This window comes from Zingiber officinale, chromosome 3A, assembly GCF_018446385.1.
Source record: "Zingiber officinale cultivar Zhangliang chromosome 3A, Zo_v1.1, whole genome shotgun sequence".
Taxonomy (NCBI): Eukaryota; Viridiplantae; Streptophyta; class Magnoliopsida; order Zingiberales; family Zingiberaceae; genus Zingiber; species Zingiber officinale.
Genome location: NC_055990.1, coordinates 38,345,054 through 38,417,142, shown reverse-complemented (window position 1 = coordinate 38,417,142; position 72,089 = coordinate 38,345,054). Strand labels below are relative to the sequence as shown.

General features: G+C 42.8%; 2 protein-coding genes and 1 pseudogene across 2 annotated transcripts; 2 read left to right on the top strand and 1 right to left on the bottom strand.

The window, feature by feature from the left end:
* The first annotated feature begins 34,070 nt into the window (after positions 1 to 34,070).
* On the top strand, positions 34,071 to 34,552 carry LOC122050358. Its single transcript, XM_042611265.1, has 2 exons — positions 34,071 to 34,121; positions 34,172 to 34,552. The coding sequence occupies exons 1-2, from the start codon at positions 34,071 to 34,073 to the stop codon at positions 34,550 to 34,552; spliced, it is 432 nt and encodes a 143-aa protein (XP_042467199.1).
* Positions 34,553 to 40,496: 5,944 nt separating this feature from the next.
* Positions 40,497 to 44,676, bottom strand: LOC122053686 (annotated as a pseudogene).
* Positions 44,677 to 55,429: 10,753 nt separating this feature from the next.
* On the top strand, positions 55,430 to 56,572 carry LOC122050356. The gene has a single exon (XM_042611264.1). It carries the CDS (start codon positions 55,430 to 55,432, stop codon positions 56,570 to 56,572), a length of 1,143 nt encoding a protein of 380 aa, XP_042467198.1.
* Positions 56,573 to 72,089: the final 15,517 nt, after the last annotated feature.

Genomic DNA, 72,089 nt, shown 5'->3' with positions numbered 1-72,089 from the left:
AAATTCCGGGCAACTCATGTGTCGACCAGACGAAGACATCATGATTTCGTTGGAGGCATTGGATCAGCTCCTCCTTCTGCTCCTCCTCCAGATCAGAGGCGATAAAAGTCGTGGCCTCCGATCGGGTCGGATGGATCTGAACCTCCTCCTTTTCATCATAAATTAAAGCAGGAGGTTTCTCGGTTATGGCGTGTACCTCGATCCGGGCGCCTACGAATCAGCTCGGACCATCTCTATATAGCACCGCCGAGCTGATCTCCACGCACTTCTCCTACTTTGTCCTCAACGGGAACTTGATCTTCGATGGAAGGTTGGGGAGACGATCGTGGTCCCAAAATGACGCGTTAGGACGAAGGAGAGTCGACCACCACGAACTTGAGGGGCTCCTCCCCTAGAGATAGCCAACCGGATCTACCCAACCGAGTAGCTTCATTACCCGTGAACCCGTAGAGCGGCGTTGTCATGGGAAGCAGCTCGGCTCGATCAATTTGCAGCTGATCGAACGCCTTCTTGAATACAATGTTGACCGAGCTCCCTGTGTCAATAAATATGCGGTGAATAGTGTAATTTGCTATTACCGCTTTGATGAGCAGAGCATCGTCGTGGGGCACTTCTACTCCTTCTAAGTCTCCGGGCCCGAAAGTGATTTCCGGTCCACTTGCCTGCTCTTGGCTACAACCGACTGCGTGGATCTGTAGCTGCCGGACGCCCACCTTTCTGGCTCGGTTGGAGTCTCCTCCGGTCGGCCCACCAGCAATAACGTTGATCTCGCCTCTGGCAATATTGCTTCTATTCTCCTCTTCCCGAGCGGACGGTCGGGACCGTTCTCTGGACGCCCGTCGATTCTCCTGTCTTGGAGACCGGTGCCGATCGGGCGTATGTCGATGTTGCCTCTCGGTGCGGGTCCGGTCGGCTTCATGGGTCCTTTGTCTCCTATCGATGGGAGCAGACCGTCGTTCGGCATTCCTGGGAACGGGATTAGCCATGAAGGGAAGACTTCGACAATCCCTCGTGTTGTGCGTATCCGTTCGGTGGAAGGAGCAGAACATAGGGGTCCATCTCTTCTTTGGCTTGGGCCGAGCGGCAGCTACCTCTTGTACTTGGGACCTCATACGAGGGGAGCGGATTGCTTCGGCCCTTGGTCCTCTTGGCGGTTGATGAGCGGCCAAGGGTCTCCGCTCGGCAGGAGGAGCCCGTTCGGTTGGTGTTTCATTCTTCCTAGCTGCCTGCGCTTCCTCCACGTTGATATATTCATTGGTCCGGTGCAGAATATGATCATAATCTTGGGGCGGCTTTTGGATGAGCGACCGGAAGAAGTCCCCATCCACAAGGCCTTGCGTGAAGGCATTCATCATTGTCTCCGATGTGGCCGTTGGAATATCCATCGCCACTTGGTTGAATCGCTGGACGTAAGCTCGAAGCGATTCTCTCGGCTCTTGCTTGATGGCGAACAAGTTGACACTTGTCTTCTGATAACGCCGACTGCTGGCGAAGTGGTGGAGGAAGGCTGTTCGGAAGTCCTTGAAGCTAGTGATGGATCCGTCCGGCAGCCTCCGAAACCACCGTTGAGCCGATCCCGAGAGAGTGGTAAGAAAGACTCAAGACTTTACTCCATCAGATATTGATGGAGCGAGTCAGTTATCGAACTTACCGGATGATCATCCGGTCTCATTGTTCCATTGTACTCGCCGATCGTCGGGGGTAGTGTTTAGGCAGAGGGTCTTATAGAATAGCCTCAGAATTGGCGATTGATCCGCTCGGGAGATGAGTCCGCTGGGAGCTTCCCTTTCAGGCGTCTCACCTAGGCATTTCGTCGGAAGAAGATCCTCTATCTTTCCGAGCTGGGGTGCGGAATAAGGCCCGATGGAGCATAGCGGTGGCTTGAGGTGCTTCCGGCCACCGCAGAGATGTTGCTTGTTGCTCGGCCACCGCCTCTTTCATTTTGCTCCACAAGTTTGCCCTTATCTCGACCGGGCGTCCAACTCTTCTTGTGAGAGTGCCACGGTATGTATTCTTCCAGCCTCGTCCTGCAGGTGTGTTCCCACAGACGGCGCCAAATTGATCCTGTCGACCAGGGTCAGCGAAGCTGGGATGTGGCGCTCGCTAGATCCTCGTGCTCCCACAGCAAAACCGGGCCGGGAGGGGTGTCCCGGCGACGGCCCTCCGACGCTCAAGTCAGGCGAGGAATAACAAAGAAGTGGCTTAGAAGCAGAAGACTCGTGTGCCTCCGGTTGAAGAAGTGGAGGCCTTATATAGACTTCTGAGGAGACTGATGTACATATACCGAGGCACATACACGTGCCCTCAACCCATACCCAGTATGGGCTTGTCAGAGGAGCTTGCCTGACTCCTTACTGCTACAGTACGAGCACGTCTTTTATGGGACAGTGAGCCCATGTCCTAAGATCCTGCATATCATCTGCTGTCAGAAGATGTTTCTATCCTTGCCTTTTCTTACTCCCCGTCGATCGTCCGACCGGTCGGCAGTTTCCTCGCGTCCGGCCGATCGGGTGTTATGATCCGCACGGGAGTTTCCTGGTCATGTGCTCTGGACTGTTCGCAGCGTTGATGCTTTATTCCTTCGGCCGAGCAGGCCCTCTGCTCGACCTTTCCTATTGTTCATCATGAGCGTCGGAACCCCGACTCCGGCGAGGTGTATTGCTTCCGCTCGGAAGCTTCAGCTGGTCGTCGCCCTCCTTATCCGCTTGGCCAAGGCCTTTGGCCCTCCTCGCGGCGTTGACTCTACTAAACGGGGTCCCCCATTCTTACTGCCGGATCATATATAATATACCCTAAAAAAAATAAACAAAAAATAAAAAAACAAGAAATAAAGAATTGAGGCGCCTGGATCAAATCCAGGTGCCTCAACGATATTAAAAAAAAAAATTCCCAAGATGCCTCCAATGCATTGGAGGTACCTTGGGTGTACATAAAATCCGTAAGAATGAGTATATATATATCGAATATCGATAGTCCCTCTATACCCTCCTACATTCAGGTGGGATATCTAATGCTCCATCACATAATGATGAAATTGTCATCCACTACTACTTGCCATAGGGGCAAATGCGAGCGTGTAGCAGCGTGCCAGCGTAATAATTCTTTTTATATTTATACAACAAAGTTATGCTACGTATCACACTGTACATGATTGTGTAGTGCACAACATGTTTTATTTTAAAGTTTGCAGTTAAGTCATTTATAGTTTTGCCTTTATAAGAGGAGGTGAGGGAGGAGGAGGAAAGGATAAATAACGGGAAGGGGAACTTTGAAAAAAAAGTAAGAAAGGGTAAACTTTAAATTTCCTATGAATTGCATGTTGAATATAATTATCCCTATTAGGTGGGCTTATTTATAAGTTGCACATGTGAATACGATCCGAACCCTTTAAAATGATCTAACTTATATTTAGTGGGTTTCCGATTATTAGATATGGGTTGAATGTGTAGAACTCTTTAGTCCAATCTATTATCATCTATGGGCTGATAACAAATTGGTTATCTATATAAGAAGAGGTCCCCAAAAGTTTAGGGTATCATCTTGACTTAGTTTCTTGTTCCCCATTGATAAGAAGTTTTTTAGCGCCGTCATCCCATAAGCCCTTTGGAAGATCCTCCTTTTGCTTCCACTTCTTCTTCCTCAGGATCTTCTAGACGACACTAAAAGATAAAGACATGACTCTTCGATCAGGTTATTTGTCATTATATTTATGTATTTATTTTCTTATATCATATTCTCGAAGAAACAAAAATCCATACTCATATGTTCTTGTATTTCCTATATACGAATTCGTATACAGTCCTTAGAATCTATGAGGCTTAAGTTTTATATAAGTTCTATCAATTAGTATCAGAGCCATATATTATGTTTTATTGTTTATATTGACAATAAAGTTTAAGTTTTTTATCGATTGTTGTTTGTATACTAGATCATGTGTTTTCATAATTAATATAATTTTTTTATCGTCAAAAATCATATAAGAGAAAACTAGGATAGACTTGATCTTCGAGTTTTTTGTGTTACTGCCAAGAATATAAAGAACGGTGAAAATTATCATTGTTTAACCTAATTTCAGGTAACATTGTGCTCGTTCAATCAATTACTTTGATCAAGCGTTCGATTGCCGAATTTAAAATTTTGAATAGAAGTAATTAAAATTTAATTGATTAACCGTCTTAAACTAGCGACTACTTTAATTATCAATTAGAATTTTATTTAAACGATTGAGATTATGTTTTCCTCGATTAAGTTTATATTTTTTTAATCTTAATGTTTTAATCAATTAAGAAATGGTATGTCACCGTTTCATACCATTAATTCTGAAACAGTAATTTTAGTGTTCCACGATTTTGTGTGTTTTTTTTTAATTTACATGAAATAATAATTTATTGTTTATTGTTTCATGATAAATTGTTTCAATTGAAATAGTATGTTATAAATTTAAAAAACAAACTGTTTCAAGTAAGAGTTAAAAAATAAAGAAAAGACAGTGTTTCAACGAAACAGTCTTTCAAGAAAAAATTAAATAAATTTTAATGTAATGATCCACGGATTAAATAGTATGAAATAATATAATCCTATTTAATTATAGAATTTAAAAGAAATTTTAGTTTCTTGAAAGAGGATTTTATATATAATCATATATATATATATATATATATATATATATATATATATATATATATATATATATATATATATATATATATATATATATATATATAAAATAAGTTTTCGGATCAATTGAGATAATCGATTTAATAATACTAATTTATTACCATAAGATATCAATCGGATTAATAAGCTTAATTTTATGTGGTTAAGGATGATTAAATATTTTCTGTTCGAATTAAGTTTCTAGAGTTTTCTTGAGTCTATCTACACAACATGCTACTAAGTTTAATTAAAGTATCAGCCCAAAGGAAGTAGACCCAACCCCGGGCCGGGTCTAGCCTGGACCCGTCACGGGCCCGTAACCAGGTCAACCGGTCCGACAAGTTGTCGGGCCGGTTCCGATTCCATTGGTGCAAAACCGGTAGACAGCCGGTTAATTGTCGGTTTGGCCCGCTGATTCAACCTTTGTTTTTTTTGAATGGCTTGAACCGCCGGTTAACCGGCGGTTCATAGCCGTTGCAACCGCCGGTTAACCGGCAATTCATAGCCGTTGGGAGAAGGTGGAGGGTTTTTTTGGATATTTTTTTTCAACAGTTAGGATCATTTGACCGTTTTTTTAATCAATGACTATGATTTAGTGTTCGTTACTATCAAAACTCTATAAATAGAGAGCTCATTTCATCATTTTCACACATATCTTCTATACTTTTAATCTCAATTTCTTATTCTTTACACGCTTTCGTTTCTAATTTTCAATTACAATGGAAGAAGGCCGCGGAGATGCATCATCTCGAGCTCGGAAGGGAAAGAAAATAATGAATCCGCGGGAGGAGGACCCCAACAATCAATCCACCGATGATAAGATCGAGCATGTTTTGAATCTGACACCTGAAACATAAGGAAGTATCGATGCAATTACTTCTAAGGTTTGAGAACCTCCTCCTCTAAAGTCTTCTATTTTCACTAAACATTTTGAGAATGTCACTCTTCCGTCGGGAGAAATGCGTACAAAATGTAAGCACTATAATGCTTCCTACAAATTCCAAGCCGGCGGCGGCTATGGGTCGTTGAAATGACATGTAGAAATGAAGCACCCGACAGAATTTAGACTCGACCGTTCTCAAACACAATTATCAAGATTTTCTTCAACTAGCGGTAGTATTGATTCTGATTTATTTTTTTATTCGGATAATAAATTAAGAGAATCATTAGCTAAATTTATTTCTGTAGAACATCTTTCTTTTAGTTTTGGATCTAAATGAATATTTGAATATTTTTGTAAAGAATATCTTAATTCATGTGCTAAACGTATTCCTAGAACTACACTTACTCGTATAATTAAAAAATTAGTAAAACAAGGAAAAAATAATTTAATTGATGAATTTAGTAAATTAGATAATAAAATTTCTTTATGTTCCGATATTTGGAGTTGATCCTGTCCGAACGCTGACTCAACGGACGCTGGGCACGTGGCGCTCTCCGATTTGCTGATATAGATCTCTGGCTAGTCGTCCGAAGCTCCGGCGAACCTGCACAGAAGTCGGGCCGGGAAGGGGTTCCCGGCGGCGACCCTCCGACGCTCAAGTCAGGTAAGCAAATGGTGGAAAAAGTAGCTCCAAAGGTGTTTCACGCGTACCTCCGGCGAAGTATGAGGCTCGTTATATAGAACGGTGGAAGGGTTCCTGTGCGTCCACCGGTATGTGTCTGTCAGAAAGCTTACATGACGCCATACTGCTACAGTCCAATGAACACCTCGTTGTCAGACTTGGAGTATGGCCTAGCCATAGGACTTGACAGCTGTCAGAAGATGTTCCTGTCCCCCTTTACCCACCGCCGGCTAGGACGTACGTCCGGCCGGCTGGACGGAGACCGTCGTCCGGACGGCCCTCATCCCCTACGCCGGCCGGGCGGCACGCCCCTCACGTCTCGTCTGTCGCTTGCATTGATATGTTGGGGAGACTTCCGGGCGAGTGCCTTCCGCTCGGCTCTTAGACATTGTTTCAACTGAGCGTCGGAACCCCGACCCCTGTCAGGGCACCTCTTACTGTTGGATGCTTCTCGGTTAGCCGATCGGTCTATCCTTTTCTTCCGAGTCCGGTCGGCTCATCCTCCTCCGGTGGACCCCCCAGCCCTTTAATCTCCACGTGGCGTTGACCTCTTGCAATGGGGCCCCCTGCCTTGACCACCGGATCACTTGTCTTCCCCTCAAGTCTAGTCGAAGGAGGCGAAGTCCGACTGACTGGACTGCTGATCTGATCGAGTAGCGACCGATACCTTAGTCCGCTCGAACAGGATGAGGGTTGCTCGACCGTTCGGCGATATCTTGCCCGTGCCTTGGAAATTATGCCGAGGCGTCTGTCAACCACGTGCGTTTACCCGTAACTTGCTGACACGTGGCTACCTTTCTCTTGTCAGGGTATGGCAGTGGCGTCACTTCCGATGGGACAGCCGCCGTTTGAAATGAACGGCTAGATGATGACCTCGTTATCGACGACCTGGATCGGACGGCTGAAATTAATAGCGGCCACCCTTATAAAGCTCCGACTTCCGCTTTCCGCCGCATTTCGGCCTCATCTCCTCCTGACGTCTCGCTGCTCCTTTCTTCTCCGGCGACCTTGCGTTCCGGCTCTCCGGCGACCCTACAGCTTCTTCCGATCATCTCCCTTGCCCGTAAGACTTCCTTTTCCTTGCTGTCTCTCCTTTCTTCTCTCTATTAGCTATTTCTTTTATCATCCCGCACTCTTTCCTAGTTTTATTTCTCCTTCCTTCCATCACGCGTCTATCCCTGGCCTTATACCATGACCAGTACCTCACAGCCGACCGGCGGTGCTCCTGGTCATTGGTATTCTACCATGGAAAGTCGGTTCGATGAGGAGGACGCCTTGCGCCTCACTCGAACCTATGATCTGCCGACCGACCACCACATCATAGTAGCTGACACCACCGACCGGCCACATGTTCTTTTCTTCCGAGACCAATTTTTGGCCGGGCTGCGTTTTCCACCCCACAAGTTCTTCTTACAAATCTGCAACTATTTTCGCATTCCGCTCGGCCAGGTAGTCCCTAACTCCATTAGGCTGTTGAGCGGAGTGATAGTCCTTTTTAAACTGAACAACATTCCCCTCGACCCTAAGATTTTTCACTACTTTTTTTATCCCAAGCAAGCCGAGTGGAGTACCTTTATTTTCCAGTCTAGGATAGGTTTTATCCTTTTTGATAATATGCCGAGCTCCAACAAACATTGGAAGGAGCACTTTTTCTATGTGTGTTTTCCCGAGCGGCCAACTTTCCGTACCAAGTGGCAGACGGCGATGCCGACGCAACCGGAACTCGACAAATTTAGAGGCGATGCGGCCTACCTTCATGCGGCCGAGCGGTTGGTGGGTCAGCGCTATCACATTGACAAGCTACTCCTTCCGGGAGTAATGTATATATTCGACCTGTCTTCTACCCCAGCTGATCTACCCTGCAGCATGAGTAAGCGATTCTCATCCCTCCTTTTTCTTTTATTCTAATTGATTTAATCTTTGTTTCTGCAGCTGAAGTTATGTGGCGTGCTAAGGCGACCGAGAAGCTCAAATTGAAAGCCGCTCAGATTGAGGCGGTGAAGAACAAGGAGGTCGTCGAGCGGGGCCTTGATCCAGCTGATCCGACCGGCGAAGCAAGTGAGGGGACTCAGGATGCCCCTGAAGCCTTAGAAGCTACTACCTCTCACGACGAGGCAGCGGGCGGCACAGAACCTTCTACCCAAGCCGAAGTGGAGGGCCGTTCGGCCGATGATGTTCCCCTGCTCACTCGGAAGCGCAGACGGCCAGAGCCGGCATCCGCATCAATTGCCTTTGATGAGCCACAGCCCGAGCGGGGCGCGGATGCTCCGATGTTATCGGGGACCATTTCTCTAGAGAGTACCCCGACCCCACATGGCTCTCCGAGGGCAAGCTATGAGGTGCCGTCATCCAGCCCTTCAAGAACTCTATGCCGTATCAGGCGTTTGGGCGAGCTTCCCTCCTCGTCCACCGGTGGGCCATCCGGTAAGGCCGATGCTTCTCAGAGCGAGTCGGGCGGCTCGAATTTAATTAAAATCGTCCTGCGCCTCCCCTCAGAGGAATACATGGCTGCTGCTGATCGGCCAGTGGTCCCCGAGCAGCAGATCACCTTGACGGGCCCTCTTGCAAAAGCTTGGGAGGATGCTCGGCGCCGAATAACCGCGATGACTCCCGGGCAGCTCGGTGACAGCAACCTTCAACAGGCCACTGGGGTATGCTCTTTTTCTTTGTTCGTGTATTTGAATTAAGTTTTTAACCTGTTCACTTTTGCTCACAGACCTGGGTGGAGCAGATTGCCATTAGCAATCAGTTGGCCGAGCTGGAGGATGAATTTAAAAAATTTAAAGCCGCAGGGGACAACCGACAACCGACGGCCGCTCTGGAGAAGGCCAAAAGATTATTGGAAGCCGAACGGAAACGAGCTTCTGATCTGGCGAGCGAGGTCGCTCGGCTTGAAGCGGTGGTCAAACAACGAGATAAGGAGATCAAGACGGCGACCACTCGGAAGCGCCAGGCCATCGATGACATGGACCGAATGAAGGTGGAGATCAGAGGGCTAGAACAACGCATCAAGGATCTGGATGCCCTTCTGACCACCGAGAAGGAGAGCCGCTCGGCCGATTTGCTGAAATTTGATGAAGACTTAAAGGCTCTCCATGCTGCCAACGATGCCTCCCAGGCCGCGCTCAAAGAGTATCAGGAGGGGAAGTCGGCTCGCTCTGAGGAAGTGAGGAAGGCATTCGTCCGCTCGGATGCCTTTGGGGAGAAATTTACTGACAAGATCTCCCTCACCTTTGAAGAGGCGATCAAGGCGGCTGTGGATCACTTGAAGACCAAGGGCCACCTTCCCGCCGAGCTGACCATCCCCCCAGAGGATCTGGCTACCGTGATGGGCGCCATTCCTGATGCACTTTTTGATTTTGACGCGTGAGGAGTGTTTCTCATCAACTTTTTTGTACCCTTGTCGTTCGGCCAAACTTGTTATTTGTTGTAACTTTTTTGGTTTGCCCAGTGCTCGGCATAAATAGATTATCTTTTCTGTTCCTTCAACTTTTGTTTTGGCAAGAAATTTTTCTTTCGTCACATTAAGTGTTTTTTAAAACTCCTCCGCTCGGCTTCACGCTCTAACGTGGACTCAAGCCGCTTGCCTTCAATAACGTCTTTCGCCAGGCAATCGGGTAGCCGCTCGGCGCGCGAACGACACTCGTTCACGTGCTCACATTTTTAATTCTAATTAACCATCTTTTGCTTTGCGCCTTACCTCAAAGGGGTTTTTCGCTAGATTTTTGCAATGCGAGCCGCTCGGACGTTTATAGACGCCGGCTCGTCTCTCGATATTTAACGTCGGAGCTCGACGGACTTCCGCTCGGACGTTTATAGACGCCGGCTCGTCTCTCGATATTTAACGTCGGAGCTCGACGGACTTCCGCTCGGACGTTTATAGACGCCGGTTCGTCTCTTGATATTTAACGTCAGAGCTCGACGGACTCCGCCGACGCTTATAGACGCCGTCTGCCTCTTGATATTTAACGTCGAGCTTCGACGGACTCCGCCGACATTTATAGACGCCTGCTCTCTCGATATTTAACGTCGGCTCACGGACTTCCGCCTGGACGCTTATAGATGTCGGCTCGCTCTCGATATTTAACGCCGAGCTCGACGGACTCCGCCGGACGTTTATAGACGCTGGCTCGCCTCTCGATATTTAACGCCGGCTCGACGGACTTCCGCTCGGACGCTTATAGATGCCGGCTCGTCTCGATATTTAACGTCGGAGCTCGACGAACTTCCGCCGGACGTTTATAGACGCCTGCCTGCCTCAATATTTAACGCCGGAGCTCGACGGACCGCCGGACGTTTATAGACGCCCGCCTGCCTCGATAGTTAACGCCGAGCTCGGCAGACTCCGCCGACGCTTATAGACGCCACTGCCTCGATATTTAACGTCGGAGCTCGACGGACTTCCGCTCGGACGTTTATAGACGCCGGCTCGTCTCTCGATATTTAACGTCGGAGCTCGACGGCCTTTTTTAAGGCTAACTTCAATACAGCTGCTCGGCAAACCCATTGGCCATCCTTTGAATTAATTTTGCTTCCTGCATTACAAGGGTACGGGCGACCAAAATATATGCTAAAATAAGTTACATTAGTGCACCTTTCACCCAACCCGATAAGGCTGGAGATGATTCGCGCTCCACGGCCGGTCCAGTTGACGCCCGACTTCATCCTCCAAATAATAGGCTCCCAAGCGGAGCTTTTCAATAACGTTGAAGGGGCCCGCCCAAGGAGCTTCTAACTTGCCGACGTCGCCGACCGGCTTGACTTTCTTCCAGACAAGATCGCCGACCTGGAATGATCTGGGGATTACGCGACGGTTGTAGTTTTGCTTCATCCGCTGCCGGTACGCCATCAGCCGAATGGACGCCTTGGCTTTTTGTTCTTCGACCAAGTCCAGCTCCATGTTCCTCCGCTCGGCGTTTTCCTCATCATAATTTTGGATCCGAGCGGATTCAACTCCGACTTCAACAGGAATGACCGCTTCGCCGCCATACACCAGGTGGAAAGGCGTGACGCCCGTCCCTTCCTTTGGAGTCGTTCGGATGGCCCATAAGACGCCCGGTACTTCATCTACCCAACTTCCTCCCAAATGGTCGAGCCGAGCGCGTAGAATGCGAAGAATTTCCCGATTGGCTACTTCGGCTTGACCGTTGCTTTGGGGATAAGCCACGGACGTGAAGTGTTGCTCGATGCCGTAGCTTTTGCACCAATCCTCTAGCATCTTCCCTGTGAATTTCCGCCCATTGTCGGAACCAATCGGCGAGGGATGCCGAACCGACAGATGATGTGTTGCCAGATGAATTTTTTGACCATCTGTTCGGTGATCTTTGCTAGCGGCTCGGCCTCCACTCACTTGGAAAAATAATCGACCGCCACTAGCAAAAATTTCCTCTGCCCGGTCACCATCGAAAATGGACCAACAATATCCATTCCCCATTGATCGAACGGACATGAAACGGTTGATGCCTTCATTTCCTCTACCGGTCGGTGGGAGAAATTATGGTACTTCTGGCATGAAAGGCACGTCAACACGGTCCGAGCTGCGTCTGCTTGTAAAGTCGGCCAAAAGTATCCAGCTAGCAGGATCTTCTTAGCTAGTGATCGTTCGCCCGGATGCCCTCCGCATGATCCTTGATGTATTTCTTGGAGGATGTAAGCTGAGTCCTCCGAGCTCACGCATTTCAACAGCAGGCGTGAGAAAGCCTTTTTGTAAAGCTGATCGCCGATGAGTGTGAACCGACCGTCTCTCCTTCTTAGCAGCTGGGCTTCATTCTCATTGGATGGTGTGGCGCTCGAGCGGAGGAACTCTATGATGGGTGTCCGCCAGTCGCTTGGAAACGTGAGTCCATCCATCCGGTCGACGTGCACCACCAACAGTACTTTTTCAATTGGATGCTGAATGGCGACCGGCGTTATTGAGCTTGCGAGCTTGGCTAACTCATCGGCCGCTTGATTTTATGCTCTGGGTATCTTCTGGACAATAACTTCTCTAAAATCGGCTTTGAACTTCTCGAAGGCTTCAGCGTAGAGCTTGAGCCGAGCACTATTGATTTCGAAGGTACCAGAGAGCTGCTGAGCGGCCAACTGCGAATCCGAGTGAAGCGTTACCCGACCGACGCCGACATGCTGAGCTGCCTGCAAGCCGGCTATGAGGGCTTCATATTCTGCTTCATTGTTCGTGGCTTTATAATCCAGCCGGACGGATAAGTGCATCTTCTCTCCTTGAGGGGAGAGCAGCAGCATTCCAATCCCGCTTCCAAGCCGAGTGGACGATTAATCCACAAATAATTTCCACATGGCTTCCGGCTCCGAATTCTGCACCTCAGTCACAAAATCTGCCAAGGACTGCGCTTTGATTGCCGAGCGGGGCTGGTATTGGATATCAAATTCACTTAACTCTGTCGTCCATTTGATGAGCCGTCCGGATGCCTCTGGATTTAGTAGAACACGGCCGAGCGGGCTATTGGTTTTGACGATGATAGTATGCGCCAGGAAGTATGGACGGAGACGCCGAGCGGCGAGGACTAGAGCGAAAGCCAGCTTCTCGAGCCCAGTGTAGCGAGATTCAGCATCTTTTAAAATGTGACTAAGGAAATACACAGGCTCTTCTCCGCTCGTCCTCACTAAAGCCGAGTCGATTGCTTGCTCGGTTGAAGACAAGTAAATACAAAGCGGCTCACTTACAACCGCCTTGGCCAATACCGGGAGAGAATTCAGATATGTCTTCAAATCTTCGAACGCCCGATCGCATTCTTCATCCCAGTGAAACTTTGTGGCCTTGCGCAAGATTTTGAAAAAAGGAAGGCTCCAGTCGGCAGTTTTGGATATGAATCTGGACAAAGCAGTTATTCGACCGGTCAAACGCTGCACTTCCCTCAGATTTCTTGGGGGCGGCATGTCTTGTAGGGCTTTTATTTTGCTGGGATTTGCTTCAATACCCCGCTCGGTCACTATGTACCCCAAGAAACGCCCCCCTTTTGCTCCGAACAGGCACTTCTGGGGATTTAGCTTGACCCCATATTTGCGTAGCGTTCGGAAGGTTTCTTCCATGTCCTTGAAGAGATCGGCCGCTCGGACGGACTTGATGAGGATGTCGTCCACGTACACTTCCAGATTTCGCCCGATCTGCTCTCTGAATACTTTATTTATCAAGCGCTGATAGGTGGCTCCCGCATTCTTCAATCCGAACGGCATCACATTATAGCAATATGTGCCGTCCGCCGTCACGAAGCTGACTTTTTCTTGATCTTCACGGGCGAGCGACACTTGATGATAGCCTTGGTAAGCATCGAGCATACATATTAATTCACAGCCGGCCGTAAAGTCCACCAACTGATCTATCCGGGGCAGAGGATAAAAGTCTTTCGGGCAAGCTTTGTTGAGGTCCCGAAAATATATGCATACTCTCCACTTGTTGCCCGGCTTGGAGACTAATACTACTTTAGCCAGCCAGCTCGGGAACTGCACCTCACGTATATGGCCAGCTTCCAAAAGCTTCTCCACCTCCGCTTGGATGATGGCATTCTGTTTTACTCTGCTTCACAGGCCGAGCGTCCGGTCGGACGTGGAGCTCATGCTGCGCTACACTTGGTGAAATTTCGGGCAGCTCATGCGTTGACCAGACGAAGACATCATGGTTTCTTCGGAGGCATTGGATCACCTCCTCTTTCTGGTTGGCCTCCAGATCGGACGCGATGGAGGTCGTGGCCTCCAATCGGGTCGGGTGTATCTGCACTTCCTCTTTTTCTTCATAAACTAAAGAGGGAGGCTTTTCAGTTATAGCGTTTACCTCGATCCGGGGCGATTTCTGAGCGGAACTTGCTTCTGCTCGGACCATTTCAATGTAGCATCGCCGAGTTGCCAGTTGGTCTCCCCGTACCTCTCCCACTTTGTCTTCGACGAGAAATTTGATCTTCGGGTGGAAGGTGGAGACGGCCGCTCGGAACTCGCTGAGCGCCGGTCGTCCTAAAATGACGTTGTAGGAAGAAGGAGAGTCGACCACCACGAAGTTCGCTGTCCTCGTCCTCCTGAGCGGCTCCTCTCCCAGCGAGATAGCCAGTCGGATTTGCCCGACCGGCAGGACTTCATTGCCCGTAAACCCGTAGAGCGGGGTCGTCATGGGCAGCAGCTCGGCTCGGTCAATTTGTAGTTGATCGAACGCCTTCTTAAATATGATGTTGACCGAGCTTCCTATGTCAATAAATACGCGGTGAATAGTATATTTGGCTATTACCGCTTTGATGAGCGTGGGACACTTCAACTCCTTCCAGTCCCCCCGAACGATTTCGGTCCACTACCGCTCTGCGACGCATGGATTTGAGCCGGACGCCGCTTTTCTTGCTCGGTTAGAGTCTCCTCCGTCGGCCCGCCAATGATAACGCTGATCTCGCCTGAAGTATTACTTCTATTCTCTTCTTCCCGAGCGGATGGTCGAGACCTTTCTCATATCGGCGATTCTCCTGCCTTGGAGAGCGTGCCGATTGAGAGTTCATTGCCGCCTATCGGTTCGCGTCCGACGGCTTCATGTGTTCTCCGCCTCCCGTCCGAGGGAGACCGTCGCCGCCATTCCGGCATAGGATGAGCCACGAAGGAAGACTTGCAATCCTTGTGTTGTGCGATCCGTCCGTGGAAGGAGCAACATCGTGGTCCATTTCTTCTTTGGCTTGGCGGCTACTTCTTGCACGTGGGACCTGGCATGGGGATCGGATTGCTCGCCCTTGGTCCTCCGGGCGGCTGATGAGTGGCGGTGGTTTCCGGTCGGAGGAGCCCTCGGTTGGAGTTTCTTTTTTCCTAGCCGCGCCTTCCACGTTGATGTATTCGCTCGCCTGTAGCATGTGATCATAGTCTCGGGGCCTGATGAGCGATCGGAAGAAATCCCATCCACTAGGCCTTGTGTGAAGGCATTCATCATGGTTTTCGAGGTGGCGTTGGAATGTCCATCGCCACTTTGTTGAACCGCTGGATGTAAGCTCGAGCGATTCACGGGCTTCTTGCTTGATGGCGATTGTCTTTTGGTAGCGTCGATTGCTCGCAAAATGGTGGAGGAAGGCCGTTGAAATCCTTGAAGCTCGTGATGGATCCGTCTGGCAGCCTCCGAAACCAGCGTTGAGGGTGGTGAGGAAAACCCGACACTTCACCCCATCCGTATATTGATGCAGGGTGGCTTCATTATCAAAGATGATCATCCGGGTCGGTTGTCCCATTATACTCGCCGATCGTTGGAGGCACGTAGTGCTTGGCGGGGATCTCGAGAATAGCCTCGAAATTGGCAATTAATCCTCTCGGAGGCGTCCGCCGGGCTTTCCTTTCCGCCATCTCGCCTAGGCATTTCGTCCGAAGAAGATCCCGATCTCTGTGAGCTGCGGTGCGGAATAGGGCTCGATGAAATGCAACGGTGGCCGGTGGTGCTTCCGCTCGACCGCCAGACGTTGCTGTTGCTCCCTGGTTCGAGCTTTTCTCCACAAGCTTAGCGACCCTTATCTCGACCAGAGCGTCGAGTTCCTCCGTCGAAAGCGTCACCGTGTGTTGTCGTCCAGCCTCGTCCATTGTTCCCGTTCGGATGCAGGAGCGATCCCACAGACGGCGCCAATTTGATCCTGTCTGAACGCTGACTCAACGGACGCTGGGAACGTGGCGCTCTCCGATTTGCTGATATAGATCTCCGGCTAGTCGTCCAAAGCTCCGGCGAACCTGCACAGAAGTCGGGCTGGGAAGGGGTTCCCGGCGGCGACCCTCCAACGCTCAAGTCAGGTAAGCAAATGGTGGAAAAAGTAGCTCCAAAGGTGTTTCACGCGTACCTCCGGCGAAGTATGAGGCTCGTTATATAGAACGGTGGAAGGGTTCCTGTGCGTCCACCGAAGCACATACATGTCCGCAGCCCATACTTCGGTATGTGTCTGTCAGGAAGCTTACCTGACGTCATATTGCTACAGTCCAATCACTTCTTCGATGGGACAACAGAACACCTCGTTGTCAGACTTGGAGTATGGCCTAGCCATAGGACTTGACCGCCGGCTGGGACGTACGTCCGGCCGGCTGGACGGAGACCGTCGTCCGGAAGGCCCTCATCCCCTACGCCGGTCGGGCGGCACGCCCCTCACGTCTCGCCTGTCGCTTGCATTGATATGTTGGGGAGACTTCCGGGCGAGTGCCTTCCGCTCGGCTCTTAGACATTGTTTCAACTGAGCGTCGGAATCCCGACCCCTGTCAGGGCACCTCTTACTGTTGGATGCTTCTCGGTTAACCGATCGGTCTATCCTTTTCTTCCGAGTCCGGTCGGATCATCCTCCTCCGATGGACCCCCCGGCCCTTTAATCTCCACGTGGCGTTGACCTCTTGCAATGGGGCCCCCTGCCTTGACCACCGGATCAGGAGTGATCATTGGTAAACCCATTCGTATATGGGTGTGACTTGCCATTGGATCGATAAGTTTTGGAACCTCCAAAAAAGATTGTTAGCTTATAGAGTTTTTGATGAATCACATAATGCTTATAACATCGCACAATTATTATGTTTAATTTTAGAAGAATATGACTTAACTTATAAAATATTTTCAATATCATTAGATAATGCTAGTTCCAATACCGCTTGTATAGATGATCTAAAATTTGTTTATCAACTTATTATTGGCGGTTTATTTTTTCATATTCGTTGTGTATGTGCTATGTTTTAAATTTATGTGTTCAAGATTGTTTAAAAATTTTAGAAAGTTGTATTAAACCAATTAGAATTGTAATTTCTTATTTATGGTCTCATCCATCTATAATGAAACAATGGGGTAGGTTTTGTAAAACTAATGAAATGAAACCTAAAAAATTTCCACGTGATGCACCAACACGTTAAAATTCAACATACTAATTATTACAAGATTTATTTCAATATAAAGAATTATTATGTTCATTTTTTGCATAAAATACTAATACTAATATATATTTATTTTCACAACAATAGAATATTTGTAGTAGTATTTGTGAAATTTTAAAAGTATTTAATGATGCAACCGAATAATTTTCCGGTGTTTATTATCCCACTACTCAATTCTTGTTATTGTCAAGCTTCTGGACCAAGGCTGTATTTAAAGCCTTGGTCGGGGCGCTTGGAAGGGTTCCAGGCTACTAGAAGGGGATAAAACTTTATCTCCTTCGCAACGGTCAACATCCACATCGACCGTGGATAAAAAGAGGTTCCGGGCGCCTAGACCCTTAAAGTCAACAAGGTTGACTTTTTTATCAGGACTCTCTGCTCCGGTGCTGCTCGCCTCGATCTGGGTCTTCCGCTCCGGCTCCGTTCGCTTGGGTGATTTCGGCGAACCGAAATAAGGCTCACTCGAATCCAATTTCGGCCTTCTCCTCGAGTAGGCTTCCACTCCGGTTTCTCGTCCCTCTAACGTCGTGTACGTTCTTTTCGTCCACCGGTGTACTCTTCCACAGCTCTTCTGTCCTTCGGATGCACCGAGTCCGTCGGCTCCCTTCTCATGTCATCCTTCTCGTTAGCTGCGTATTCTGTTTGATTTCCTGTACTCCTAAGCTCCTGCACACTTAGACACGATGATCAAAAACTAACAGAATATAATTTAACTTGTTTGATTATATCAAAATAACCTTAGATTTCAATAGATACATCATACATGTGTGACTTGGAAGAAGGAAAGGAAGAACTGTATGAAGGAAAGAAGAAAAAAATGAAAAGTGAAAGGTGAAGACCAGGAAGAAGAAAGAGGAAAGAGGAAAGAAAGAGAATCAAAATATTTGTCTACTTAGACAGAAAGGGGAGAAAAAAAGGAGAAATAAATGTTTGTCTTCTTTTAAAGAAGATTTGGATTAGATAGGGATGATTTTTTTTTCATAATCTTAAATCTTTACTAGCTTGGTGGGATCGTAAATGCAAAGCGTTACACCGGCTTTAATTTGATCTAAAATAACATGCACATTGAGTGAATCGTGCCATCAATTCGATGGAGGGATGTAAATTTCATACTTGCAAAATCTATAAAAGATCAAGCCTAAGCTTGAGATAATATTGGTGACAATCTCGAACTTTAATACTTGCATTCAAGTTAAAATTGACTTGCACATCAAATTGTCTATAGTAAAATACTTCTATCTCTTTTTCGCAAAACATATAGGACCACTTCTGTACTTAGTCAATAGGGTCGACCGACCAACATTAGCAGGACCGGACCAGATCATCCTTGAACCATGAATATCACCACCTTAAACTATTATACTATTAGAAGAGGGATGGTTCGATACACGAAATTCCTATTAATATAGATCTCGATGATGAAGAAGAGGGCCCGGTCGTACAGTGGTCAATGATACGTGGAAGTCAAAGTCAAGATGGGCAGTCCAATGTTCTTGCCGAGCGATCGGCCATGATAGCGCCTCGATCGGCGCGAAGACAGATCGATCGCAGGTCGGGTTTCCGATGCTCAGGGGTTCTCGTATGAAAGAGTCGATTCGCCGAGCGGCATGTTCGCTTGGCCGAGCTACCGAACAACTAAAGCTGCATGGCCGTCCGAGTATGCGACCGAGCGGCTTACCCGCTCGGCCTAGTAACAGATGAGAGAGAAGAGGACAAAATGGACAGCTGGCGATATCCTTCTCGAGACATGCACCGCCGACAGGTATTATGGTCGGCGACCAGACTGGACAGAAGATCATACGGTGGAAGTTTCCACTGTCATGTCGGAGATATGCTCGGATGGTTGCGGTATGGTGTCAGGTATACTTTTCTGACACGTCCATTTTGAGGTATGCTTTGAGGAGCGTGCACACCTCGGGAAGTGTGCAGCCCCCCTGGATCCTATATAAGGACCCCTAGACTTCGATGGAGGTATGCGCAATTCTTCACTGTAGTTATAGTCTAGTTACTCTGCTTCTACTTCATCTCGTTGTCGCCTGACTTGAGCGTCGGAGGGTCGTCGTCGGGAACCTCTTCCCGGCTCGGCTTTGTTGTAGGTTCGCCGGAGGTCCACGTCATCTTGGAGGTCATCTGAAGACAACAGCGAGCGCCACGTCCCCAGCGCCCGTCAACTCGACTCTCGGACAGGATCAATTTGGCACCGTCTGTGGGAACACACCTGAATCCGAGCCGAGAAGATGGAGGAAGCTAGGTGTTCACACACCGTGACGCTCTCTCCCGAAGAACTCGACGCGCTCAACCAGGTGCGAGCGACAAAGATAGTAGAGCAGCAGCAAAAAAGCATTAGCCGAACAGATGGCGCAGCAGGCGACCTCGGCGTCGGGCGGCCGAGTGACCCAAGAAGATCGACCGGAGCAATACTCCACTTGGGCATAGAATAAAGGTCAGACTGGCACACCAGGAGACGTGTCGCCCGCCCCTATTCTGTTTGTTGGGTTTTTCGGGATGCAAAAACTTCTTTTTGCGTTGCAAAAACCTCGAATCTCATGCCAACGGATCCGTGCGAAGTTACAAAATTTCGTAAAAACTTTGTGTACATGTTTTCTATCCTAGATCTACACTAGATCTATAAGGAAGAGACTTATACCTTTGTAGCGAAGCCCTTCGCGTATCCCGCTCGTCCAAGGTTCGTCGGATCTCAAGGTTGTCAAGTGTACAACCCTCTATGTGTATCCACATGAACAAATTAAATCGATGGAGAGAACCTCTAAAGATGTGCTAGCAACCTTAGAGGATCAGCAATGGTGGATGAGAGAGAGAGAAGAAAGGTAGAGAGAAAGAAGAAGGAGGTTACCAAAACCAAATGAAACTCATTCTTGTGAATTAAGTGGTCGGCCACCTTTTGAGGCTTATAAACCTCCATGGGATTTCAAGAGTCACAACTCTTGATCTCCCTCATGAGGTGACACACACATGTGCTAACTTTGATGATGTGGTACATCATCATTAGTCCACTTAATGCCAACTCACAAATGAGGTGGCAATGGTCAAGTCAAACTTGACCTTTCATCTTCCTCTCAAGTCAAGTCAAACTTGACCACTTCTCTCCCATGGTTGATCAAATCTAACCATTGGTTCAAGTCAATTTTAATTTAATGAATCTCTATTCATTGAATTAAATTGGCTCAATGAGTCTAAGTCCAAATTAGACTCATTTAACACATGAACCAAATTGAGTCCAACTAAATTAGTTTACTTTGGATTACTCTTAATCCATTTTGGTTCATCACATGAACCTAATCCTCTTGGTTCATCATATGAACCTAAGCTCCATCTAATTGCCCTTTGTGTGTGACCCTATAGGTTCTTGTAACGTTGGCAATGCTCCTAAACCCATTTAGAAGCATAAGTAATGAGTGATATCTAGCAACACATCATTACTACCCATGTTACAAGAATATTGAGATCCAACATCACCTTGTGATTACTAGTTGTGACCCTTCACAATATATGACAAGTGTCATTCTATCCTTGACATCTAGATTGATCAATATGAGACATAGACCGTGTTATCCTCTAATCAATCTAAATCTTGAATCCCAAGTATACTCACTCAATCAAATGAGCTCAACATCTTATATTGACTCATTTGGGCATGACCATGCACTTAGTGGTGTCACTCTATCAAGAATAATGATGTCACTCCCGTCATATAGGAGGGATAGATCTCATCTACATCACTCACATCCCTCCGCATAATTCGTTACATACTCAGTAGTCGCCTTTATAGTCCACCCAGTTACAGGTGACGTTTGACGAAACTAAAGTATTTAACTCCTTATGTAGAGAACCATGGTGACTTCAGGTCCAATGACTAATAGTCATACTAATAGTCACATGAGAAAGTATATGACACTCATATAACGATCCATGATACTTTCTCATGGCGGGTCATTCAGTATACATTCTCCAATGCATACTCATGTGTCAACTTGATATCTCCATATCCATGACTTGTGAGATCAAGTCATCGAGTTGACCTACATGCTAGTCTCGTCGTATTAACATTGTCTCTGAATGTTAATACTTGACTAGGAATGATTAAGAGTAGTGTTCCCTATATCATCTCACTATCGATTCAACTAACCGATTGATATAAGTAAGAACCTTCTACTCAAGGACGCTATTATACTTAGTTATTTGACACCAATACAAGTAAGCATAATAATCATAAACAAATGCCTTTATATATATATATAAGAATATGATACAACGAGTCCATACAACAATCATCAAATGATTGACTCTAGGACTCTAACGAACAATCTCCCACTAGCACTAGTGCCAATCAATATAGGCTCTAAGGCCCAAAGACCTAGTGTGGCCATCATGCTTTCTCTATGCCAAAGCCTTGGTTAAGGGATCTACGATATTAGCCTCAGTGGGTACTCTGCAAATCTTCACATCTCCTCTATCGATGATCTCTCGAATGAGATGGAAGCGCCGTAGTATGTGTTTGGTCCGCTGGTGTGAGCGAGGTTCCTTAGCCTGTGCTATTGCTCCATTGTTGTCACAATAGAGCTCTATGGGATCAGCTATGCTAGGAACCACCCCAAGTTCAGTAATGAACTTGCGGATCCAAACTGCCTCCTTTGCTGCTTTTGATGCAGCAATATACTCGACCTCTGTTGTAGAATCAGCGACTGTGTCCTGCTTCGAACTCTTCCAGCTCACAGCACCACCATTTATGCAAAACACGAACCCAGACTGCGATCGATAATCATCCTGGTCAGTTTGGAAGCTAGCATCACTGTAACCCTTTACAGCTACTCGTCATCGCCTCCATATATCAAGAAATATTCTTTATTCCTTCTCAAGTACTTAAGAATATTCTTGACCGCTATCCAGTGACTTTCACCTGGATCTGACTGGTATCTGCTCATCATGCTCAAAGCATACGAGACATCAGGACGAGTACATAGCATGGCATACATGATAGATCCTATGGCTGAAGCATAAGGGATCTGATCCTTGTGGTCTCTCTCCTCTCTAGAAGAGGTACCTTGAGTCTTTGAAAGACTCACACCATGTGACATTGGCAGAAATCCCTTCTTGGAGTTCTGTATGGCAAACCGTAGTAGTACCTTGTCAATGTATGTACTCTGACTTAGGCCAAGCAATCTCTTAGATCTATCTTTATAGATCTGTATGCCTAGAATGCGGGATGCTTCACCTAAGTCCTTCATTGAGAAACAAGTCCCTAGCCAAGTATTGACAGACTGCAGCAAAGGGATGTCTTTTCCAATGAGTAGTATGTCATCCACATACAATATAAGGAAGACAACTGTGTTCCCTACAACCTTCTTGTAGACACAGGGTTCATCTTCATTCTTGATGAAACCAAACTGTTTGATCGCATCATCGAATCGAAGATTCCAGCTCCGAGAAGCTTGCTTTAGTCCATAAATGGACCTATGCAGCTTGCATACTCTGCCAGTATGCTGTGGATCTACAAAACCCTCAGGTTGTGTCATGTACACATCCTCGAGCAGGTTTCCATTCAGAAACGCGGTTTTGACATCCATCTTCCAGATCTCATAATTGTGGTACGCTGCAATAGCAAGCATGATCCGAATGGACTTAAACATCGCTACTGGAGAAAATGTTTCATCATAGTCAATACTGTAGGACCGTTGGGCCGGCTAGAGGGGTTGGTAAACAACCTGTCAATTAAAAATAGACAACCCTTCCTCGAACGATTAAGCTAACACTTGTAAAATGAATTAAGCAGATAAATAAAAGCATAAAAGAAAAGACGAGGCACCAGATGTTTACTTGGTTACAACCGATGTGGTTGTTACTCCAAGGAAGATTAAGCTCAAAAACTCCTTCAGGCGGAGAAGCCTCTTACAGCGTTTAGGCACAAAAAACAGAAGCTTAACTACAACTAAAGCATACAAGTGTTTGGAAATAGAATGATCGTAATTATTGCTCGGACCAAGGCTATATTTATAGCCTTGGTGGCGCTGAAGGGTTCCGGCGCCCTAGGGGGATAAGATTTATCCCTCAGCTGGATCGAGTCAAAGCTCGATCCGTGAAATCACTCCGGCGCCGGACGCTTCGGCACCGGATAGCTCCGGCGCCCGACAGCCCGGGCGCTGAGCCAAAAGTCAACCATTGACTTTTGGTTCGTCTCTTCTCGGTTGACTCGCCCCGTCCGGATCTTTCTGCTCCGGCTCCGCTTGCTTGGGTGATCTCTGACATCCGGAATAGGGCTCACCCGAACCCATCTTCCGGTCTTCTCGAGCATGCTTCCCTCCGGCTTCTCGTTCATCGGAATTGTCGCGTGTCCCTTCTCGTCCACCAGCGTACTCATCCGCAGACTTCATCCCTCGGTCGCACCTCGTGCCGACCTTCGCGCTAGCTGCGTCTCTTGCTCCTCGAGCAATCTTCCACTCCGGCTTTCGTACCTCGGAACCACCGCGCGCACTTCCTTCTCGTCCGACGGTGTACTCTTCCGCAGCACCTCGTCCCTCGGACGCACAGCGTGCCGTCCTTCTCGCTAGCCGCGTCTTCCGCTCGAGTACCTGTGCTCCTAAGCTCCTGCACACTTAGACACAAGGTTAGAAACAACGCAGGACCTAACTTAACTTGTTGATCACACCAAAACAACCTTGGGGTTCCAACAAATACCATGAATTTGCTTGAAACCTTTAGCTACCAAGCGACCCTTATAAATAAGTCCATCTATGTCAGTCTTTCTCTTAAAGATCCACTTACACCCAATGGGTTTGACCCCTTCAGGTGGATCAACCAAAGTCCATACTTGGTTAGTGTACATGGATTCCATCTCGGATCTCATGGCCTCTAGCCATTTCTTAGAATCTGGTCTCATCACAACTTCCTGATAGGAGGTAGCTCATCCTCAATAAGCACAACATCATCATGGTCAGACAAGAGAAATGAGTATCTCTCAGGCTGATGACGTACCCTATCAGATCTGCGAAGAGGTAGGTCTACTTGAACTGGTTGTGGTTCCTCAACTCCTTGTGGAACAACATCATCCACAACACTTTGTGGTTCCAGTTCAACTTCCATCGAGGCTTCAGTGCTATGGTCCACATCTTAAACTTCTTCAAGATTGAACGTACTCCCACTAGTCTTTCTAGAAACAAAATCCCTTTCTAGAAATACCTCAGTCTTAACCACAACTATCTTGTGTTGGCTGGGAATGTAGAAGTAATATCCCTTCGTTTCCTTGGGATATCCAATAAAATAGTACTTATCGGATTTGGGTCCCAGTTTGTCCGAGACTTGACGTCGAACGTAAGCCTCACAACCCCAAATCCTCATAAAAGACACCTGGACATCTCTTCCAGTCCATATCCTATATAGTGTCTTTATTACAGCCTTAGATGGAACTTGGTTGAGAATGAAGGCTGCTGTGTCTAGAGCATAGCCCCAAAGATATATGGGAAGATCTGTGTGACTCATCATAGACTGTACCATATCTAATAAAGTATGATTCCTCCTTTTGGATACACCATTCCACTGTGATGTTCCAGGAGGAGTGAATTGAGATAGAATCTCACACACAGCTAGATAGTCACGAAACTCATGGCTAAAGTATTCATCACCTCGATCTGATAGAAGTATCTTAATATTCTTGCCAAGCTAGTTTTGTACTTCATTCTTGAATTCTTTGAACTTTTCAAAGGATTCTGACTTATGTGTCATCATATACATATAACTATATCTACTGAAATCATCAGTAAATGTAATGAAGTACCTATAACCACCCTTAGCAGTGACATTGAAAGGTCCACATACATCACTATGTATAAGTCCTAACAAGTCAGTCGCTCTCTCGCTGTGTCCACTAAAGGGAGTCTTGGTCATCTTGCCCAGTAGGCATGACTCGCATGCCTCATATGATTCAAAATCAAATGAGTCCAGCAAACCATCTTTATGGAGCTGGGATAAGCGTTTGTCATTTATATGACCTAAGCGACAGTGCTAGATATAGGTTTGGTTCATGTCATTGACTTGAACCTCTTGGTACTTATGTTATAGATAGGGTTCTCAAGGTCTAGAATATAGAGTCCGTTCATTACAGGTGCACTATAATAGAACATATCATTTAAATAAACTGAACAACATTTATTTTTTATTATAAATGAAAAGTCTTTCTTGTCTAAACAAGAAACTGATATAATGTTCTTAGTCAAAGTAGGCACATAACAACAATCATCCAATTCTAGTACAAGCCCAGAGGGCAGAGATAGAGAATAAGTTCCTACAGCAATAGCAGCAACCCGTACTCCATTGCATACTCGTAGGTCCACCTCGCCCTTCATCAATGCCCTGCTATTTCTCAGCTCCTGCACATTAGTACAAATGTGAGAAGCACATCCGGTATCTAATACTCATGATGAAGAAATAGATAGATTGACTTCTATAACATATATACCTGAAGTGGAAGTCTCACTTCTCTTCTTCTTAAGATCTTCTAGGTACACTTTGTAGTTCCTCTTCCAGTGACCGGTCTGACCGCAGTGGAAGCAGGTAGCATCCTTAGCAACCCCTCCTTTGAGTTTCAGTGCCTTGCCTCTGCCCTTGGCTTGGGACTTTCCCTTACCTTTGGGCTTGGGCTTGCCCTTGCCCTTATGCTTTTGTACCATCAGAATGGAATTGGGCTTAACCTTCTTAAGGTTGAACTCAGCAGTTCTTAACATGCTAAGTAGCTCGGGTAGTGGCTTGTCAATTTCATTCATGTTATAATTTAGAACGAATTGACTATAGCTATCTGACAAGGATTGCAAGATCAGGTCAGTGGCCAGCTCTTGGCCAAGTGGGAATCCCAACTTCTGTAAGTTTTCTATGTACCCAATCATTTTGAGTACATATGGGCCTACGAGAGTCCCATCTTGCATCTTGCACTGAAACAGTGCCTTAGAGATCTCGAATCTCTCGTGCCTCGCTTGTCCTTGATATAGTTGACGAAGATGTTCAACCATATCATAAGCGCTCGTTGCTTCTGAAGCTCGGAGTTCATGGTCGCGAGCATAAGACATGACACATCTAATGCGTCATCTTGATGCTTCTTGTAAGCATCACGATCACCGCATGGCGAAGGGTGAGGTGCCTCGGAATGGGGCCCGGGACGCTTCTTTCGAGTGAGAACTATTCTCTGCATCACCCGGAAGTTAGCTCCATTGAGCTTGTCCTTATCGAGGACAGAACGTAGGGAGAAGGAGTTCGTGTTTGACGACATGGTAATCTACAACAGAAAAATGCAGAAAAATAAATATCATATTCCAATTAATCATCTAATTAGGCTTTTAATTAAATGATGCTCCCACTGAATTATACAATTTTTGTAGAATCAAGTCATGGTCGTGGTCAAACCATACTTACTAGATTCTAACTAGCTATAATTCGTGTGGGACAAGATCCACATCATATTACGCCTTGAGTTAGCTTTGGCTAAATCACCCAAGACTTAGTATGATCGGTAGGTAACTAATTACCAATTACATCTGTATGCAACTCTTGTTTATAAGATCAAGATCCGCATATATATTAAAACTTGAGTTAGCTTTGGCTAAATCACCCAAGAATTAATATAAATGTGATTTTGACCTATCTACCAACCATTGGAAAATACCTATAGTTAAACTCGATCCAATTGAGTTAACTAGTTACTCAATTTAATTGAGTTGTACTCACCCATGCGTTGATAGGCGGGACCAAGATTGTCCCTCCACACCCTACCAAGATAATATGCGTTGCTATGCTTTGGCAGATTCAACAACAACATGTGATCGAGGTAGTGATGGGTATCACGGCATGGTAGGCATTTAGAGTTGACGCGATTGAGATATAATCTAATCGACGATGTGTATCATATACGCGATTTAGATCTAATCTAATCGTGGAGGTGCATCATGTACGCGATTTAGATCTAATCTAATCATTAAGACACTAATTAATTACTATTCTAGCATGCATCACATACACACACACACAAGCAATTAATTAAATTTTGTGATTAGTCATGGCCCTACTACAATCTTCTCAAGCCAATGAGAAGATTGGTTGGTCAACCTAGGGTCAATAGCTTCTCCAAGCTCCTCCCTTTGACCGCCATGTGTTGCTCGCACCCTCCTCGTAATTCCGTCTCGAGTGGACCTTCCACCGCTCCAATTTTGTACATTACAAAAGGTGAAACTCGAGTTACATTCTAGTCTAAAAACTATTTTACAACAGGAATATAAATAGAAGGGCACGATGCGCAGGTCGCGAATAAAGTACAACACGCACAAACACATAAGATGGCGCACAGGCCATATTATGAATTACAACACATAGTTTCAATCAAATTGGATTCTTTGGGCCATGACCATCACAAAATGATACATAATTCTAAATTATGTAATTTCCATAAATTTCTGTAATTTTTTCTAATATTTTTACGATTTTATGAGTCACAACTTCCCGGCGGTCTCGATTAGTGATTTTCGGGCGCAATCGCGGAACAAAGCCTCTTACGGGGTTAGGGGCAGCACCTCTACGTGCGATATAACCATCGCAAGTGTTCCTAAGCGATCCTACAGCGCCTTAAGTTGCTATCCCAAAATATTTTGGGTGAGACCTTGTCGATTCAAAAGGTGTTTCTCGGTAGTCGAAGCCTACAAGTGTTGAAACACTTGTTGCTTCGCTTCTACGAGAAAAATACCCATAAAATACATAAAAATCATAAATTTACAGAAAGTTACAGAACTGATATTTTTCATAAAAATACAAACGAAACTCGTACACGCTTCGCACGTGGCTCTTATACCACTGTTGGATTTTTCGAGCCGCAAAAATCGCTTTTTGCGTTGCGGAAACCCCGAATCCCATGCCACCGGATCCGTACGAAGTTATAAAATTTCGTAAAAACTTCGTGTACATGTTTTCTAGCCTAGATCTACACTAGATCTACAAGGAAGAGACTTATACCTTTGTAGCGAAGCCCTTCGCGTATCCCGCTCGTCCAAGGTTCGCCGGATCTCAAGGTTGTCAAGTGTACAACCCTCTATGTGTATCCACACGAACAAATAGATGGAGAGAACCTCTAACGATGTGCTAGCAACCTTAGAGGATTAGCAATGGTGGAGGAGAGGGAGAGAAGGAAGGTAGAGAGGAAGAAGAAGGAGGTTACCAAAACCAAATGAAACTCACTCTTGTGAATTAAGTGGTCGACCACCTTTTGAGGCTTATAAACCTCCATGGGATTTCAAGAGTCACAACTCTTGATCTCACTTATGAGGTGGCACACACATGTGCTAGCCTTTATGATGTGGCACATCATCATTAGTCCACTTAATGCTAACTCACAAATGAGGTGGCAATGATCAAGTCAAACTTGACCTTTAATCTTCCTCTCAAGTTAAGTCAAACTTGATCACTTCTCTCCCATGGTTGATCAAATCTAACCATTGGTTCAAGTCAATTTTAATTTAATGAATCTCTATTCATTGAATTAAATTGGCTCAATGAGTCTAAGTCCAAATTAGACTCATTTAACACATGAACCAAATTGAGTCCAACTCAATTAGTTTACTTTGGATTACTCTTAATCCAATTTGGTTTATCACATGAACCTAATCCTCTTGGTTCATCATAATCTCCATCTAATTACCCTTTGTGTGTGACCCTATAGATTCTTGTAACGTTGGCAATACTCCTAAATACATTTAGAAGCATAAGTAATGAGCGATATCTAGCAACGCATCATTACTACCCAAGTTACAAGAATGTTGAGATCCAACATCACCTTGTGATTACTAGTTGTGACCCTTCACAATATTTGACAAGTGTCCTTCTATCCTTGACATCTAGATTGATCAATATGAGGCATAGACCGTGTCATCCTCTAATCAATCTAAATCTTGAATCCCAAGTAGACTCACTCAATCAAATGAGCTCAACATCTCATATTGACTCATTTGGGCATGACCATGCACTTAGTGGTGTCACTCTATCAAGAATAATGATGTCACTCCCGTCATATAGGAGGGATAGATCTCATCTACATCACTCACATCCCTCCGCATAATTCGTTACATACCCAGTAATCGTCTTTATAGTCCACCCAGTTACGGGTGACGTTTGACGAAGCCAAAGTATATAACTCCTTATGTAGGGAACCATAGTGACTTCAGGTCCAAGGACTAATAGTCATACTAATAGCCACATGAGAAAGTATATGACACTCATATAACGATCCATGATACATTCTCATGGCGGGTCATTCAGTATACATTTTCCAATGCATACCCATGTGTCAACTTGATATCTCCATATCCATGACTTGTGAGATCAAGTCATCGAGTTGACCTACATGCTAGTCTCATCACATTAATATTGTCCTTGAATGTTAATACTTGACTAGGAATGATTAAGAGTAGTGTTCCCTATATCATCTCACTATCGATTCAACCAATCGATTGATATAGGTAAGAACCTTCTACTCAAGGACGCTATTATACTTAGTTATTTGGCACCAATACAAGTAAGCATAATAACCATAAATAAATGCCTTTATATACATAAGAATATGATACAACGAGTCCATACAACAATCATCAAATGGTTGGCTCTAGGGCTCTAACTAACACTGTTCCATCGGGCTCTGTTCCAGACCCCGTCTGAGTTAGCTCAAGCCAACCAAGGGTCATCTGATGAAGCCCTCGCCCGGGATGTTAAGAAGGGCAAGGCACCTCAGACCAAGTCATCTCCCGAGTGGATTAATCTCCAATTTTCCAAAGCAATCTTGCAGGACCTGCTCTCGAGGCACTATGCCCCACTGGCGATCGGGGAGTACAGCGACGCAACCGACCCGGATGACCATTTTGGTAAGTTCGACAATGCCGCTACTCTCCACCAATATACCGACGGAGTCAAATGCAGGGTCTTCCTCACCACCCTGTCCGGCTCCGCACAGCGTTGGTTCCGGAGGATGCCAGACGTATCAATTCGGAGTTTCAAGGAATTCCGAGCGGCATTTCTCCACCACTTTGTCAGGAGCCGACGCTACTAGAAGACCAGTGTCACCTTATTTTCCATGAAGCAAGGGCCGAGAGAGAGCCTCCAAGCCTACATCCAGCGTTTCAACCAGGCGGCCATGGATATCCTTACGGTCTCATCCGAGACAATGATGCATGCCTTCACTCAGGGTTTAGTCAATGGGGATTTCTTCTGCTCGCTCATCCAAAAGCCACCCCGCGACTACGACCACATGCTGAAGAAGGAAAATGAATATATCAACGTGAAAGAAGCTCATGCGGCCAGGAGGAAAGAAGCCCCTCTCGAGCTTTCAGCCCCGGCCGTGCGGAGGCCGCCGGCTAGCCATCAACCGCTAAGAGGACCTCGCACTGAGGGAACACGTCCTCATCAGGAAACGAGGCCACACGTTGTCCAACATGTGGCAGCCTATCGACCCAAGCAAAAAGGAAAGGTATGGACTCTCATGTTTTGTTCGCTTCACCAGTCAGCAACCCACAACACCCGCGATTGTCGGAGTCTCGGCCCGATTGCTCACCCAACGCTGAGAAGCTATCGACGCCGATCACCTTCGCCCGATCGACGCCGTCGACACCAGAGTACTGGACGGCGGGTGGCTAGGGAGTCCCCCGAACGACAACATCATCATCAGCCGAGGGCCAATCCCCGAGTCTCACAGGAGCGAGTGAGACCGTCCGCTCGGGAGGAAGAAAACAGGAGCAACACTGCTCGAGGCGAGATTAGCATCACTGCTGGTGGACCAACAGGCGGTGACTCAAACCGGGCCAGAAAGTTATACGCTCGGCAGCTAAGGATCCATGAAGTAGGTTGCGGTCAGGAGCAAGCACAGGGCTCTGAGATCAGTTTCGGGCCCAGAGACCTTGAAGGAGTTGAAGTACCGCATGACGACGCACTCATCATCCGGGCAGTAATAGCAAATTATACTATTCACCGCATATTCATTGATACAGGTAGCTTGGTCAACATTATTTTTAAGAAGGCGTTCGATCAACTACAAATTGACCGAGCCGAGTTGCTGCCTATGACAACCCCGCTGTACGAATTTACTGACAATGAGGTTCTGCCGGTCAGGCAAACCAGGTTAGCCATCTCGCTCGGAGAGGAGCCGTTGCGGAGGACGCGGACCACAAACTTTATTGTGGTCGATGCCCCCTCCGCCTACAATGTGATACTGGGGCGACCGGCTCTCAACGAGTTCCGGGCAGTCGTCTCAACCTTCTATCAAAAGATCAAATTTCCTGTTGAGGACAAGGTGGGAGAAGTCCGCAGCTATCAGCTGGCCGCCCGGCGATGTTATGTGGAGATGATCCGAGCTGAATCGAGGTCCGCTTGGAAAACTCCGCGCCTTGAGGTAAACTCCATAATCGAAAAGCCTCCGTCCTTAGTTTATGAAGAAAAGGAAGAGGTGCAGATCTAGGATGGCAAACTGGGAGCCACCACGTTCATCTCTTCCGACCTGGAGACGAACCAGAAGGAAGATCTAATCAGTTGCCTGCGGCACAACCATGATGTCTTTGCATGGTCAACTCACGAGCTACCATGTGTCCGGCCAAGCGTCGCGCAGCATGAGCTCCACGTCCGGCCAGACGCTTGGCCAGTGAAGCATAGGAAGCGAGACTTCAGTGCGGAGCAGAACGTCATCATCCGAGCGGAAGTGGAGAAGCTCCTGGAAGCCGGCCACATATGGGAGGTGTAGTTCCCAAGCTGGCTCGCGAATATGGTACTGGTCTCCAAGCCGAGCAATAAGTGGAGGGTCTGCATCGACTTCAGGGATCTGAATAAGGCGTGCCCGAAAGACTTTTACCCTCTGCCCCGAATTGACCAGATGGTGGATTCGACTGCAGGATGCGAGCTGATATGCATGCTGGATGTCTATCAAGGTTACCACCAAGTACCGCTCGCCCGAGAGGATCAGGAGAAAAGTGAGCTTCATTACGGCGGACGACACCTACTGTTACAACGTAATGCCATTCGGACTGAAGAACACCGGTGCCATATACCAGCGGCTCATGAACAAGGTGTTCCAGAATCAGATCGGGTGAAACTTAGAGGTATATGTTGACGACATACTTATTAAATCAATTCGGGCAGCCAACCTTTGTGCAGATATAGAAGAAACCTTCCAGACGCTGAGGACGTACGGAGTCAAGCTGAATCCCCAAAAGTGTCTATTCGGAGCAAGGAGCGGTCGCTTTCTGGGGTACATCATTACCAAGCGGGGCATAGAGGCGAATCCCAGCAAAGTGAAGGCACTGCAGGACATGCCGCCTCCCAGAAACTTGAGGGAAGTGCAACGCCTTACCGGTCGGATAACGGCCTTGCCACGGTTCATCACCAAAACGACTGATCAGAGCTTGCCTTTCTTCAAGATTCTGCGCCGAGCCACCAAATTCCAATGGGATAGAGAATGCGACCAGACATTTGAGGAATTAAAGGTTTATCTAAACTCTTTGTCTGTATTAGCTAAGACCAACATTGGCGAGACGCTCCGCATCTACTTATCCTCGACCGAGCATGCTGTAGGCTCGGCGTTAGTACGACAGGACGGCGAAGAACAACCCGTGTATTTTCTGAGTCACATTCTAAAGGATGTTGAGTCCCGCTACACCGGTCTCGAAAAGCTTGCCTTTGCGCTAGTCCTCGCCGCTCGGAGGCTTCGACCTTATTTCCTCGTGCACACGATAAACGTCATGACGAATAGCCCTTTAGGGAGAGTTCTTCTCAACCCGGAGGCGTCCGGACGGCTGATTAAGTGGACAACCGAGCTTAGTAAATTTGGTATCCAGTACCAACCCCGCACGACCATTAAGGCCAAATCATTGGCGGACTTCATCACCGAAGTGCAGAATCCCGAGCCCGAAGCTTTATGGAGAGTATATGTGGATGGGTCATCCACTCGACTCGAGAGTGGTATTGGTATTCTATTAATCTCCCCTCAAGAAGAGCGGATGCATCTGTCCGTCCGGCTGGACTATCAGGCAACCAATAATGAAGTAGAATATGAAGCCCTCATAGCGGGATTACAGACTGCTCGGCATGTGGGAGCGAGCCGAGTAATGATCTACTCAGACTCTCAGCTTGCCACTCAGCAGCTCTTAGGATCCTTCGATATAAACAACCCCAGACTCAGGCTCTACGCGGAAGCTTTCGAAAGGCTCAAAACCAACTTTTGTGAGGTTGTCATACAGAAGATCCCCCGAGCGGAGAACCAAGTGACAAATGAATTGGCCAAACTTGCAAGTTCAATAATGTCGATCGTCATCCAACAAATGATTGAGCATGTAGCCTTAGTGGCTCACATTGACAGGATGGAGGGCCTCACGTTCCTAAACGACTGGAGGACGACCATAATGGAATTTTTACGATCTGGAGCTACGCCATCCGATCGGGAAGAGGCCCAGTTGCTGAGAAGGAAAGCCGGACAGTTCACCCTCATCGGGGATTAGCTCTACAAGAAGGCTTTCGCCCGACCATTACTAAAATTCGTCAGCTCGGAGGACGCGGAATACATACTACAAGAAGTACATCAAGGGTCTTGTGGAGGACACCCGGGCGACCGCTCATTGGCGAAGAAGATTCTGCTAGCTGGGTACTTTTGACCGACCCTCCAGGAAGATGCCGCTCGGATCGTTGCCACTTGCCTTTCCTGTCAAAAATATCACAACTCCACCCACTGGCCCACTGAGGAGATGAAGGCATCTATAGTCTCCTGCCCGTTCGACCAGTGGGGCATGGATATTGTGGGACCTTTTCCGATGACGACCGGGCAACGAAAGTTTTTACTTGTGGCGGTGGACTACTTCTCCAAATGGGTCGAGGCCGAGCCATTGGCAAAAATAGACGAGCAGATGGTCAAGAAGTTCATCTGACAGCACATAATATGTCGGTTCGGCATTCCACGCCGGCTCGTGTCCGACAATGGACGACAGTTCGTCGGACAGCAGTTCCGAGAATGGTGCGAGGGGTACGGTATTCAGCAACGTTTCACCTCTGTAGCCTATCCGTAAAGCAACGGGTAGGCCGAGGTCGCTAATCGGGAGATCCTTTGGATTCTTCGAGTTCGGCTCGACCGTGTTGGTGGCAGCTGGGCAGATGAACTCCCAGGTGTGTTATGGGCGATTCACACTACCCATAAGGAGAGAACGGGGGTCACGCCTTTCCACTTGGTGTACGAAGGAGAGGCTATCGTTCCCGTAGAGGTCGGAGTAGAATCCGATCGGGTGCAACAATACGACGTGAGTAACACCGAGCGGAGGCAGCTGGAGCTGGACTTGATAGATGAGGCGCGAGCCAAAGCAGCCGTCCGGCTAATGGTGTACCGGCAGAGAATGAAGCAAAATTACAATAGGCGAGTAATTCCCAGGGCATTCCAGGTCGGCGACCTTGTATGGAAGAAGTAAAAGCCGGTCGACGATGTGAGCAAGCTGGAAGCTCCTTGGGACGGGCTCTTCAAGGTTGTTGAAAAGCTTTGATCGGGTGCCTATTATCTTGAAGACGAAGACGGATGACAGCTAGAGCGACCATGGAGCGCTAACTATCTCTAACCGTACCGAGCTGGTTGAAAGGTGTGCCAATGTAATTCATTAAGTGTATTTCCGTTCTTCGGTATCCTTTGATTGCAGGAAGGAATTCATGAAACACAAGGGTATAACCAGTTTGCGTCGAACGGCTACACTCCATCAAACCGTCGCGCAGCGACGTTAAACTCCAGAGTCGGACCGGCGACTATAAACCCCCCGGTCTGAAGACCGTCGAGCAGTGACGTTAAACTCCAGAGTCAGACCGGCGACTATAAACCCCCCGGCCCGAAGACCGTCGAGCGGCGACGTTAAACTCTAGAGTCGATCCGGCGACTATAAACCCCTCGGCCTGAACACCGTCAAGCGGCGACGTTAAACTCCAGAGTCAGATCGACGACTATAAACCCCCCGGCCCGAAGACTGTCGAGCGACGATGTTAAACTCCATATTCGAACCGGCAACTATAAACCTCCCGGCCTGAAGACCGTCGAGCGGCGACGTTAAACTCTAGAATCGGACCGGCGACTAAAACCCCCCGGCCTGAAGACCGTCGAGTAGCGACGTTAAACTCTAGAGTCAATCCGGCAACTATAAACCCCCCGGCCTGAAGATCGTCGAGCGGCGACGTTAAACTCTAGAGTCGAACTGGCGACTATAAACCCCCGACCCAAAGATCGTCGAGCGGCGACATTAAACTCTAGAGTCGGACCGGCGACTATAAACCCCCCAGCCTGAAGACCGTTGAGCGGCGACGTTAAACTCTAGAGTCAGACCGGTGACTATAAACCCCCCGACCCGAAGACCGTCGAGCGGCGATGTTAAACTCTAAAGTCGATTTGACGACTATAAACCCCCCGGCCTGAAGTCCGTCGAGCGGTGACATTAAACTCTAGAGTCGATCCGGCGACTATAAACCCCCCGGCCTGAAGACCGTCGAGCGGCGACGTTGAATTCTAGAGTCGATCCGGCGACTATAAACCCCCGACCTAAAGACCATCGAGCAACGACTATAAAGCTCCGCCTTGGCATCACTTCAATCTGACATAGGCCTAATGGAAAATGGGTGGTCTGGTACTCGCTTGTCGAATAACAGCTCGAAGATCAAAAGGAGGTTCTCACGGATTTGATAGCGATCAAGGAAATAGATAGCTCACTCGGATACACAACAATGGAACAAGCAAACAAGGGAAAGCCCAAAAAAGTTCATTCATCAAAATAGGCTGAGCGGCGAGTACATGCAGTAAGATAGGTTGAACGACCAGTACATAATAGCAAGTTTACTCGAGATAACCAAAAATCTCATCAGGGATCGTGGTCAGAAGCTCGGCATGGTCACGGACCGGAATGGTGAAATCCTCGGGAAGACGGCCCTTTGTCTTTAGATAGTCAACTGTGGCGGTGATGGCCAACTCGAAAGCATGGACGAGCCGAGCGCAAGCTTTTTCAACAAATTTCTCCGAGCGGATGTAGTTCTGCTGCATGCCAATAAATCGACTTGGCTCGGTCTCCTGATATTCTTGGAGGGCAGCTCGGGAAGCCTCCAGTGCGTCTTGAAGGGTCTTCAGGTCAGCCTGGAGAGCGATCACCTCCGCCGAGTGGCCAGCCTTCTCGGCGGTAAGTAGATTAGTCAACTCCTTGACCTTCTGCTCGAGCGCTCAGGCCTCGACATTCTTTACCTCCAGGTCGGTGACGACCCTATTCTTCCTGGAGGTAGCCAAGTCAATCTTTTTGTCATAAGTCTTCACTTGGGTCTCGAGCCGGTCCACCATAGTTTGCAGGCCCGAAGATTTGTGTTGCTCAGCCTCCAACAGTTTCTTGGTCTTGTCAAGCTCCGCCTGTTGCACGGCGTAAGGGGGGCCTTGAGGGGGAGCCCTACCAGAGACCTTGATCTTTTTGAACTCCTCTTCAAGGAGAGCCAAGCGGTGGCATACCACTATACTTTCCACCCAATACTGCAACCAGGTTAAAAGGGAAATAGTCAGTACCGAACAGAAAGGAAGAAATGAAGGCTTGTGATAAAAGTTACCCCGGTGATTTGTTGCAGATAGCTGTTGCCGAGCAACCCTGGGGGCATCAAAGCAACACGCGCCCGGGCGTCCTCCCAGACCTTCGCCAGCGGTCCCGGGATGGTTATTTGTTGTTCGGGGCTCATCGGCCGCTCAGCCGCCTGCAGATATTCCTCCGTTAGTAGGTGAAGGATGTCCTTGATTGTCTTGCGTCCGCTCAGTACAGACTGAGCAGACGCTGAAGGGGCGGAAGACTGGTCGACCGGTTCAGAGCGAATAAGAGATCGCCTGATTACTCGTGAAGCCGGAGGGAGTGAGCTAAGAGGCTGAGCAGCGACGGGGTCGAAAGGACAATCTCCATGAGATGGGGTCCGGTCAGAAGACAGCGCCTCCACAGTCGCTGGAGCTAGTGGAGGAGGATCGTCCATCTGCTCGGACACGTGAACGACTGAGGTGGCCGAGCGGGTTGGTGTGCCTGTTCGGCGGCATTTGCGTCCAACCAACGGGAGTTCGTCATCAGAAGACTCAACTTCCTCGGGCCGAGTGGCCGGTTGAGTACTCGACGGAGCGGTCTCTCCAGCTGCATCAGTAGTGACCGTTCGAGCGACAGACACATCGCCCACCGACTGCACCTCTTCGCTCTCGCCTTCATGAGAGACGACCGGGGTGATGCCGAGTCTCTCCGCCTCCTGCACTGCAGCCGCCTCTATCTTGGCAGCCTTGCGTTTCAGCATGCCGAGCACCACCGATTTCATCATGGTCTCAGCTGCAAGAAAGAGTAAAGAAATCAGTTAGACCCAAAGAAAAGGAGAGAAAGTTTTTCTTACCAGGGTTGTTCAGAAGCCACGTTCAGATCGGGCTTAAGTCGAATAGATACAACATCCCTTCGGGCAGCAACTTATGGATGTCCAGCTTCAGCCCGGCCAGCAGGTTAGTCGCGTGTAGAAAAGCGGGCTCGGTCCTATACCTATTCAGGTCGGGGGGAGGCAGCAACAAAGTTTGCCATTGGGTTCGGAAAGGTGGCGGCTCATGAAAACTCAAAAAGAAAAAATAGTCCTTCCAGTGCTTGTTGGAGGTAGGCATTTTATCAAAGAAAACCAAGCCGATCCGAGCTTGAAACAAGAAGGTGTCCAGCTCAGACTGCTTGGGATAGTAAAAATAATGAAAAATCTGAGGCTTAAGGGGGATGTTGTGCACTCGGAAGAGCACAACTACGCCGCATAGCAGCCTGAAGGAGTTGGGCACAAGCTGGCCGAGCGGAATGCGAAAGTAGTTACACACTTCTAGGATGAATGGTGGATTAGAAACCTAAGGCCAGCTACGAATTGGTCACGGAAGAAGGTAACAGTGCCGGCCGACGAGTCATGAGGCTGGTCGGACGGCTCGACCAGGGTAAGTTTGTGGTCAACAGGGATGTCATATGCATTGATCAGTTTAAAGGCATCTCCCGAGTCGAACCGACTCTCCATGGCTTGATACCAAAGGCCGGGAGAGGGGGCGGACGAATTGGCCATGATCGGAAAATGAAAACACAAAAGGTTCGTCGAAAAGATTGACGGAAAGAGCAACGATAGAGGCGACGCCAAGGAAAGCAAAGGGAAGCAAACGCGAAAACAAGAGAGGATCAGAGAGCTTACAAAAGAAAACCTAGAGGGAGGTAGAAGATCGCCAGATCGCTGAAGGTTAGGGAAGTCGAAGAAGCACGCGGAGGCAGTGACGATGGAATAGAAGTCGACGCCGGTGCTTTATAAACATGGGGCTCAATCAACCTTAGCCATCCGATCTAGGTCATCGGAATCGAAGTTGGCATCTGATCATTGAATTCAAACCACCGCCTGTCCCATCGGAGCTGATGCCCTCGCCGTACGATGACGGCGGTGGGGCCACGTGGTGACAGGTTAGGGGGCGGCATTTAATGAACGCCATTACGCGAGTGTGGGAGCGTGCTCGACCTTAATGGCAAGGATTTGCATGAATTTCGAGAAGATCCTGAAGACGTCAGCATTAATCGCCCTCGAATCGGCAAGCCAATCAGCGGCAAGCAAAACTTTCCAAGGCCTAGCAGGTAGGCCGTCGAGCGGCTGCCTGGCGGCCTCACAGTGCCCAAACAGAGAATCACTCTCTTTAGTGGCCGAGCGGCCGATACACCACCAAACTAGCAGTCCAGTCAGTCGGACTTTCAGCCTCCTTTGACTAGACTTGAGGGGAAGACATGTGATCCGGTGATGAAGAAGAGGGCCTAACCGTACAGTGGTCAACGACACGTGGAAGTCAAAGTCAAGATGGGCAACCTAATATTTTTGCCGAGCGATCGACCGTGATAGCGCCCCGGTCGGCGCGAAGACAGCTCGATCGCAGGTCAGGTTTCCGATGCTCAGGGGTTCTCGTATGAAAGAGTCGATTCACCGAGCAGCATGTCCGCTCGGCCGAGCTACCGAACAACTAAGGCTACATGCCCGTCCGAGTATGCGACCGAGCGGCTCACCCGCTCGACCTAGTAATAGACGAGAGAGAAGAGGACAAAATGGACAGCTGGCGATATCCTTCTCGAGACATGCGCCGTCGACAAATAGCATGGTCGGCGACCAGACCGGACAGAAGATCGTACGGTGGAAGTTTCCACTGTCATGTCGGAGATATGCTCGGATGGTTGCGGTATGGCGTCAGACACACTTTTCTGACACGTCCATTTTGAGGTATGCTTTGAGGAGCGTGCACGCCTCGGGAAGCATGCACGCCCCCCCGGATCCTATATAAGGACTCCTAGACTTCGACGGAGGTATGTGCAATTCTTCACTATAGCTACAGTCTCGTTACTCTGCTTCTACTTCATCTCGTTGTCGCCTGACTTGAGCGTCGGAGGGTCGTCGCTGGGAACCCCTTCTCGACTCGGCTTTGTTGCAGGTTCGCCGGAGGTCCACGCCATCTTGGAGGTCATATGAAGACAGCAACGAGTGCCACGTCCCCAGCGCCCGTCGACTCGACTCTCGGACAAGATCAACCGGGATTCACCAAATGGCAAATGTAGGACTGGACATACAGATCTGGATTTACAGGGCGACCAATACAAGCCAGGAAATGCGCCCGGGAATGCATGTATGTGCTCACAGGTCAAGAGTTGCAGTTACGAGGACCCAGTCCAGGATTAATGGATCGAGGCGGGCACGCACTATACGACAATCAAGTCAGGGAATCGTAACAACCTGTCAAAGAATAATCATCGCATGTCAGGAAATATACTAACGGTCTAGGGCTCATTGCCCACTGATCCTTTCTCAGACCTATAGGAGGATTTCATGTGCTATTCACCGCCAGACAAATCCTGACACCCGGCATTCCCTGACATTCGTCAAACTCCAGAAGTACCCATTGCCATATAAAGAGGGAGGCTTTTTCCTTACGCGGGTACACTCACTCATCTTTTCACATTCATCCTTTACCTTTCGTCCTTTCGTTTCATTGTACTTCCGGGGAAAAGTATCTGACTTGAGTGTCGGAGGGCCTGCCCCGGAGACTTTTTCCCTGATTTTTGATCTCTAACGACCTGGGTGCTTGTCTGAATGTGCGCAGGAGACCCTCGCCTCATCGTCTTTGTCATCACCCCTCGTCACTCATCCGTGGAAACCTTTCCGATAAGTGCCAGGTCAATAAGGCATCTCCACGACTTTCCGTCAACAACAAGGACAACACAGTCAGTCTCTATCCGACTCAACTTCTGGACGGGTTTATAAAGCATCTGAATTTTGTTTTTCAAATTCAATAACAAAATACATGAGACACAGATGAGCTGCAATCTCAAGCTCTCCTACAAATTATACATGTTTCTTGATAAATATACATTTCCCTGAGTTCCTTTCCCTGTATCTTCCCTTCCGAGCAGTAAGTAATCAAACATCACATTCACACAAACACTCGAACTAAACCGCCGCCATCAATCTTCATCCTCAGAGAGTGTAGTGCTGCTGGATCGTGTCGATATCCAACCCCTTCAGCTTCACCACGGAATCAACGTGCCCTTTCAGTGTGTGTAGCTCCCTTAGCCTGCATCGAATTAACCGCTTAAGCTAATTTCCTCATATGTGGAGATTGCTCGAAGAAGTTGTTGGTCAAGAGAGACTAGTTACCGGGCAATCTCGGCGCGCCGCTTGGCTTGCTCGGCGATTTCCGACAGCTCCCGGTAGTTGTTGTTGTTGTTGTCGTTGTTGAAGAGCTCCGACGTGTTGGCTGGCTGAAGGCCGTGCAGAGTGCGTTGTGCCGTCGCCCACTGTGCTTCCCTCTCTTCCTTCCCGTAATCATTCTTGTTGGTGAACGCAATCTGCATCGATCATGGATAGGTTTTTGAAGTAGGAACGCGAAATTAATGTATTGGGGTTTCAGCCCGATCGAAGAGGCGATCTCTCACCTTGTTGTCGAGCAGGTTGCCCCAGGCCCTGCCGGTGAGAGCGTATCGGATGATGAACTTGAGGACGTCGAGAGGGAAGAAGGTGATCAAACTGTAGATCCAGATGACCAGTGCCCATCCCCAGCCCATCCCTTGGATCCTAGCGAACTCCCATGATGCGTACACCGCGATCAGCGTGGCCACCTTTCATCGATCAGTTCGTGATTGATCAAGTCGATTGAGCAAGAGTTGGAGGAAAAGTGTGCAAGATCGAGTAATGAGATTACTAGTTGGGCGGCGAGGAAGGCAACGACGAGTAGAAAGCCAGGGCGCTCGACAAAAGACCAGCTCCTGGACCTGGTGACGAAGATGAGCGCTTGGCTGATGATGCTCACTTGGAGATACAGAGCAGCCACCATCTGGTCAGGGCTGTCCCTGATCTGCCTCACGCCGAACTTTTCCTGTTTTCGATCGATATATCCATAACGCGATAGATCAATCGAACTGTAAATGGCTTCTTTTGTGTCTTTGGGTGGCGTCGAGTACTCACAGGGAAGAAGTCTGTATCATGGGCGAGGTAGAAGAAGATGACGGTCATTATGGCGAGGTAGGCGCCGAGGACGACGCCGGTGGAGAAGATCTCGCCGAGTTTCCATGAGTCCGGCAAGGGGGAGGGCTTGACCCTGTCCTTGGAGATGGTCATGATGGTGCCGTCGTTGAGGATGGCGATGATGAGGACCATGAAGGGGGAGAAGTCGAAGCGCCAGATGAGGGCGATGAGAAGGAAGCCAAGGACGATGCGGATGGTGATGGAGACGGCGTAGATGGTGTAGTTCTTCATCCGCTGGAAGATGGCGCGGCTGGTCAGCACCGCGCTCACGATCACGCTCAAACCAGGCTCTGTCAGCACGATGTCGGAGGCGCTTCGGGCGGCGTCCGTCGCGTCCGCCACCGCGATGCCGATGTCCGCCTTCTTCAGTGCCGGAGCATCATTGACGCCGTCACCGGTCATACCACAGATGTGCTTCCTATCTTGCAACCTCTTCACGATCTCATACTTGTGCTCTGTGTGCCACAAATTGTTATCGACTGATCCACTAGCGGTTGCATTAATTGTTCTTTCAATGAGTAAATTTATTTCCAATTACCGGGGAAGACTCCGGCAAAGCCGTCGGCCTTCTCGATGAGTTCGTCAATGTTGAGCCCGCTGATGTCGGCGTTCTTGTCGCCGAGTAGGGTGGAGGAGGGGTACATGTTGGTGCCCATGCCGAGCCTGCGACCGGTCTCCTTGCCGATGGCGAGCTGGTCACCGGTGATCATCTTGACGTTGACGCCAAGGTGGAGAGCGCGGCGGATGGTCTCAGCGCTGTCGTGCCTCGGAGGATCGAAGAGGGGCAAGAGACCTATGAATTGCCACGGTCCGCCGGCGCTCTCCTTGCTAGCTTCGGGGACCTCCTGCCTGGCGACGCCGAGCGAGCGGAGGCCGCGGTCAGCGAAATTGTCGATAAACTGGTGGACCTTCTTCCCGTCTTCATCGTTCAGCTTGCAAAGGTCAATGATCTGGCGCAACGTACAAAAATCGCGTGTTGATTAGAGAAGATGAAGCATTGGTCGATCCAAATCAAGCACAATTACTTGCTCAGGTGCTCCCTTGCTCGATCTGTGCCATTTCCCTTTGGAATCGATGTAGGTGATTGCAGTGCGCTTGTCGACGGGATTAAACGGCAGGAAGTGGACCTCTTGGATTCCTGCACGCGCCTGCAAGAACAAATTAGAATCACCAGCCCCGATCAATCACGAACAAACCGAGACATTAAGGAACAAACGATCACAAATATACCTCTTTGGGGTCACCCAACATGTTAACAATGGAGGCATCAATGGCGTCCTGGTTCTCCACCCTCGAAGCCCTCGCAGCAAACAGGAGCACCGTATCCCTGTCCGCGCCATTGGCGAACACCTGAAAGGAACCCAAATTTTACATTTTTGGAATACAACTGTCAAAACGAAATGTACAGTGATAATGAAGTTTTGTGGTTGAAGCATTTCCTCAATCAGGCTCTTGTCGACAGTGAGTTTGTTGAGCGTGAGCGTCCCGGTCTTGTCGCTGCAGAGCACATCCATGCCGGCCATCTCCTCGATGGCAGTCATTCGCTTGGTGATGGCTCCCTGCTCCGACAGCCGATGGGATCCGATGGCCATGGTGACCGACAGCACGGTGGGCATGGCGATGGGGATGCCACCGATGAGCAGGACGAGGAGGTTGTCGATGCCGTCCCGGTACCGACGGCGTTGGACGGGGTACATGACGATGATCTCGACGACCATGCCGACGGCGATGGAGCAGATGCAGAAGTTTCCGATGGCGGTGAGCACCATCTGGAAGTGGCCGACGTTGTTGGTGCTGTCGACGAGGTGGGCCGCCTTGCCGAAGAAGGTGTGGACGCCAGTGGCAATGACGACAGCCTCGATCTCTCCCTGCTTGCAGGTGGAGCCGGAGAAGACCTCGGCACCCGGGTACTTCGTGACGGGCAGGGACTCTCCGGTGAGGGCGGACTGGTCGATCTTGAGAGGATCGCCCTCCAGGAGTCGGGCATCCGCGGGACGATGTCGCCCAGCTTGATGCTGACGATATCGCCAGGGACGAGGATGGCCGCCTCCTGCTCCGTCCACTTGCCATCCCTCAGCACCTGCGCCAAAACCAGTCGCGTTCCATCTTTTGCTCAGCAACCGTTCACCTCCATGGCGTGTCACGTATTACCAAATTGTACCTTGGTTTTGGGAGCAAGGCCAGCCATGAGCGCCGCCGCCGCATTGCCGGCGTTGTTCTCCTCGATGAAGCTGATGGTGGAGTTGATAAAAAGGAGCACCACGATTCCCACAAAATCTTGCCAATCCGGTGCCTCGCCCTGCAGCAAATCGATATTTATTACAGGATTAAAACCATTGACCAGCAACAAAATCACAAATAAATCACAGGTTTTTGTTTTCCTACCCCTCCATTAGCCAAAACAATGGCCATAATGGCAGCAATCTCCATCACCCATGAGAGCGGATTCCACATGAATCCTAAGAACTTGAGAAACTTGCTTTCCTATCACAAACATCGTTAAGGGAGAAACCAAAAAAAAAAAAAAATCAATCTTTAATTATCTAAACCCCAAAAAGATGTTTTTTTTTTTTAAAAAAAAAATCGCAATAGCACCTTTTTCTCCTCGAGCTTATTCGGCCCAAAGATGTTCAGGCGCTTCTCCCCTTCAGCCGACGATAATCCCTCCCTGCTACATTTTAATTGCACAAACACTTCGTCCACCGGAATGCTCTCCTGGAGAGAGAAATCAAAATGAAACCGAAAGGCAAGCTCGATCAACGAAGAATAAGATTATGAAGATCTGAAGAATCAATTACCAGATCAACTGTCTCATTCTTGATCTGCTCCAAGTCTATGCCGCCTCCCTCCGCCATCTAATCGGCGACCGTCGCCACCCTACGAATTTGGTTTGGATTTTTTTTCTTCGATTTGGATTTTTTTTTCTTTTCCTTTCGGGATAAAACTGCTTGCGAAGGAGAAAAAGTAATTAAAACACAATCGTTTGATGTCTCAAATGTGTGCAGGGAAGATCGGAGGCGGCATTCCTCGATCGGTTTTTCTTATTGTTGACGATCGCGGAAGCAAGCAGTTAAGGGAGAAGGAGAGAAAGCGGGAGAATTTATGCGATGGCGGGAACGCCATTCGCGGGCCACGCTTCGCGGGCCGTCGCTCCTCGCTTACGAATCTACCGTGGCGCGACAAATCGAGGCGGGGCGTCTGCTGGCCGTTGCAAATTATAACGTCAGACAGAATTTTTAATAGGCTTAAATACTTTTAACCTCCCTGCATTTTTAATTAAGCATTTAATCCTCGTTATCAAAGCTAAATATTAAAAAAATTATAAAAAGACAATTATATCCTTATCTTTTTATAATATATATTTTTAATAATTTTGAAAAGAAAAAGAAATTATATTGAAGTGACCTTTATATCCTTGGATAAAAAATAAAAAAAATTAAACAAGGCTAATTAACAATTTAGATCATGCTTCGCTTTCTCTCGTAGCGAAAAAAAATGAAAATTTACCTTCCGAATCGCAAGTAATATCGAAGAGAAAGTTGAAAATTGAAAGAGAAATCTGTGTTGCAATCTTGGAAGATTGAGTCGAATTGGGATCTTTTCGAAATTGACATCGTTTGTGTTTTCCCCAGAGAAAAATATCCATTTTTAGGTATTTATAGAGTTAGGGTTTGAAACACAGTATACGTTGATGCTATTTTTTGACTATTGATTGTATAAAAATGAATTATATTAAATTTCTTTTGATTTCATGACTGATATAAGTGATACTATGGTTCAATTCGATTAAGTACATGATTGACTTAAAATATATAAAACTCTATTTAATTGTACATGTTTACAGTGGGTTGAGTAGAGTATATGTGTGTGATCATGAAGATCATGATATGAAAACGTTGACATGTGTATGGTCCATTCTCTATTACTGTAAAGTTTCATTTATTTATTATCCAAGTTGTCTATTTGTCTATTTCTCCAATGATTTTTTATTACATATGTTATGTTATTTGTCTATTTGCCTATTTGTCTCTTTGTCTCAAATTCATCATTAATATTTTTACACTTTTCCTAGTTCTTTCTATCAGTTGGATGCACAAATACAATGTTTACTTTGGAATTGCACTACGGTGGTAAATTTCAGAGAAAAGATGATGATTGGGAATATGTTGGAGGTGAGGTGGTCTTTATAGAGAGAGTTGATCCTGATTATATGTCACTGTTAGAATTACAAGATGTGTTAAAGCAGATGAAGCTCCCTGTACATATTCCTATCTATGTTAGGGGCTTTGGTCCTGAACTCAAGAAATTAAGTGGGAATGATTGTATGTTTGAAATGTTTGGCTTTTACATGGATAAACCTCATATTAAGCTATACATAAGAGACTTGAAAGATAGATTGGAAAAACTATCTAATCAGTATGGTGTTAATGAAGCTGAGACTATTGTAGGCATCCCAAGCAATGCTAATTTTGCTTCTCAATGCATGTATACTTTAAATAGTGAGCAAATTTTAAATCAGGAGTCAACACACACAGGTCATGAAAAATACCAAAATATTTATGGATCTAATAATGATACTGAAACTGGGGGTGTAAATGAGGATTTACGAAGTGAGGATCTTGATGATACATATGTAGGACATTTCGATGCTTTCACTAATGATGATAGTGACATAGAGTACTTTCTAGATGGTGATAGTTTAAGTGACCATTACGGGATTGATAGAGAAAGTGAATCAGCTAACAGTAACTTAGGAGAATATGCTGAATATGTAAATCTAATTTCTAGTGATTATTCTGATTTCATATTTATGAAGGTAAATGAGCAGCTTGTAGAGGTAGATCAAATCGGCGATGATGAGAAATTAGAAGAAGTTATTCATTCATCCGATGAGGAAAATGCTATTGAGTTCCCTAAGTTCATTGAAGAAAGAGATATGGATAACCCTGAGATGACTGTTGGATTAATTTTTCCAAGTGTCCATATTTATAGAAAGGCACTTAGAATGTACTCAATTAAAAAAGGGTTTAAGATAAAATTGACAAAGAATGAAAAGAACAAAATGTGTGGAAAATGTAAAAAGGAGTGTGGATGGAAGATTTATGCTAGCATTTATAAGAAGTCAGCTCAAATTCAAATTAAATCAATTGTTGGGACTCCACACAGGTGTAAGTGGTCATTTAGAAATAGGAATACCAATTCCAAATGGCTAGCCAATCATTTCATAAGAGAGTTTGCTGGTAACCCAAAATGGAATGCTACTAGTTTCAGAAATGTTGTGAAAAGAAAGTTTAGGCTACATGTGCAACCATGGCAGGCTTATCGAGCTAGACAACAAGCATTTAAAATGATTCAAGGTGAGCATAAAGATCAATATACTAGGTTGAGAGATTATTGTGCTACCATACTTGAGAAAAATCCAGGGTCACTAGCCATTGTACAATCTGAAATTACAGTTGCGGGTAGAAATCCAGTATTTCAAAGACTGTTTCTCATGTTTTATGCACAAACACAAGGGTTCTTGGAAGGGTACAGACCAGTAGTTGGCCTAGATGGGTGTCATTTAAGGGGAGTTTTTGGAGGCCATTTATTACACTCAGTGGCAAGGGATGCAAATAATCAGATGTACCCACTAACTATAGTTGCTGTGGAGTCATAGTGCAAAGATAGTTGGTCTTGGTTTTTGGAATTGTTATCACAACAAATTGGCTCACCAATGGATAGGGGGATAGTGTTCATTTCTGATCGACAAAAGGTAGTTCACAGTACTATAATAATATGCATATTTCATTTACATTTTCCTTTAGTATGATGTTAACATATTATTTGACCCCTTTTTTTTTAGGGACTGGTTGAGACCTTTGAGGAAATGTATCCAGGTGTTAAACACAGATTCTGTGTATGACACTTATATGCCAATTTCAAGCTGAGGTTTAAGGACAAGATGTTGAGGAACATACTTTGGACTGTAGCTAGAGCTTATACACAAGATAAATGGGAGCAAAAAATGGATGAACTTAAAAATGTTGATCAAGAGGCTTATAAGTGGCTTTCTCAAATTCCATCTCACTTATGGGCAAGGTGCTTTTTTGGGACGCAAAGTAAGTGTGATTTACTTAGCAATAACATCAATGAGTCATTCAACAAATACATAAATGCAGCTAGAGATGACCCTATTTTAACAATGATGGAGACAATTAGGAGAATGCTAATGTGTAGGTTTCAAGAAAAAAGAGAATGGATTAGTAAGGTGAAAGGGAATATTTGTCCTAAGATAGGAGAAAAAATTAAGAAAAAATTACAAGAAATCTAATGATTATGCTGCTTTGTATGCGGGGCAAGAGGTGTGGGATGTCAAAACCTACCATCAAAACTATGTTGTTCATTTAAATAGGGCAAGTTGCACTTGTCAAGAGTGGGACATAACTAGAATTCTTTATCCACATGCATGTTCTGCATTACTCCATTCACAGAATCTGGAGTTTGAAAATTATGTGCATTCCTATTACTTTGTATCATGTTACCAAAGATACTACCAACACTTGATCATGCCTATACCAGATCGCAATTTATGGATTAAATCTGGTAGTGAACCTATTGCCCCACCTCTTATTAGAAGAAAACCAGGTAGACCTAAAAAGTTAAGAAGAAAGAGTGCTGATGAAATTTCCCAAAAAAAAAATATGATGTTGAGAGGGTAACAAGGAAAGGATATGCCAAAACCTGCTACAATTGCTTACAGCAGGGACACAATTTAAGATCATGCAAAAATTCGACTCATCCAAACAGCAAGTTGATAAGGAAGAAAACTCAGCAGGTATAAAGTTCTAAAATAATTGTTAGTTTGCTTTTGCACAATCATCTAACTTTTTTATTTTTCTTGGATGTGTAAGATGGTGATAAGTGTTGAAAATCAAGAACCTCAAGGTGATTTCAATTTGAGTGGAGAAGAAGTTGAGAGGGCACATAAAGGAAGGGGCAAGGTTAGTGTTGGAAAAAAAATAGTATAGGAAGTTTTAGGAGTAGAGGAAGGGGAAGAGGCAGAGGAAATGCTGAGATTTGTGGCCAAGATGGTGAAGGGGGCGGAAGGAGAAGAAAGGGGAAAAGCATAGACAATGGAAGAGATGTTAGCAAAGAATATATTGGGAGTTTTAATAGAGGTTGGGGGCAAAATAGTGGACCTTTGAGTGGTATTGGAGTGTGGAATGGAATTGGATATTCTAATATGCGTACATTTGTGACTTTTGACCAGGTAAAATCCAGTTGTTTATCAAATTTTCCCATTTTACAAATATGGAGACATTTCTAATTTTATTGGTTTTTGAAAGGAATTTGACTATTTTCAAGGAGGTAGTGTCGCAAGTGGGAGCAACAATCAAATAGCAGGGACTAATGAAAATCCTCGAGTATGTTTCTTATTCACATTTACTTAGCAATTTGGTTATCTAGTTTTTTCGATCTATGAGCATCATATTATATTTGTTCACAGTTTATACACTTTAATTTTTGTAGCTTCAAGCATATATGCCTGCACGTAGTGAATACTTCCTGTCCACTCAACAATCGTGAAGTGGAATGCATTTTGTCAGGGATGTTGGTCCAGAAAGTGGAGAAAATATATGATCTAGCGTTTCTTTGAGTTATTTTACATGCAAGTTTCATAATTTTGAATAGTATTATGTGTGCTTATGGATTATACTTTTGTGAAGGTTGTACGTTCTAGATGTTGGATTTAATACATTAACTTTTGATTTGTCTCTTCGTATCAAGGTAAATACTTGTAGCAGTTTGTCTTTTTTTTTTGAGGTACAACTAACATAATATGGGTAAAATAGTACTAAAGTTTCTAATACTTTTTCTATTTAGATGCATTTGTTTCAGTTTTCGTTTTTTTTTAATAAATTTTCTCATATCGGGTCAATTTAATGTGTTAATTTTCTTTTTTACCTAGTTAAAATTCTTTTACAAATTTTCTCACATCCGATCAATTTAATGTGTTAATTTTTTTTACCAAGGATATAATCGTCAATTTAATATGTTTTTTCTCTTAAAATTATCATATCACAAAAGAGAATGACACAATTGTCTATTATAATTTTTTTTAACATTTGACTTTTATAAAAAGGAGTTAAATGTTATTTTTTACATAAGGGGGTTAAATGCTACTTGAGAGAAAATAAAGGGGGGTTTAAGGTATTTAAACCTTATTAATATATAAAAAAAAAAGAAAGGATGAAACGATGATGTATAATGTATTATTATATTAAAATTTAAATATTTTGTATTTAACTTTAGCCATAAAAAATGTCAAAATAAGTCAGACCGTGTAGTAAAAAAAAAGGAGAAATTCATATTAAAAAAAGATATTAATGAACCTCTACTTCCGATATCTGTGCATTTTATTTTAAGGAAAAAAAGAGAAAAATTTTACCTGCAGTCTCTGGTCTTAATTTAAACTTTACTTATAATCCCTCCATGTAGAAAATTTTGTTTTCACTTTCTATAAACATCAATTTATCTAATTTATCCTCGTAATTTAAGATAATTTTTTTTTAAATGAATATATATTTTTTTAAATTTAGCACATTAAATCTAGTATAATTTTTTTATCAAATTGAATACGACTCTTTTTCCAATTTAATTGGATGAAAATACGTAATTGGATAGAAAATATATTAGATTTTCTTTAAATGATGTTGAATTTATAATGAATTATAATAAACACAAAAAAAAGTCATGCTTAATTTGATAGAAAATATACTCGATTCTAATTTAAAGTACTGAATTATATTTATTTTTAGACTTTTTGTATATAAAAAATATGAAGGATAATTTTGATATAAAATATTAAATTTAAGACGAATTATATTTATTTTTAAATTTCTTTTATCTTAAAAAAATATGAAGGATAATCATGTAACAATATTTACATAAAAAATTAAAGCAAATAAAATTGTACATGTAAAGAGTGAAAATAAATTTTTTTTAGATACGTGAATGACATACAAAGTTAAATAATTAAGAATTATTCTCCAATTAATAGTAAAAACTGAGAAATTCATTAAATCCTGTCAAAATCTATTTAACTAGCTTGGACATCGATCTACTCCTATTTCAGAAGATTGGTGTACTCACTCCATAATTTATTTTTCTTTACCCCGGCTATGAGGAAATCTGGGATGAAGGTAATATTTTTTATATTCAATTTTTATGTGAATTTATGAACGATTGATTAATATTTAGCAAATATTAAATGATTGATGTGGTCGTTTGGATGCCACGTGCTTTGCCTAATTCAGCAATATTCAGTACATTGCTGATTGCTCCATCTTTTTAAAAAATAATAAATTTGGACCACTTATGAAAAAGAGTTATTAGGGATGAAATCGTGACCGTCATTGACTATTCCACATTTTCCGTAAAGAAATAAATCATGAGAAACATTTATTTTAATATAGTAATATTTTACTGAGTATTTTATGTTAGCATACAAATCTTTTATATTAGGAGATCAGACAACTAAATAGGTACTTTACCTCCACGGAAAATTAACTCAACAAAAATAATATATATATATATATATATATATATATATATATATATATATATATATATATATATATATATATATATATATATATATATATAACAAAAAAAAAAGAAATCTATCAACTCATACGGTCGGTCCCATATCATCCATGAGAATATAAATTAAAAAATTATAATTAATTAATATAAAGAATTTTTTCTTCTTCTAAATTTTATTGAGATTAAATCTTGTCCTACCTTAACCTGGAGAAGGAGCGCCGAAGATAAAGTTGTAAATGAACTAAGCATTCGTAAACAAATTTAATGTTCGATTTGGTAAGAGCTGGTTTATATTCGTTCAATATACATAAGATTAATTAAACAAACAAACTTGAACAACTCGTTAAGCTAAATAAACAAGCTTGAACACATATGTGTTCAGCTCATTAACGTTCGTGAACAATGTTCATGAACCATATTTATTAATAAAACTCTTTTCAATATGCTAAATAAATAATAAAAATAAATAAATAAATAAATTTAAATTATCAATCTTAATAACCAATCAAACAATTAAAAATTTCAAACAATCAAACAAACTTGAATTGGGAGCAGGTCCGGCTCAAGGCATAGGCCATTAAGACCTGTGCCTAGGGCCCCTATTATATTAGGGCCCACAAATTTTACATATATATATCTATATAAATCAAATATGAATATTAATTTAAAAACATGAGTTTAGATATTAAATATTTAAAATTATAGCTAAAATAAATTTTAGTCGAGATTTATTTTCATCGGTAATTTTAATTTTTTACTAGCTAAATTATATTTGGTCAACAATTTTAAATTTTTTATAAATTAAATCTAGATCGTTTTTATTTTTTTACTCATGTTAGATTTAATTGATAATTTTAATTTTTTTACTATTAAAATTAGATTTGGTTGGTAATTTATTTTTATTTTTTTATTAAAATTTAATTAATAATTTTAAATTTTTTACTGTTAAAAATTTAATTTATTAATCAAAATTAAATTTTTTTAATAAATTAAAAATATTTATTGATTATACTTAATTAATATTTTTTTATAAAAATACGCATATTTAATTTTATAGTATTATTTCTTTCTTAAATTTTATTTTTCTTTCACTTTTTTTAATAATTCATCATGATATTTTCTAGCTAAATATTTTTTACTAAATAAATTTTATTAATAATTTATCAAAGTTAAAATTGATAAAAATTTAGTTCACTAAGCTCCCATCGATAAGGGATTTTGAGGGAGAGTATATTATAAGTAGTGACTATATCTAGTACTCAAACTTATTTCCTCTAGGCCACACAATAATTTTACCGCTATGTCGAAACTTTCCTTCCTCGGAGTTAAAAATAATTGATATTTTTTTAAAAATAATTGATATTTTTTTAAAAAAAAATTGTAATTAAAATGTATATTAATAGTATTTCAATAATTTATTACTCGTTTCTAAATTAGTTAATATAATTTTTTTTTTATTTTTTAGGTTTGACATAAGATAAAATTATTGCTACGTAGCCTAATTGGACTGCTTTCAATTGTATAAATAATCATTGGCAATATATGAAATTGCCCTTTTAAATTTTACTAATAAAAATGTCGCCCCAGGGACATAATTGAGTTGACTAATACGTAATAGATATTGTTACAATGGGCAAGGTGTCGAATCTCGGCAAACCAAGAAAAATGCTCTCCCAGCAGTGACCAACTGCAGTTTTCCGATTTATCTCCTTACAAATGCTTGTAGGGTTGGTCGTGTTGGGTTGTTAGGGTGACAAATTCCACCTTTTACTATAACTAATAAAATTAAATATTTCTAATAATATTTATTTAAAAAAATATTAAATTTTTTTCATGCTTTAAAGTGTCATGTCGAAACGGTCAAAACAGGCGAAACGTCTCGTTCCGCTTAGCGACCGACACTAGCACGACCCCGGCACCAGACCCAAGACAGGTGTGACGTATTGCGTGGCCTAGTGGTCACAGCGGAGGGGTCGCTCAACCCTGCAACAGTAGCGGAGGGGTCGTATAACCCTTCTGTTGCGGCTGCGGAGGCATTGTGTGACCCTGCGGTCACTACAGAGGGGTCGCACGACCAACGTGGTCGCGTCGAAGGAGTCATGCAATCCCCGCGGCCATGGTTGGTCGCGCAACCCCGCGACAACGCTGAAGTCGTACGGGCTCGCGAGTGGTGTCAGATTTCATATTTTTTAAAATTAAAGTTAGGTTAATTATTTTAATTAACTCCTAATTATGATAGAGATAATCTAAAAATACTTTATTAAACACTAATAAAATTATATAATTAATTTTATATTTTATTTATTTTAATTTAAAAATTATAATAAAATTTTTTATTTATTTATTTATCTATTTTCAATTTTTTTTTCTTTTTTAAAAGTTTATTTTTTATTTATTTTTTAAATATTTATGTTAAATATTTTAGTTTTTAATTAATATATTTTATATTTAAAAAAATACTGAAACTATATCGGTATAGCACAATACGGTACCGAAACCGTATTATTCTGGTCCAAGATCGAAACCTCGGCACAGGTCGAAATTTTAAATCTCGATTTTTTTTCCCACCTAGGGCCGGGCCTCAAGAATGGTTGAGACGGCCTTGATTGAGAGCTTGATAACATCTAAACGAACTAAACCCAAGCCAAGCTCGAACCAAGCTCAAACCAAGCTCGAACCAAACTCAAGCCAAGCTTGAATTGAGAACTTGATAATATCTAAACGAACCAAGCTCAAGTCAAGCTTCAAACAAACTCAAGCTCATAAAAAATAAACCAAGTCAAACTTGAACACTCATTTTAAAAACTTGGTTCATTTTAAATTCGACTCGAATCGGCTCGATTATCTTATCAAATAAACTTGAACATCTCAAAACTCGACTCGGCTCGACTTGGTTTGTTTAAGGTCCTAGCCGAAAATATTTAATCACGTAAAGCCATCTTAATAAATTACCTGTATTAAAATAAACTAAAACTAATAACCGCGTCAAGGTACACCCTGGCCCGTCGTTGTTGGCATAGTTTGCAAAATTGCGATCCGAATCGTAGGATCGTACGATTCTACGATCCGGAAACCCAAAATCGATCCAGGATCGTGCAGAATCGAGTTTTGCAGCAGAATCGCAGCAGGATCGGTAGGATCGGAACAGAATCGGTAGGATCGGAGCAGAATCGGAGCAGAATCGGAGCAGGATCGGTAGACGCTTTGAGAGGTCATAACTTTTGACTCGGATTGAACCATGGGGCCTATAATATATCAAATCAAAGCTCGTTCAGAGATCTTTAATAAATTTCAAAGTTTATCCTTAACTACCCTATTTCAAAGTCAAAAAATATCATTTAAATCCTTTTCAGATGTCTAGAAGATTTTATCTTTTTTTTTATTATCTTTTTCTCATCTTATTAGGGGTTTAAATTATTTAAACATACGTTTAACTATTTTTGAGTTAGTTTTTTATCAATAATATTCTATCATTTATTTTCCTCAAAATAATGAGTTTTTAGATGTCTATTATCTAGTATTGTATGACATCAACCAGTCTTTAGAAGATTATTTCCGACGTTCATATTTGAATCAAAGGATTCAATAGCTTCTATTATATATGTTAGGTGCTTTGTTGGCCTGTAAATTGAATTATCTTATAAACCAAGGAAATATTTATTACATTGAATGTGTTATTATTATTGTATTAATAGAAATTTTATATATTTTCCATTTTATGATATGAAAATATAAATATTATTACTATAAGAGAATAATAGTTGAATTACAAATTAATTTAAATTTGTACATGTAATAATGTAATTTGAGGTGTTGAGTGTAAATGATTACATATATATATACAAAATTAGTTATTTATTTATATGTAAATGAGATTTTTAGGTATTTTTTCTAATTATTAATTATGTATGATAAGATTTTAAGGGTTTTTTGTAGGATCGTACGATTCTACAATCCGATCCTGACCCTAAATCGATCCTGCGTAGGATCGCGATTCTACAAACTATGGTTGTTGGTGTTCCGCTCACCTACTGGTAACTTTTATCTGCTGCACAGGGCTGCTCACTCTCGCTCCATTAAAATGTAAGCGGCTTCTTCGAGCTCGATTTCCACCGAACCCTGCCCTTCGATCGCTTCCGACCCTGTTGGTTCGGCACCCTCCGGCTTAGACGATGCCTATTCCTGTTCTGGCTTGCTTCCGGAGCGGCTCCGCCGTGGAGGCGTCGGCGTCGACAGCCGCGATGCCTACCTGGACGACCTCCGTCTACGCGACCCGCCTCGGTGTCGCAGCGCTCACCTGGTCCTGCACCTTCCTTGGCATATCAGTCCGCGCCGTTCTCCGCCTCGCCGACGAGCAAGGACAGGTCGAGGGGGAGGAGCCTTTCCTTTTCCGCATCAGGCCGCGGTTTCTGTGGAAGCGGCACGGATCGAGGCGCTTCCGCTTCAAGGGACGCGGCGGCCGGCGCCGCTCCGTGGACTTCGTGTGGGACCTCAGATGCACGGTCTTCCCGCCTTGGGGAAGCCCTGAGCCCGTTCGGAAGTTCTTCGTCGCTGTCTCCGTCGACGGTGAGATGCTCCTTGTCGCCGGGGATATGATCGACGAAGCGTACAAGAAGGCTAAGATTCAGAAGCCCCCTGCGTGCTCTGCACTGGTATCAAGGCTGGAGCACGCGTTGATGAGGGAGCATAGCAGCGGCCGGAGGTCGCACCGGACCTGCGTACAGATGGGAGGCCGTAATCGCGAGATCTCAATCGAACTCGGGGCGAAGGAGAAAGGGAAGGAAATGTGGATGTCAGTGGAGGTTGATGGCGAGCAGGTCTTCCACGTGCGGCGCCTCCGATGGAAGTTCCGGGGGAGCGAGAGATTGGAGCTCGACGGCGGATGGATTATTTTTTGCTGGGATCTCCACAGCTGGCTTTTCCAGTCTAAGTACGGCGGATCTGTACCATCAACCTACACCGTCGGCGCCTCCGTCCCGGCAGAGGTAGGGCGCGCTATGTTCCTGCTCCGGTTCGAGGGCGAGCCGAAGCCAAACACGGAGCCAATGGATAATCACGCCGGCAATTCAATCTACAAAAATTTGTTGACCGAGAGATATAATCAAAAGGATGGGCACATTAATTGGAGTTGGAGTAACAGTGGCGTCGGTGGCGAACAGAGGAAGGGAGGAAGGAAGACCACCTACTCGTCCTCTTCGATCTCATCGGCCTCGTCAGCCAGCACTTGGTCGGTGATGGAGTGGGTGAGCCCGGAGGAAGCTGAGCTGCGGAGGATGCAGGGCATCTCACTGCTTGTCTACGCCTGGAAGAATTAATCGACTTTGGGGGTAAACCATTCCACCTCTCTTCCTTTCTTTTGTGTAATTTACTATTCAATTTTATCCTAAATAGTCTGAACTGACTCAATCTTTTTCTTTGAAGATTGCATGCCTGAAAACACTGCAAAATATTTCATTATATATGTGTATCGAGAGCTAGTAATCGACAAAAAAATGTTTTTTTTTTCTCTCCACAATCTACTGAATTCATTTCTTTATCTGCTTTTAGAAAATTCTTCAAATTTGTCTGCATTAAGTTGATACCAACTTCTAAGTTGATACTTGAAAGCATTAGGAATTTCATCAGAACTCAAAAACAGTTCTAAGTCCAGTCTCATCTTGCCCATTTTTTCTCACTTGGTACTCCTCTCCACTCTTTTTTCTTCTTTTGTCAAGTTGTGTTATTTCTACTGTTGGGATGTCATGGGTTTTAGAGGACAGGACTTGTTGTGTGAGGAGAGGGAGTCCACCTCTGCCTCTTGTGGTTGGCATTTTGTGTGTGGCTTCTCTGAACTCCATCTCAAGTTTGCCCGTTCTGATAGGGATGGAACGAAGCCCACTGTGTTGGCTTGCTATTAAGTCTTCAAAATTGTGGGGACTCACGGACTACTCCATAAATTTGTGATCTTTCCTGCTACTTGGGGCATCTCTGTCAGTCTTTCTGGTTCCACGTGCATTGGTTCAATGTTGTCCATTTTCTGTAGAACTATAGTTATAACACGCAAATAAACAGTTTGAATTTTTCCTGCTACTATGTTTGTTAATATTTAGTGGGTTTCACTGAGCAAGTAAATAAACTTTGGCTGGTGGGTTAAACAGTAGAACTTTCTATGTTACTGTTTCATACATATGAAGTTTACACTAGTCCAAAACTAAGCAGAATGAGCAGCTTTGCACCATTTGTTGTGGATCAAAAATGTTAGGACACAAGCAAAGTCACTAAAAAGTTTGACCTTGAGCGTCATTAGATAACCTGTGTTGCATAAAAATAATCTAAAGTAGTTTCCAACCTGATACACAATGCCAAGGTTTTGATATGCAACTTGATGGTGATTATTTGGGAAGCCTCTTAGTCCCCAGTTTCTTGTAGGACCTAATTGAGATTTCCCATTTGTATCTTCTTTCCATTAGCTCAGACGTTGGGACCTATCCAATTTGCATCCTTCAGATTTTCATAGTGAGCTTTTCTTTGAGTTTTATTACTTTGACATGGATTATACAGAGCCCATAAAACATAAACTTTTGTTTCAGTCCTCTTTGCTTAAGATATGGTGCATTCACCAAATGGCAAAATCTTAAACCAGTACATTAAAGGACATGAGTATTTCATTAAGTGTATTACAAGGATCATTAGTTTGCTTAAGATATGGTGTAAATCATATTATATGGATTCTGTTCTAACTGATAGTAGTGTATTACAAGGATCATTAGTTTGTCTAAATGGTAGCATATAAGTGTACCAATCGTAATATGTGAGATTAAAAATCCTAGCGTATAGATTCTACTCCAATTTAAACAATATCATGAGTCATAAAATGTAGTACCTGGTATAAAAAAGGCAGTAGCATATAGGTTCCTCCGACCAAAAGAAAGTATATGAGATTAGAAATTATATAGTTTACCCGCCATATTCAACTCCCTCCGTGCATGACGTTCTGCATGAGAGACGGTAGTCAAGGACTCAAGGCATCCGCTCGAATTTTGGTGGAAAACTTATGTTGGACAGCCTCGGTCTGAAGTACCCATGTGCGAAAAAATCATGGGGGTTTGTCTTCGCAAGTAGAGTGCTCATTTTAGTATTGAAATGGCCCGCCAAAGATTGTCAAAATTGGCTGTCGACGTATTATTGTATTACTATTACAAGTGTTTCTGAATGTATCCGTTGGATAAATTAGGGGAGGGCCACGGGCCACCCGCCTCTCTGGGATTATGCTTGGATTATAAAAAAAAAATTGACAAATATTACCCCATGGGTGTGGTAAGATAAAAAAAATATAAAAAAAAATATTTTAAAAGTTAACTTTTGCATAAGTATATTTCGATTTTACTAGATTGGCAAATAAAAAAAAAATGTCTACTTCCAAAATTAATAAGATCAAACCTGGACGCTTGAATTATAAAAAAATTGATAAACATTTGCGATAAAATTTTAAAGGACAATTTACCCAACAACACATTTAAAATTTTAAATTTATTAAAAAATATACATTATTTTATTATTTATCAAAAGAGCGTATATTTTCAAATGTAATTCTTATTAACAATTTAACTTTTTTTCATTTTCAGGTTCGACATGGATTTTTTTATCGATTCTTTGATTTTATATATTAATATATATGAAAAGTCGAAATAAATAATGGAGACCGTAATTAAACTCCTTGCAACATCAGAAATCCATAGGAACTGAAATAGGTGCAATCGGAGCTCTTTAGGTTCATTAGTGAATTTTGACTGAAATCCACTGATCGACCTAGAGGGTTTCGATTATACTCATTTAAGTTCCAATGGATTCCTGAAATTATAAAGAGTTCAAATATGGTGTCCATTGTTTATTTTGATTTTTTCAAATGTATTAAAATGTTATTAAAAAATTCACTAAATTTTATGTAATGTTATTTATATTTTCTGTATGTCGATAAAAAAATAAGAAGAGAGAGAAAAAATAGTGGAGAAAAGAAAAATGGTAAAAAATAGTTTTAAGATGGAGTTGTTTTAATCAAAATAACTGCAAGATAAAATTATAAAGTAATGCAATTTTAATCAGACAATTTCAAATTGTGAAACACACAAGTATATAAATTTGAGACAAAAATTTATAGGTGAAATGTTATTTTATTTTTAAAAAATTGAATGTTTTTAATAATAATAATAATAATAATAATAATAATAATAAAATGGAGCCTTTTCATTAATATTTGATTTAATATTAAAACCCTTTAAGACTAGAGCGGTAAACAAGCTGAGCTCAGTCAACTTTTACAGTATTCAAGTTTATTTGATAAGATAATCGAGTCAGCTCGAACTGAGCCTAAAATGAATCAAGCCGTTAAAATAATTATTTAAATTTGACTTGATTTTTTTATGAACTTAAGCTTGGCTTAAGCTTCGTTTAGATGTTATTAAGCTTGTAATTCAAGTTTGTTTGATTATTTAGAACTTTAAAATTTTAAGTTTGTTTGATTAGTTATTGAAAAGGGGAGTCTTGGTGCAACAGTAAAGTTATTGTTTTATGATCAAAAGGTCACGGGTTCGAATCTTGAAAATAGCTTCTACTAAAAAGTAGGATAAGACTGTGTATAATGGATCCTTCCCCGGGACTTCGCATAACAGGAGCTTCGTACATCAAACTGCCCATTTTGATTAATTATTGAGCTTGATAATATAAATTTATTAGTTCATTTTAAATTTTTTTTATTTATTTAATAAGTTGAAAAGAATTTTATTGATAAATATGATTCTTGAATATTAACAAGCTAAATAAATATGTATTTAAGTTTATTTACTTAATTAAATGAGTTATGCAAGCTTCTTCATTTAATTCATCTGGTATATATTAAATAAATATAAATAAATTTTTATCAAGTCAAATATTAAATTTATTCATAACCATTCGATTAATTTATAACCCTTTTTTAAGACAACAACAATAAAAAGAAAGTATGTATTTTCCAAAAAAAAAATATTAACAGACAAGAACTCAACTCAAAAGAAATATCATTATCACACCTTAACATAATACTCGTTCAGAAAATCGAGAATCCATGTTGACTCTCTTCTTCGCACCAATCATTTTCCTGTTTTTATTTTTTATTTTTTTTATTTTTTATTTTTTTAATAAAGTTCATGGAAAGTTCCCTACCTCAACTAAAGTAATTGCTGCACTTGAAAGATGAACTAACGCATCTCTAATGTAAGGTTCGTAAAAAATTTATAAAATTAAAAAAATCTTAATAAAAAAGTTTGAACTGGTAATGTTTAAAATTTATAATTAATAGTATTGAAAATTTAAATCTATTTTTTTCTCTTAAAAATTAAGTTTATAATTAATAATAAAATAGTGTTACATTTTATTTGTGATTTGTAATGTAAGAATGATTTGTAACGGATCTATAAAAAAACAAGTTATAAAGAGATTTTCATTTTATCTAGTTTTTTTTTCTATGATACTGATGTGAGATATTAATAGTTATAAAAAAATTTATTTAAAAATTCAACCATCGAACATGTCATAACAGCTTTCATGGTACATCATGTTCCTTTATTAGTCATTTAGATTTTACTATTACTAACGATTGTACATATAATCATATACTTTGCATATATAATATAATATATGAATTATAAAAATAAATATTATCTATAAATTGAGTAAGGGTACGTCAAATTTATACAATAATACAATATAAAGGTGACCATCTTTATAAAAAATTAATTTAATATATCATATTGATCTTAGTAAAAAAAAATCGAGAAAAGTATATTTTTTAATGTCACCGGCTCAAGGTATTTATAAAAATTTCTCTGTTCGCAGTGTTGTTAATTTTAAGATGTGAGACTAATAATATAAGAGGGTGTTTGGTTCTTTCCTAGGAATAGAAATCGGAATCATAGTATTGTAGAATAGGAATGACCATGGATATCACTCTTAAAAGTAATTTTGGTTTGTTGAATATTTTCTATCAGAATAAATTAAAATTTTCTTTTTTACCCTTAAAGGAAAATAAGAGAAAAAAATTAAATGTGAGAGAAAGTTAAATGTGAGAGAAAAATATGATAAGAGAGAATGATGAGAGAGAAAGTATGATAGGAAAAAATGAATAGAAAGTGCGATGAGAGAAAATGAGAAAAGAGAGTGTGATGGGAGAAAACATGATGATAGAAGATGAGAGAGAAAATATGATGAGAGAGAATGAAGAGAGAGAAAGTTTAATTAGAAAAAAATAAGGAGAGAAAGTATGATGGGAGATATTGAGAAGAGAGAAAGTGTGATGAGAGAAAAAGTGTGATAAGAAAAAATAGAAAAGTGAGTGTGATGGAAGAGATTGATGATAGGGAAAGTATGATGAGAGAGAGAAAGTGTGTTGAGAAAAAAATAAGAGAGTGTGATGGGAGATATTGAGGAGAGAGAAAGTGTGATGAGATAGAAAGTATGATGAGAGAGAAAGTGTGATGAAAAAAAGAGAAAAGAGAGTGTGATGTGAGAGATTGAGGAGAGAGAAAGTATGATGAGAGAGGAAGTGTGATGAGAAAAAAAAAAGGAAGAAAGTGTGATGGAAGAGATAAGGAAAGAGAAAGTGTGATGAGAGAGAAAGTGTGATGAGAAAAAAAAAAAAAAAGAAAGTGTGATAAGAGAGAAAGTGGATGATAAAATAAGGAGAGAGAAAATATGATGAAAGAGAAAGGAGAGAGAAAGTGATACGAAAGAAAAATTAAATAAATATATTTTGATATTTGATATTAAGAGGGAAAATTTTAGTTTTGGGTCAAAGGTATTTTTGGAATAAGAAAATATTTTGATTGTTGAATATAGAATAATAACTCATTGAATGAGGAGACATGAAAATGAGTCATTATCCAATTATAAGGATTCATTCTTTTATTTGTATTTTAATTACTATAATCTAAACATCAACAATGACAATTAATGATTGCTATTCTCATTCTCCACTCTTCTTTCCTTAAACCAAAGGTCCCTTAAATTTTTAATTGATTATTAATAAGAAAATTTTTCAATAATACGCCGCAATTAAGTTTTGAGTTTATATCTCTGATTAATTAATTATAAAATTTTTTAATAAAATTTAATTGAGTCGTGAACTTTAAATTTAGAATAGATTAATGAAAAAAAATCTATAACTCAATCTTTGATTGATGCATAGGTAAAAATTATTAAAAATTTTAAAATTATTTTTATGTAAATAGAAAAAAATATTAATATAATTTTATTTTAAACATCATCAAATTTAATTAATAAATAATTTAAATTTTTAATAAAATAATAAAATATTCATAAGATACGATTAAAAATGAATGGTGAATTTCTCACCAGGACGTCGGTTTTTTTTTATGTTCAACGACAAGGAGATCTCACAATCCCGAGGAGAATAACAAAAGTTGTTGAACCGCGCGCACGTGCACGTAGGTTCTTGCCACGTGCAAGTGTCCTTACCAGCTTTAATTGCACTTGCCTCGTGTCACAAGCTTCCTCTCCAAGCTCCGTACACCACTTCTAGATCGTTTCCCTGAGCGCTTTCTTCCTCAAAGATCACGCCTTGATCACCTGCCATGGGCGAGCAAACACGCACAGACCTCGTCACCGGCACCTTTCTCCTCTGGCCCGCAGCCCTCCGCCGCAGGCTCATCGATGCGGTCACCTGCGGTGCCTCCTAGCACCGCGGCCGTCGCAAGGCCTGCGGAGGCATCGACGCTGCTGAGCCACGACCTCTCCGTCCCCGTACCGTAGGATTGGAGCGGCTCGATCATCTGTTCGAAGGCGGAGGCTGCAAGATGCCGCGGAAGACGTTGTCTAGGGAGAATAAAAAAAAAAAACCTTATGAGAGAAGAATTCACTCTGTCAAATAGAAAAATAGAAAACATATCGAATTCAATTTACTTTTGTTTATTTAAAAATTTTTTCGCTAACTATTAATTTTAAATATATTAAATTTAGATATTTATTATTCTATCTTCACGAATTTTTATCTTTATTAACAATTATCACCTCATCGTATTTTATTACTATTTTCTTATAACAAACCCTCATTCTTATCTAGAAATATCATATCATCATATCAAGTATCGTAAACTTCTAACCAAACTCTTGAAAAATGTTGGATCAACTTTTTCTAATTCTTCATGTTTTGATAGCTTGACTCTACATTCTACTGGAGTATTTATGAGTTTATTGTTATGTTAGTTAGAGCCCTAGAGCCAATCATATGATAATTATTGTATGGACTCGATGTATCATATTCCTATATATTAATAAAGACATTTCTTTATGGTTATTATACTTACTTGTATTGGTATCAAATAACTAAGTATAATAGCATCCTTGAGTAGAAGATTCTTATCTATATCAATCGATTGGTTGAATCGATAGTGAGATGATATAGAGAACACTACTCTTAATTATTCCTAGTCAAGTATTAACATTCAGGGACAATGTTAATGCGACGAGACTAGCATGTAGGTCAACTTGATGATTTGTTCTCACAAGTCATGGATATAGAGATATCAAGTTGACACATGAATATGTATTGGAGAATGTATACTGAATGACCCGCCATGAGAAAGTATCATGGATCGTTATATGAGTGTCATATCGTAATATGAGTGTCATATACTTTTTCATGTGACTATTAGTATAACTATCAGTCCTTAGACATGAAGTCATCATGGTTCCCTACATAAGGAGTTACATACTTTGGTTTCGTCAAACGTCACCCGTAACTGGGTGGACTATATGATAGTTAGTCCTAAGAAAATCGTATCGGTTCCACTGTACAAAATTTTTTGTACAAGTGTCGAATCTTTCCTTAAATAACCTATTATGTTTTTTAGAAGTTAAATTAGGAATCGCAGACGGAACTTAACATCATTGATTCCAAATTTAACTTATCTGTTTTTAATGGTTTAGATTTGAATCGCAAGCGGAACTTAACACTATTGATTCAAATCTACCTAAGTTATTAATTCCATAAATATTAATTTCCAAAATTAGCTTCCAGGACTGCATGACGAGGCATATGACCTTCTTGGATATGAGAGCAACCACCACCGCCTAAGCAAAGCCTTTTAAGGAAAGCTAATATTTAATTTCCTTAAATAACTCTAGGTTAACCAAAAAGAAAAATCGAATCACAAATTCGAAAAAGAAGAAAACACAAACTCGAAAAACTATTTTGAAAACTCTAGAATCATATGCCTCTTGTGTTTGGTATTTCCAAAAATAATAATACAAATAAAACTAGTATGATGCGGAAAACAATTACTAGTTATACCTTTCTTTGTAAGCAAAAATAACTTCTTGATCTTCTACCGTATTCCTCTTCTAACCTCGGACGTTGTGTGGGCAACGATCTTCCGAGACGAGAACCACCAAGCACCTTCTTCTTTCTTCTAGGTTTCGGCCACCACAATTCTCCAAGAGAAGTAGAGGTCCTGCCACCACCACCAAGCTCCAAGGGATGCAAGAAACAAAACCTCCTTTCTCTCCTTCTTCTCCTAGCTAGAACCGGCCACCATCAAGAGCACCAAGAGGGGTTGCCGCCGACCACAAGAAGAAGAGAAGAGGGAGAAGCTAGGGTCGGCCACCAAGGAGGAAAAGAGAGGACAAGAATAATAGAGTCGTTCCAATGAAGGCACCTCTACCCCTTCTTTTATAATCCTTGGTCTAAGCAAATAAGGAAATTTAAATAAAAAAATTCCTTAATTCTTTTGCCATGAAAAGGAAAATTTATTTAATTAAAAATAATTTTCTCTTCTCAATATACATGGCCGGCCACTTATTTCCCCAAAACAAGGAGAGTTTTAATTAAAACAAAAATTAAAACTTCCTAATTTGTCTCCGGAAATTTATAAAAAATTTCTCCAATAATTTTTCCCTTCATGGTGATTTGTAAAAAGGAAATTTTATAAATTAAAATATTTCTTTTAAACATGTGGAAGATTTCCAAAAAGGAAAGTTATCTCTAAAAATTAAAATCTCCTTTCAATCTACAAATAAGGAAAGATATCAAATCTTTTCTTAATCTTTTGTAAAAACTTATAAAAGAGGATATTTAATTTTTAAACTCTCTTTTAAATCATGAACATGGTTTAAAAGGAAAGTTTTCTCAAAATTAAAATCTACCTTTAAATCTACAAATAAGGAAAGATTTCAAATCTTTTGTAGAAAGCTATAAAAGGAAAGATTTAAATTTTAAACTTTCTTTTAAAATCATGGAATCCACATAAGAAAAATTTATAAATAAAATACTTTTTAATATGATGTGGTCGGCCACTTAAGCTTGGGCTCCAAGCTATTGGCCGACCACCTTAAGACTCAACCTTTAAGCTTGGCCGACCCTAAGCTTGAGCTTCAAGCTTGGCTTGACCGACCCCTATTGGTTGAGTAAGAAGGTGGGTATGTGGTGGGTATAAATCTCTATATACAAGAGGCTACGATAGGGACCGAGAGGAGGAATTGGTTTTGGTCTCCCGATGAAATTAAGCATCTCGTGTTCGCCCCGAACACATAACTTAATTTCATCAATAATAATTCATTCCACTAAAGAACTATTATTGAACTACCGCACCAATCCCAAATTACATTTTGGGCTCCTTCTTATTATGAGTGTGTTAGTCTCCCTGTGTTTAAGATAATGAATGCCCACTAATTAAATGAGTTACTGACAACTCACTTAATTAATATCTTAGTCCAAGAGTAGTACCACTCATCCTTATTGTCATGTCGGACTAAGTCCACCTGCAGGGTTTAACATGACAATCCTTATGAGCTCCTCTTGGGGTCATTCTTAACCTAGATTAGTAGGACACAGATTCCTTCTATAATCAACAACACACACTATAAGTGATATCATTTCCCAACTTATCGGGCTTATTGATTTATCGAACTAAATCTCACCCATTGATAAATTAAAGAAATAAATATCAAATATATGTGCTTGTTATTATATTAGGATTAAGAGCACACACTTCCATAATAACTAAGGTCTAGTTCTTTTAACAAGTCAGTATAAAAAGAACTTACCTAAAATGGTCCTACTCAATACACTTAGAGTGTACTAGTGTAATTTATTAGTCAAGATAAACTAATACCTAATTACACTACGACTATTTCAATGGTTTGTTCCTTTCCATCTTAGTCGTGAGCAATTGTTTATAATTTATAAAGAACTGATAACATGATCTTCTGTGTGTGACACCACACATCATGTTATCTACAATATAAATTAATTGAACAATTACATTTATCATAAATGTAGATATTTGACTAATGTGATTCTTATTTCTAGATAAATGTTTATAACAAAAGCTAGGCTTTTAGTATACACTCTAACACTATAAAGGTGATTACTGGGTATGTAACAAATTATGCGGAGGGATATGAGTGATGTAGATGTGATCTATCCCTCCTATATAACAGGAGTGACATCATCATTCTTGATAGAGTGAGACTACTAAGTGTATGATCATGCCCAAATGAGTCAATATGAGATATTAAGCTCATTTGTTTAGAGAGAGTCTACTTGGAGTTCAAGATACAGATTGATTAAAGGATGACACGGTCTATGCCTCAATTTAATCAATCTAGATGTCAAGGATAGAAGGACATTATCATATATTGTGAGGGTCACAATTAGTAGTCACAAGGTGATGTTGGATCTCAACATTCTTGTAACTTGGGTAGTAATGATGTGTTGCTAGATACCTCTCATTACTTATGCTTCTAAATGGGTTTAGGAGCATTGTCAACTTTACAAGAACCTATAGGGTCACACACAAAGGGCAATTAGATGGAGATTAGGTTCATATGATGAACTAAGAGGATTAGGTTTATGTGATAAACCAAATTGGATTAAGAGTAATCCAAATTAAACTAATTGAGTTGGACTCAATTTGATTCATGTGTTAAATGAGTCTAATTTAGACTTAGATTCATTAAGTCAATTTAATCCAATGAATATAGATTCATTAGATTAAATTGATATGAATCAAATGGTTGGATTTGATCCACCATGGGAGATAAGAGGTCAAGTTTGACTTGACTTAAGAGGGAGGATGAAGAGTCAAGTTTGACTTGACTTTGACTTGACCAAATACCATGTCATTGTGACTTGGCATAGGGCCGGCCAATGATGGTGTTACACATCATCAAGGCCACATCATTTGGTCAAGATTGACTTGACCAAATGCCACCTCATGAGGGAGACCAAGAGCCATGATTCTTGGTATCCCATGGAGGTTTATAACCTCTCTATTGTGGTCGGCCACTTGAATGTGTGTGTGATTGCATTTGTGTGCTCATTCAAGAGGTCTTCTTCTTCCTCTTCTCTTCCTCTCTTCTTTCCCTCTCTTCCTCCATTGTTGTGACCTTCTAAGGGTGCTAGCACACTCTTAGTTGTGTTTTTCTCCACCTATTGTTCGTGTGGATACACATAGAGGAGTGTACGTTTGACACTCTCGAGATCCGGCAACCCTTCTGGACGAGTGAGATTTGCGAAGGGCTTCGCTTCAAAGGTATAAACCCCTTTCTTGTAGATCTAGTGTAGATCTAGGATTAGGAAACATGTACATGATAATTTTTATATATATCTTCGTACGGATCCGTGGCAAGACTTCGGGGTTTCCGCAACGCAAAAAGCGGTTTTTGTGGCCCGAAAGTCTCAACAGTGGTATCAGAGACACGTGCGAAGCATGTACTTGTTTCATTTTATATTTTTATGAAAAATATTAGATCTATAAGTTTCTGTAAATTTTCTATTTTTATGTATTTTATGAGTATTTTTCTCGTAGAGGCGAAGTAACAAGTGTTTGGACACTTGTAGGTTTCGACTACCGAGAAAAACCTTCCGAATCGGCAAGGTATCACCCAAATTGTTTTGGGACAGGGCTCAAGGCGCAGTAAGATCGTAAATGGACACTCGTGTGACTCATTTCGCGAGAAGGGGTGCTGCCCTTAACCCCGCAAGGGGCATTGTCTAGCGATTGCGCCCGAAAATCGCTAAATGAGACCGCCGGGAAGTTGCGACTCATAAAATCATAAAATTAGTAATAAAATTATAGAAATTTATGAAAATTACATAATTTAGAATTATGTATAATTTTTGTGATGGTCATGGCCCAAGAACCCAATTTGATTGGACAAATGTGTTGTAATTCATAATATGGCCTGCGTGCCATTTTTGGATTGTGTGTGTTGTATTTGATATGCGACCTGTGTGTCGTGCCTCCTCTATTTTAATATTCCTGTTTTAAAATAGTTTTAGACTCGAATGTAACTCGAGTTTCACATTTTTGTAATGTACAAAATGAGGCGGTGGAAGGTCCACTCAAGAAGGAGTTACGAGGAGGGCACTGTCAACACATGGTGGTCAAAGGAGACGCTTGGAGAAGTTGTTGACCCTAGGTTGACCATCCGATCTTTTCATTGGCTTGAGAAGATCGTAGTAGGGTCATGACCTTATCACAATTAATTATAATTATCATTGCTTGTGTATATGTGATGCATGCTAAAGTAGGATAATTAGTGCCTTGATGCGTATAAGATACGAATCCACGATTAGATTAGATCTAAATCAACTCAACTCGAAATGCCTACCAAGTTTTGATACCATCACTACCTCGATCACATGTTGTTGTTGAATCTGTCAAAGCAGAGCAACACATATTATCTTGGTAGGGTGCAGAGGGACAATCTTGGTTCCGTTTATCAAGGCTTGGGTGAGTACAAACTCAATTAGATTGAGTATAACTAGTTAACTCAATTGGATCGGGTATAACTATAGGCATTTTTCCAACGGTTGGATGATATGATAAAAATCACATTTATACTAAATCTTGGGCGATTTAGCCAAAGCTAACTCAAGTTTAATGTAAATGAGATTTTTGATCCTATAAACAAGAGTTGCATAACGATGTAATTGATAAATTCATTATCTACCGATCATACTAAGTCTTGGGCGATTTAGCCAAAGCTAACTCAAGGCATAGTATGATGTGGATCTTGTCCCGCATGAATTATATCTCATTGGTTATAATCTAGTAAGTGTGGTTTGACCACATTCATGGCTTGATTCTACAAAAGTTCTATAATTCAATGGGAGTATCATTTGATTAAAGGTCTAATTAAATGATTAGTGAAATATGATATTTATTTTCTGTTATAGATTGCCATGTCGACAAACACGAACACCTTCTCCCTGCGTTCTGTCCTTGATAAGGACAAGCTCAATGGAGCTAATTTTCTGGACTGGTATAGGAATCTGAGAATAGTTCTCACTCAAGAAAGAAAACTGTATGTCCTGGAGTGGCCCATTCCGGAGGCACCTTCTGTCACTGCCACGCGAGCTGACCGAGATGCTTATAAGAAGAATCAAGATGACGCATTAGATGTGTCATGCCTCATGCTCGCAACCATGAACTCTGAGCTTTAGAAGCAACACGAGTTGATAGGTGCTTATGATATGGTTGAACATCTTCGTCGACTATATCAAGGACAAGTGAGGCACGAGAGATTCGAGATCTCCAAGGCACTGTTTCAGTGCAAGATGCAAGATGGGACTCCCGTAGTACCCTATGTGCTCAAGATGATTGGGTACATAGAAAACCTACAGAGGTTGGGATTCCCACTTGGCCAAGAGCTGGCCACTGACTTGGCCTTACAATCCTTGCGAGAGAGCTACAGTCAATTCGTCATGAACTACAGCATGAACGAAATTGATAAGCCACTACCCGAGCTGCTTAGCATGTTGAGAACTGCTGAGCTAAACCTTAAGAAGGTAAAGCCCAACTCCATTTTGATGGTGCAAAAGCATAAAGGCAAGGGCAAGCCTAAAGGTAAGGGAAAGTCCCAAGCCAAGGGCAAAGGCAATGCACTGAAACATAAAGGAGGGGTTGCCAAGGATGCTACCTGCTTCCACTGCGGTCAGACCGGGAACTGGAAGAGGAACTGTAAAGTTTACCTGGAAGATTTTAAGAAGAAGAGAAGTGAGACTTCTACTTCAGGTATATATGTTATAGAAGTTAATCTCTCTATTTCTTTATCATGGGTATTAGATACCGGATGTGCTTTTCACATTTGTACTAATGTGCAGGCGTTGAGAAATAGCAGGGCATTGACAAAGGGCGAGGTGGACCTTCGAGTAGGCAATGGAGCACGGATTGTTGCTGTTGTTGTAGGGACTTATTTTCTATCTCTGCCCTTTGGGCTTGTACTAGAATTAGATGAATGTTGTTATGTGTCTGCTCTTACTAAGAACATTATTTCAGTTTCTTGTTTAGACAAGAAAGGTTTTTCGTTTATAATAAAGAATAAATGTTGTTCCGTCTATTTAAATGATATGTTCTATTGTAGTGCACCTCTGATGAACAGATTCTATATTCTAGACTTAGAGAATCTCATCTATAACATAAATACCAAAAGGTTCAAATCAAATGAAATGAACCAAACCTATCTCTGGCATTGTCCCTTAGGTCATATAAATGACAAACGCTTATCCCAGCTCCATAAAGATGATTTGCTGGACTCATTTGATTTTGAATCATATGAGACATGCGAGTCATGCCTACTGGGAAAGATGACCAAGACTCCTTTTAGTGGACACAACGAAAGAGCGACTGACTTGTTAGGACTTATACATAGTGATGTATGTGGCCCTTTCAATGTCGCTGTCAGAGGTGGTTATACGTACTTCATTACCTTTATTGATGACTTCAGTAGATATGGTTATGTGTATTTGATGACACATAAGTCAGAATCCTTTGAAAAGTTCAAAGCATTCAAGAATGAAGTACAAAACCAGCTTGGCAAGAGTATTAAGATACTTCGATCAGATCGAGGTGGAAAATACCTTAGCCATGAGTTTCGTGACTATCTAGCTGAGTGTGAGATTCTATCCCAACTCACTCCTCCTGGAACACCACAGTGGAATGATATATCCGAAAGGAGGAATCATATCTTATTAAATATGGTACGATCTATAATGAGTCACACAGATCTTCCTATATCTCTTTGGGGCTATGCTCTAGACACAGTAGCCTTCATACTTAACCGTGTTCCATCCAAGGCTGTGATAAAGACACCATATAGGATATGGACTGGGAGAGATGCCCAAGGATTTGGGGTTGTGAGGCTTACGTTCGACGTCAAGTCTCGGACAAACTGGAACCTAAATCCGATAAGTGCTATTTTATAGGATATCCCAAGGAAATGAAGGGGTATTACTTCTACATTCCCAGTCAACACAAAGTAGTTGTGGCTAAGACTGGGGTATTTCTAGAAAGGGACTTAGTTTCTAGAAAAACTAGTGGGAGTACATTCAATCTTGAAGAAGTTCAAGATATGGACCATAGCACTGAAGCCTTGATGGAAGTTGAACTAGAACCATAAAGTGTTGTGGATGATGAGATTGTTCCACAAGGAGTTGAGGAACAACAACCAATTCAAGTAGACATACCTCTTCACAGGTCTGATAGGGTACGCCGTTAGCCTGAGAGATACTCATTTCTCTTGTCTGACCATGATGACGTTATGCTCATTGAGAATGAGTCTACCTCCTATCAGGAAGCTGTGATGAGACCAGATTCTGAGAAATGGCTAGAGGCCATGAGATCTGAGATGGAATTCATGTACACCAACCAAGTATGGACTTTGGTTGATCCACCTGAACGGGTCAAACCCATTGGACGTAAGTGGGTCTTTAAAAGAAAGACTGACATGGATGGACTTATATATAAGGGTCGTCTGGTATCTAAAGGTTTCAAACAAATTTATGGTATTGACTATGAT

Excerpts from the sequence above, each read along its gene's own strand:
- LOC122050358 (XM_042611265.1), top strand. The coding sequence starts at position 34,071 with ATGGACGACAGTTCGTCGGACAGCAGTTCCGAGAATGGTGCGAGGGGT. Across the intron at positions 34,122-34,171 it reads AGAATGGTGCGAGGGGTACG|GCCGAGGTCGCTAATCGGGA; the intron begins GTATTCAGCAAC and ends AGCAACGGGTAG.
- LOC122050356 (XM_042611264.1), top strand. The coding sequence starts at position 55,430 with ATGCCTATTCCTGTTCTGGCTTGCTTCCGGAGCGGCTCCGCCGTGGAG.